The sequence below is a fragment of the Panthera onca genome, chromosome B3 (genome assembly GCF_046562875.1).
Source record: "Panthera onca isolate mPanOnc1 chromosome B3, mPanOnc1 haplotype 2, whole genome shotgun sequence".
NCBI classification, from domain to species: domain Eukaryota; kingdom Metazoa; phylum Chordata; class Mammalia; order Carnivora; family Felidae; genus Panthera; species Panthera onca.
The window spans coordinates 31,942,319-32,011,926 of record NC_138344.1 but is presented as its reverse complement, the minus strand read 5'-3'; the positions used below and the strand labels follow the sequence as shown (position 1 = coordinate 32,011,926).

The 69,608-nt window shown below is 50.3% G+C and overlaps 2 protein-coding genes across 12 annotated transcripts; one reads left to right on the top strand and one right to left on the bottom strand.

Moving 5' to 3' along the window:
* Positions 1-11,948: 11,948 nt before the first annotated feature.
* STOML1 (stomatin like 1) lies at positions 11,949-23,818 on the bottom strand. 3 transcript variants are annotated; one of them, XM_060618094.2, is made up of 7 exons: positions 23,706-23,818; positions 19,842-19,948; positions 18,764-18,913; positions 18,228-18,455; positions 14,032-14,227; positions 13,349-13,561; positions 11,949-12,875 (listed from the first exon to the last, which is right to left on the bottom strand). In XM_060618094.2, the coding sequence occupies exons 3-7, from the start codon at positions 18,890-18,892 to the stop codon at positions 12,682-12,684; spliced, it is 960 nt and encodes a 319-aa protein (XP_060474077.1). In that variant the 5' UTR covers positions 18,893-18,913; positions 19,842-19,948; positions 23,706-23,818; the 3' UTR covers positions 11,949-12,681. The 3 variants fall into 3 exon arrangements, with proteins under 3 accessions (XP_060474077.1, XP_060474075.1, XP_060474076.1); XM_060618092.2 differs by lacking the exon at positions 23,706-23,818 and adding an exon at positions 21,445-21,672; XM_060618093.3 differs by lacking the exon at positions 23,706-23,818 and adding an exon at positions 21,445-21,671 and having other exon boundaries at positions 18,252-18,455.
* Positions 23,819-23,893: 75 nt separating this feature from the next.
* On the top strand, positions 23,894-63,428 carry PML (PML nuclear body scaffold). 9 transcript variants are annotated; one of them, XM_078448877.2, is made up of 9 exons: positions 23,894-24,135; positions 26,244-26,710; positions 41,174-41,754; positions 42,982-43,052; positions 49,502-49,639; positions 50,034-50,292; positions 51,347-51,399; positions 59,649-59,799; positions 60,860-63,428. In XM_078448877.2, exons 1-9 carry the CDS (start codon positions 24,001-24,003, stop codon positions 61,633-61,635), a joined length of 2,631 nt encoding a protein of 876 aa, XP_078305003.1. In that variant the 5' UTR covers positions 23,894-24,000; the 3' UTR covers positions 61,636-63,428. The 9 variants fall into 9 exon arrangements, with proteins under 9 accessions (XP_078305003.1, XP_078305005.1, XP_078305009.1 ...); XM_078448879.2 differs by having other exon boundaries at positions 60,865-60,979; XM_078448883.2 differs by lacking the exon at positions 59,649-59,799 and adding an exon at positions 50,879-50,949 and having other exon boundaries at positions 60,860-60,973.
* Positions 63,429-69,608: the final 6,180 nt, after the last annotated feature.

The following is a 69,608-nucleotide window of genomic DNA, read 5'->3' as shown; positions in this document are numbered from 1 at the left end:
TGCTCAACCGAATGAGCCATCCAGGTGCCCCAACATAATGCTTCTGAAATTCACCCATGTTGTCGCATGTATCAACAGCTTGGTCCTTTTTACTGCTGAGTGGTATTCCATCCCCAGGACCACAGTTTGTTTTTTCATTTACCAGAAGATGAATATTTGGGTCATTTCTAGTTTAGGGCCATTAAGAAGAAAACTGCTGTTATCATTCACATACGGATCTCTGAGTCAACACGCATCTTCAGTTTTCTTGGGTAAACATCTAGGAATGAGGTTACTCAGTCATATGATATGTGCGTGTTTGACCATACAAGAAACTGCCAAAGTCCGAAGTCACTGTTGCTCTACAAAGTGGCTATTGCCAGAACTTTGTATTGTCTTTTTTTTTTAAGCCATTCTAATAGGTATGTAGTTGTATTTGGTATTTCATTATGTTTTTAATTTTCCATACCCTAATGGCTAATAATGGTAAGCATCTGTTCATGTACATATTTTCCATCATATCCCATCTTTGATGAAGTCTCTCTTCAAATCCTTTGCCCATTTTTAAATGGCCTGTCTTATTATTGAGTTGGAAGACTTCTTTATCTATTCTGGATACAGGTTCTTTATCAGTTATGTGTTTTGCGAATATTTTCTCCCAATCTGGAGTTTGTATTTTCATTTTCTTCCTAGTACCTTTTGAAAAGCAGCAGTTTTTAATTTTAGTGAAAGCCAATACAATCTTTTTTTTTAAATGGATTGTACTGTTTGTTCTATCTAAGAAATCTCTATCTAAACTAGGTCACCGACATATTCTTCTACATTTTCTAATATAAACACGTAATGCTATCATTTCCTTCTAATAGTGCTTTAAACTCTGTCCCACAAATTTTGCCAGGTTGTGTTTTTTTTTTTAATTTAATGAAAATATTTCCAATTACTTTCATGGTTTCTTCTTTGAATTATGAATTATTTAAAAATATATCGTTTAACTTCCAAATATCTGGGTATTTTCCTGGTATCTTTCAGTTATTGATTTATAGTTTTATTATGATGAGAGAACATACTTGTATGATTTTCATTATTTTTAATTTGTTGAGATTTGTTTTATGTCTCAGAATATGATCAATGTTGGTCCAGTTCCACGTGCTTCGAAAAGAATGTGTATTCCACTGTTGTTGGGTGGAGTGTCCTATAAATGTCAGTCGGGTTTAGTTGGGTAACAGTGTTATTTGAGTTATTCACATCCAGACTGATTTTCTGTCTACTCACTCGTTCTTTGAAGTATTCAGAGAGAAGTGGATCTGTCCATTTCTGCTTTCAGTTCTTTCAGTTGTAATTATATGTATCCTGGGGGTCTGTGTTCCCCCCTGAGGTTGGTTTTCCTCTTGATGAACTTGACCCATTTATCATTATGTGTTTTATTCCTGGAATTATTCTCTGTTCTGAGGTCTGCTTTGTCTTAGTATAGGCACTTGATCTTTCTTTGGATTGGCGTTTGCATGGCATGTCTGTTTTTCATTCTTTTGCTTTTAACCTAATATCTAGGTCTGTATATTTAGAGCGGGTTTCTTGGAGGCACAGCCTAGGGTTTGCGAGGATCCCCCCACCCCCACCCCGCTGTTGGTGTTCCACCTTCAGCCTTCAGAGGTCCCTGCCTGCCTCCAACGGCTGAGTCGTCCCTCCGCGTGCTCTTGCTCCCCCCCCCCCCCCCCCCCCCCCCCCCCCCCGGTGGTAGATTGCTGTTACTGTTTCTCCGCTTTCCCGGCCAGCCACACAGAACCTGTGCACCTGGGACTCAGGGTTGGTCCTGGCAGTGCTCCTCACCCTCACCTCGTGTCTCTCGGTGGGACTTAGACAGAAGAGAGGTTCCTGCACCTCCCAAAAGGCAAGAGGCGGCGTGGACTTTTACCCTCCCCAGAAACAGAGGATCTTCCTTTCTGCCTCTCCTCCAGCAGCCCTGGGATCAGAGTCGGCTGCGCCCCCAACCAGCCCCACCGGAAGTGGTTTATTAGAGACAACCTCCTTGAGAAACAGGAGACGTCGCAGGGACTGCCCTCCAGCCAATCACCTCCTGCACGTGCTGGGGGGGGGGGGGTGGGGGTGGGGGGTGGGGGGTGGGGGCGGTGTCTCTCCCCTCTCCTGCTCCTCCCACTCGGCCTTCAATCTGCTTCCTGGGAAAGGCGGGGCGCTCCCCCGCCCCCAACCTGAGCTCCCGAGGCAAACCGTCCTGTCGTTCCTAAGAGGCAATTTTCACTCTTTGGAGTTCAGTTCTCTTGGTCGCTCACAACGACCTCAGCTCTCTGGTGGGTTTTTAAACTTTCAGTTTGCAGATTATCTGGCTCTGTCTTGTTAGAAGTGACGTTCTCTTGTGGCTTTCTGCATCCCGAGAGAAAGCCGAACTCCTCTCTTTCGCTTTTAATACATGCAGATAGTCAAAGGGGTTTCCATGCCCTGAGTGTCCTCTGAGTGACTCCCCGGTGCCCATGGCCTCCAGTACCTCACTTCTCATTTCCCCACAGTGTGCGTTGTGTTTGCTGTCTCTGGCGTAACTGCCATTTAGTTGACATGAGCCCTTACCGTGTCCCAGCACTGCGCTAAGTTTCTTTCAAACCTTCCCTGACTCCTGTCTTTTCTCTCCCACCCACATCTAACCCGTCAGGTTGATCCTGTGGCTCTGTCTTCAAAATATAACCAGTTCCTTTCAAAACTAAAAATGCACTTACCGACGGCTTGGCAATTGCATTTATCCTGGAGGCACGAAGACTTATTTTCACGGAGGAACTTGTCCACAAATGTTCCCAAGCAGCTTCACTTGCAATAGTGCAAACCTGGAAACTACCCAGATGTCCAAGCCTGGAAACTACCCAGGTGAATTGTTAAACATACCCTGGTACATCCCTGCCTTGGAACACTAGTTGGCAACAAAGGGGAATGAGCTAGTGTTACATGCAGCAATATGGATGAATCTCCGGGGAATTACATGGCCTGAAAAAGCTGGTCTCAAAAGAATACATCCTGCATGATCCCACGTATGTAACAATTGTGGGTAACATAATTACAGGGCTGCATATTGGTGGCTGCTGGAGGTCAGGAATGGGAAGGGAGGGATGTGGCTAAAAACGGGTGACACAAGGGACCTCATGGCAATGGTACAGTTGGACATCTTGATTGTTGTGGTGGTTACTCCAGGCTCACATTGTGACAAAAATTAAATAGAGCTATATGCAAACGCACACAAGCGAGTCCACATAGAACCAGTGAAATCTGAGTAAATTACACTATGCCAATGTCAATTTGTTGTTTTTGCTACTGTACTGGAGTTATGGGAGATGGAGAGGGGGATGGGGGGACAGGTGCATAGGACTTCTTTGTGCATTCCTTTGCAACCTCCTGTGAATCTATGATTACTTCAAAATAAAAAAATACATATAGGGGCACCTGGGTGGCTCAGTGGGTTGAGCGTCCCAGTTCGGCTCAGGTCATGATCTCACAGTTCGTGAGTTCGAGCCCCACATCAGGCTCTGTGCTGACAGCTTGGAGCCTGGAACCTGCTTTGCATTCTGTCTGTCTGTCTGTCTCTCTGCTCCTTCCCTACTCACATGCTGTCTCTCTCTCAAAAATAATTAATTAATTAATTAATTATTAATTAAAAAAACATATAGCCAGAATCCACCCCCTTCCAGTCACTTGCCCTGTTACCAGGTCGGTCCAAGCCACTATCAGCTCTTGGCTGGATTATTGCAACTCCCTCTTCATGGGTCTTCCCGCTTTTACATACAGCCTGTTCTCAAAAAGAGCAGCTTTTAAAATGGAAGGCGATTTCTGTCGTTTATGGAAATAAATGAAGACCAACCAAAGGAGAAAAGCAAAGGCTATTTATGGGCAGCCGGCTTTGGAAGGGAGTCAGCCACCGTCCCTTATGTTCTGGCAGAGATTCAAAGGCAGGCAGGGGAGTGGGAAGGCTGGATGGTGGAAAATGGGGAAGCCTCCGGTGTGCCCCCATTGAAGGCCGTTGGCATAGGCAAGCTACAGGTGGGCTGACCAGAAGTCAGACATCCTGTGTGATTGGTTAGGAGTGTATGCTTGGCTTTTTCTGGTTGACTCTAAGTTGGAAGGAAGGACAAAAAGTAGGGAACCTGTCAGTTATGCATCAAGTTCTGACCATTTGGGGCCAGTTGCTACAGAAGCTATTGTTTGGCTTCCTGGATTGTCACCAGAGATAGCGGTCTGGCGTCTCGAAAACCCGACTCACTGCAGGCTGGCTTCCTGGCCTGGTTATCATAGAAAAGGGGGGTGGTTTCTGCAGGTTGCAGGTCAGAGTTCTGTTTTTATATGTAGCCTGGCCATTGTCAGTTTGTAGATTCGGTCTCTCACATTCCTCTGCTAGAATTCTCCGGTGAGTCCCCATTACACAGAGTCCTCGCGATGGCCTACAAGGCCCTATGTGACCTGGCTCCATTTTCCCCTCTAGCCTCATCCCCTCCTACTTTCCCCCAGTCTCCACGCCAGCCACACCTGACTGCCTTGCTGTTCTAGAATATCCCAGGCCCTCTCCCAAGGCATGTATGGCCCTTCTCACGTGCTGTTCGGCTTTCTTATTTTTCATGCTCATTGTTTGTATCTAGCACTCTCAACTAGAGTATACATTTCATGAGGATACAAGTTTGGGTCGGTTGCTTGACTTCTAGCCCAGCACCTACAACATTGCCTCGCCTAGCACAGAGTGCCCAATACAATGTTTTGTTTTGTTTTTTTAATGCATGAGTGAATACATGAGTATGTGTGTGCAGATAACATCTACTACTTTTTATCAGGTGCTTGGAGTTGACTGAGCATCCTGCATTAATATATTATCCCATTTTTATTCTTTATAGTTCTTCTATGAGTGTGTGTGTGTGGGGGGGGGTGTTATCAGGGCCACTAACTCTCCAAGTAAGGTAGTCCCAGGGAAACGGTGCAGAATCCTGGAGCTTCTTGGAGATCTGCATAAAAGTTGAAAGCCCTAGAAAAGCCCCAGCTCCCAAATGCAAAACGTACAATAGCCCAAATTAATAAATGTTTAATGAAACGTCTACAAAATGTCATCAGCTGTTAATTTATGTCATTAATTCCGTCAACTTCTTTAATTATTAAATGTAGTGTTCATAAGTATTTCATTACGTTTCGAAATAATTTGTAGATTAGATTTTTTAAAACTCTTCGAGCACTTCAAGAATGCAAGTGAATGCCCAAAGAGTACAGAGAATTCGCAGATAATTATAGTGTAAATGAATTACTCTTAGCCAAATAATTTCCAAGGCAGAGTTACAAAAATCACTTCGTATTATTTTAATTTTTTTTTTTAACATTTATTACTGAGAGAGGAAGAGAGACAGAGCACGAGCATGGTGGGGGGCAGGCAGAGAGAGGAGGAGACACAGAATCCGGAACAGGCTCCAGGTTCTGAGCTGTTAGCACAGAGCCCGATGCAGGGCTCAAACCCACAAACCTCAAGATCATGACCTGAGCTGAAGTCAGACGCTTAACTGACTGAGCCACCCAGGCACCCCTCACTTCATATTATTTTAGAGTAAATGTGTTATATTTAATGTGGCAATTCTGTACATTTTAATAATTGATTTGGGGAGGAACTTTGAAAAGTGATAGTACTTCATCCTAGGAAGTTCTTAAAATGTTAAAGTTCTTAAAATTGTTATTTGATACAATTAGCCCCACTTTACAGATTTAACTCTATGATCTGCAGTTTCCTGGTCACACTAGTCAACCTCCCCAATTTCTCCTGGCCAAGTCCTCCCCGCTTCCTACTCCAACACCACTCCCCCCACTCCCTACCTACTCTCTCCAACAAACCGACCCTGGCCTTTGGTACACATGGTGTGTGTGTGGGTGTGTGTGTGGTCAGGCGAGGTGTACATTTCCCAGGCTCTGGTCCCCTCTTCATTTGCTTTCCACTCAGGTTGCGTCACTGCCCAAGATCTCTTTCCCCTTGAAAGCAGCTTCTGGATTAAAGAAACCAGCAATCTCCCAAATCGCCACCAGATGGTGCCACAAGCTCACGCTTGGGCTTCTGTGGTCTCCCTTCAGAGAGAAGAGACAAGAGAGGCCCCTGGGTGTCGTCCCCAGTCCCCAGGCTTGTTCTCTGGGGTGACTGTGGCCCCTCCAGGGTGATCTGCATGGCTTTGTTTTCACCACTGTGGCGGGGCACAGCAGTTTGACTCCTGCTCCCTCTCTGTCCTGGTCTCCCAACTTTGTTGTCTCTCCTTGTTCTTGTCTCTCTCCCTGTCTGTGCCTGTCTGTACCTCTCAGTCCCTTTCTCTCTCTCTCTCTCTCTCTCTCTCTCTCTCTCTCTCTCTTTCTGCCATCCATATCTAATATCTGCCTCAACATATCTAATACTACTCCACCTCATTCAACAAGTTAGTTTATTAAAAGTCTATCTTTGGGGCGCCTGGGTGGCTCAGTCGGTTAAGTGTCTGACTTTAGCTCAGGTCACGATCTCGCGCTCCGTGAGTTCGAGCCCCGCGTCGGGCTCTGGGCTGATGGCTCAGAGCCTGGAGCCTGCTTCTGATTCTGTGTCTGCCCTCTCTCTCTGCCCCTCCCCCATTCATGCTCTGTCTCTCTCTGTCTCAAAAATAAATAAACGTTAAAAAAAAAGTTTATTTTTATTTATTTTGAGAGCGATAGAGAGCAAGTAGGATAGGGACAGAAAGAGAGGGTTACAGAATTCCAAGCAGGCTCTGTGCTATCAGCGCAGATCCCGATGCAGGGCTCAAACTCATGTCGTTGTGAGATCATGACCTGAGCCGAAATCAAGAGTCGGACACTTAACCGACTGAGCTTCCCAGGTGCCCCAACAAGTGAGTTTTAAAAACCAGTGCAGCAGACATTGTCCCAGGCTCTGGAAAGTCAGTGAAGACAAGTCAGAGTCTCAGTCTAGGGGAATAGCTCCCGGTGAAGGAGGACTGCGGTAGATGAGCCCCTTTTATCCTCTGCTTTCTCCCTCCCCCCTCCCCTCCCTTCCAAGAACTACTTACCAGAATGAGCCAGAAGTGTTCTCCTCCCAGCTTTCATCCCTCCCATACACAAGTCTCCCCAAGGCCTACCTCTTCATCATTCTCATTGCAAGGTTTTGGGGGGACCCACCAGGGCCTTGATGTTTCAGCGACTGAGATCTTACCACCAGCCACTCCTACCCACGTGTTAGACCCGGGCTGCACATGGGGCCAACTAGAGATTCTTTTTCACCTTCACCCAGATATTTACCCCATCCTTACTTTCTCCTTCTTTCTTCAGGGTAAGGGGTCACTCCGTTTGTCCACTGCTAATCCCCGCATCGGGCTCAGGTCCCATTCCCTCTCTTCCTCTAGGACCTCCCCGCCCCTCCCTCTTTCTCTCTTCTTACTGGATCTTTCCTCTCAGTGTAATAATCTCTCACTCCCATCTTCAAAGTACTCATCTCCATGCCAGCCAATGCAATCAGACAACGGAAAGCATCTCAAAGCCTTGAAAGGAGGAGATAAAGTTAACACTTGCAGGTGGCTGGGTGCTGAAGATGAAGTGATCTAAATAGAAATACAGTTAAGTCAATGAGGCACCAAATTCCTACAGAGTAAATTGCATCCTGATCAGATATTAAAATGGAAGGAAAGACCTTGTTTATAGTAGTATCATAAAAGATAAAGTACTTTGGGATAGACTTAAGAAATGCTCAAGACCAATATGAAGAACATGGTAAAATTCCTGAAGAACACAGAAGAAGACCTGAAAACATGCTGCGGTCATGGGGCAGTAGACTCAATATCACAAAGATTGTGATTTTTGATGCGTTTCTTCACACATTTAATGCAATTCCAATAAAGATATCAACAAAAGAAGACGTGCCCAATAAGCATATAAAAAGAGGCTCAGCATCATCAGTCACACCCACTAGAATGGCTAACATTAAAAAGATGGACAATACCAAGTGTTGGCATGACCACTCTGGAGTTGGTTTGGCAGTTTCTTGACCCAGAAATTCTACTCCTAAGTGTTTACCCAAGTGAAACATATGTCCATACAGAGGCTTGTATATAGATGTTCAAAGGAGCTTTGTTTGATCATCAAAAATGGAAAACTACAAATAAGTAAATTGTGCAGTTATCCACACAGTAGAAGGAGCATACAGGAAAAAGGTGCCACCTACAGATAGACATAATACAAATGACTCTCAGCAACACTACAGGGAGAGAAAGAAGCTAGACACAAGAGGGGAACATGCTGTGTGATTCCATTTTGTATGAAGTTCTAGAAAAGTGGAATTTACTATTATTTTCTTTTAATGTTTATTATTTTTGAAAGAGAGAGAGAGAGAGGGAGAGAGAGAGGCAGAGTGCAAGCAGGGGAGGGGCAGAGAGAGAGGGAGAGAGAATCCGAAGCAGGCTCCAGGCTCTAGGCTCTGAGCTGTCAGCACAGAGCCCGATGCAGGGCTTGAACTCAGGAACCACGAGATCATGACCTGAGCCAAAGTCAGATGCTCAACGGACTGAGCCACCCAGGCTCCCCTAGAAAAGTGGGATTTAATCCATTGCAATAGAAAAGCAGATCAGTGGCGGCCTGGGAAAGGGATAGGGGAAAGGGGCACAGGGTAATTTGTGAGTTGATGGAAATGTTCTAGATCTTGATTGTGTTGGCTGATGGTTACACAGTGTTCACATTTGTCGAAACACACCAAGCACTACATTTAAAATGGGCGCATTTCATTATATTATACTTTTTTTTTTTTTAAGTAATTGCTGGAGGAAGACAACAAAAGTCCTGTGTTTTTGCTGGGACTGAAAATCCAAGTTAAAGAGCAGTAAACAATTGAACAATAATAAAAACTCCACACTGAGATGCAATTTTTCACCTAACCAGATTGTTAAAAAATCCAAAAATTTAATAACACACTGTGTTGGCATGACTATGAGGAAAAGCACACTCTCACTCACTAATGATGAAAGTGTAAATTGGAACAACCCCTAGCAAGGGCATTTGGGTAATTTTTATTAAACTACAAATTTTTTTTTTTTTTTTTTTAACGTTTATTCATTTTTGAGACAGAGCATGAACAGGGGAGGAGCAGAGAGAGAGGGAGACACAGAATCTGAAACAGCTCCAGGCTCTGAGCTGTCAGCACAGAGCCCGACGCGGGGCTCGAACTCACGGACCGTGAGATCATGACCTGAGCTGAAGTCGGCCGCTTAACCGACCGAGCCACCCAGGTGCCCCAAACTACAAATGCTTTGACCTAGGAATTTCCCTTCTGGAATTTTATCCTACAGATAAACTCAACCACACGCAAAATAGTGTATGTTAAAGATTATTATCACAACGTTGTTTGGAATAGAAAAACACACAAAATAATCTAAATGTCCATCAATGTAGACAGATTAAATAAATTATGATACATCCCGTATTATGGAATCATATGTAACTACAAAACCCAGTGGGAAAAGTCTGTGTGTGCTATTATGAAAAGATCCTTAAGGTGTAATGTTAAGTGAATAAAGCAACATTATATTTGATGTTGCCATTTGTATTTTAAAAAGCCAGAGGGGTGCCTGAGTGGCTCAGCCGGTTGAGTGTCTGACTCTTGATTTCAGCTCAGGTCATGATCACAGGGTTGTGGGATAGAGCCCTGCACTGGGTTCCACGCTCAGCATGGAACCTGCTTGAGAGTCTCTCTCTCTCTCTCTCTCTCTCTCTCTCTCTCTCTCTCTCTCTCTCCTCCCCCACTTGCATTCTCTCTCTGAAATAAATAAATAAATAAATAAATCTAGAGGCTAAAAACTTCTGGAAAAATAACCAAGAAACTAGCATCAGAGGATACCTGTTTGGAGGAAGGTGTGGGACATACACGGATGGAGTCAGGAGTATGAGGGACAATTTTAATAGTGTACCTTTTTAATCCTTAAAAAAATTTGGGGGGTGCCTGGGTGGCTCAGTCGGTTGAGCGTCTCTCAATTTCAGCTCAGGTCATGATCCCTGAGTCGTTGGTTCGAGCCCCGTGTCAGGCTCTGCGCTGAGCGTGGAGCCTGCTTAGGGTCTTAAGATTTTCTCTCTCCCTCTGCCTCTCTGCCCTGCTCACGATCTCTCGCTTAAAAAAAAAAAAAAAAAAAAAAAATTTAAAAGTTAAAACGTTTTTTGAACATGATGGTACTAGCTATTCAAAATTAACTTATTTTTTAAATAACATCAAAATAATACATCAACATAAGTTATTTTAATTATTCACAGGGTTATCTTGAGGGGAAAAATGATATATGGCAAGTGTCTAGTTCAGTGCGGGGACATATTTGGTACAGTGTTACTATTTTTATTCCCCCTGCCCCCAAATCTCTGCACCCACCCCCCCCCCCATACTTTAGGTTCCAGTTCCCCAAATCAGAGGCGCTCAGCTGCCTCCACCATCTGAGTCCTCGAGGGGGCTTTCTCCTCTGTGGAATGCTTTGCCCCCGTCTCTTTTCTTCTCTCACCCCTGCCCTGTGGCTGCAAGGGCATCACCTCCTCAGGGAAGCTTCCTCTGGACACCTTCTCCCTCCCTCCTCACATCCTCCTCCCTCACATAAGTGCCCCTTGTTTTGCCCTGGGGACTGGGGACTGCAAGGTCATGTCAGCCCTCTGAAGCCCAGGGTCCTTGAATCCACGGGTTCGCTTTCCTGGAGTGCTACCCTGGCCAAGGGATGAGTTCCCCTCAATAGGGGGGATTAATGGCAGGCCTTACCCCCCACCTATATAGACAACCAAAAGTTTCTATTTCCTGTAAATGTTTTGTTGATCCTCACACATCCACAAAGAACACCCGAGTTTCAGTTTCTCCTCTAAGCTTTCCTGAGGAAGATGCCTGGGCGTTCCCATGAACTCTTGGTGCACTGTGTGCAGCAGTGGTGGAAGCAATAGGTAAATAGCTCACTCATGAAGCTCAAGGTCCGGCAAGGAGAGCAGGCACTTATGCAAGGGACAGTGACACAGTGGGGAAGGGCCACGGTGACGGCCCGGAAGTGGAGAGGGGGCCCAGTAGAGAGCAGAGGCCCGTGCCCCACTAGGCCTCAGGGGTGCCAGAAGGGTGGCTGACCGGGAGAGGAAGGATTCGAGGGAAGGCTTCTAACAGCCCTGGCTAGCGGGGTGGCCTCCAGGTGAGGGGCAGCGGCAGAGCAGGGGCAACCAGCGGGGGCTCTGGCTCTCCAGGTTGGGGCCCTGTAGCTAAAACCTGAACCCGAAGGCCACGCAGTCTATGCTGGGAGGACTTACAGGAGGAGGGAAAGGCAGGCACTGGCAGGAACCGAGGGGAAAACTGGATGGAGCCTGGTGCCAGGGGAGCTGGGTAGGGCCCCGAGGGGAAAGGCCTGGTGCCAGAGGACAAGCCTGAGGCTGCTCTCAAAAGGGGAGGTCCGGATTTCTGTGGGTTTTTTTTTTTTTTTTTTTTTTTCATAAGCCTTTCCAGGAAGTGAGATTCATTTCTTAGGGCTGAAGAAGTAAAAGGCCCCTTCTCTGGGGTCCCTGGGGTTTGGGCTGGACCACTGGAGCAGAAAGCAGGGCTGGGCTCCCGGGGCGAAAGCCCAGGCCAGGCCTCCAGGCCCAGTTCCTTCTGTTTCCTTCCTTTGTGCTGGTGGAGAACAGTGACCCGGTGTAACAAGAAGGGGAGCTGACAGGGGCTCCTGAATGTGATCAGAACCCCCACCCTGCCCCTCAGGAGGTTGTTTGCAGCACCAGCTCTGACACACCCATCCCCTCTCTTTCCCGGCAAACTTCTACCCTAAAGAGGAACAGAGTGCCCAGCACCTGCCCCAGGGTCTTTGAAACCCTTGGCAGGAAGGGGAACTGTGGGTGGTTCAAGTGTACCTTGAGGGTGTGTCAGCCTCCAAACCCTCGTCCTTGCCCAGGGGGGCAGCAGGGAAATGGCCTCTGGGAGCCCCCTAGCCCACCCCCGTGCCCCCACTTCTCTCCAATACATTGTAAACAGCACATTTATTGGTGGTTTGCAAACCTCTGGTAAAAAGCACAGAACAGCAGGGCTCTCCAACATGCTGCCCTGGGCCCCAGCCCGTCAAGCATGCAAGACGGAGCTGGCGGATTAGTCAAGACGTCTTCAGGAGCAGGGCCGGCGGCAGAGCAGGCCCCACGCTTTTCCATCCCCACCACCCAGCAGCCTGGGCCTAGGCTGCAACCAGGAAGGCAGGCCCAGCCCAACCCCCAAATCCCCGCCATGCAGTGACCTCTTGATGGCTGCCTTCCTTCTCCCCGACTCCACGTCTCTGATCCCCACTCTGGAGCTGGACCTGAGCCACATGCTTTGCTCCTTCACACTGGGACCAAACAGTTATGGTCAAACTGTTTCTATGGGCCCTGCCTCTCCACTCAGGTAGCCAGCAGAGCGAAGCACGCCTGGCTCTCTTGTCATCACACTGTGTACTCAGCTCGGGGGTGGGCACTCAGCAGGGGACCAGGACGGGCAAAGGCTTGTTCAGAAGACCACTGTAGGTGAGCAAGGCAGGGCAGCCTGACTTAGTCTCTCCCAGAGTCTGGTGTCTGCCAGCCTCCATTCATTGGCTCCTGGCTGAGGCTGAAACTTCTCAAGGCTTCAACAATCCAAGGTACGGCACCGGTGCCTCCTCCTCCCCGATGCCCCCCCTGGCTTGATGCCAGACTTGGGGCTGGGCTATGGACAGTCAGCCAAGGCTGCTACTTCAGGGCTCTGAGGACAGCCTCCAGCTTCATGGCCACGGCCAGGTCGCCCTTCACCTTTAGCCGCCCACTCATGTAGGCCCCCAGGGGCCGCAGCTCCCTGCACAGAAGGGCCCGCAGGTCTGCTTCAGCCATCTCCACCACCACATCAGGGATGCCGTCAGGCACCCCGTGTCCTACCCTCCCGTGCCCTGTGCAGGGAAAGAAAACTGAGTATTAGTAGAGGGACAGCTATGCAGCAGGGGGAAGACGGGGTTAGCATGTCCCGCTGGGGGGAGTGGAAAGTAGTAAAGTGTGCGGGTTCTAAGTGTGTATGACCACTCAGGGCTTTAGCTTCTAAACTGGTGAAATAGGGATGCTGATCGTCCCGAAATCAGACGCTCGTGGTGAGAAGTAGCTGAGCTCACACACTGCAATGCTCAGCAGAGAGCCTGGCGTGCAGTGGGCCTGCACTATGTGTGGGGCTCTTGGTGTAGGAAGCTCGGCTGTCTAGGTTGTCCTGCTGGCCAGGACAGGGCAGGGAGACAAAGGCCCAGATAATCGCTGTCTGCGCGTGGTGTCTGAGCCCCCGACTAAACTGTTGGCAGGAGCAGGGGGCAATTTAAAAAAGGACCACCAGGGTGGGAGGTGGGTGTGAAGGAGAGGGCGGGGAAGGCGGTGGCACCTGTAGTGAGGTCGAGGAAGTAGATGCTCTGGGTCCCGCTGGGCAGGAGGACGTTGAACTGGTAGCAGGCCCCAACCTGGCTGACCAGGGCCTCCGAAAGGAAGGGCTGCAGGGCCGTCAGCAGCCCCTCGGCCACAGGCTGCTTCGGGCTGGGCCCGGCGCCGCCGTGAGGGGCAGGCAGCTCGACTTCGCTCACCATCTCCAAGGTGTCCGCTGGGCGTGGCCAACAGGATTGGGGAAGGAGGCAGAGAGAAGAAAGTCAGTGTGCTGCCAAGGTCAGGACCAGTGTCACCTCTGTACCTCTCGTGGCAGTTTCCTCTTATATGCCCTTCAGGCCTGAGTTCAGCTTCCTCCTCTAAGAAGTAGCCCTTACGTTTTCAGCCTTAATCCCCAGAGCCTGTTTCTCAGCTACTCCAGCCCTGAGAGTCAAATTCTTTCCCAGGTGCGGTCACTTCCTGCCACAGAGGCTCCCGAAGGCCTCTACACACTCAGGTCCCTGGGCTCTTCTTGCTGCTTAGCTCGGTCTGCTTCACCAGCGGGGCTGGCTGAGCAGCTGGGCAGGGGTGCACTGCACACAGGTGCCAAACTCCGTAAGGGAACAAGCGGCAAAGCCGCGCCTGGGCAGGACACCAAGCTGAGAGCCTGGCTGAGCGCCGCCCAGTTCCTCCCCCGGGGCTCCTCACCTGGCCCTGGGGGTGGGGCACCTCCTGCCCCCGAGGACAGGCCTCCTCCCAGGAAGTGGAGGGCCAGCTGCTGGAGGGTGCTGTCTAGGCTGGACCCCGCTGGGCTGTCCTGGGGTGGCTGGAGCACAGCCTCCACTGCCAGTTCCACTCGGTCCACCTCCAGCCCCCAGGCCCTGGTCACATCGTTGATTTCCAGCTGGAAAAAAGCGTGGGGAGAAATGGAATTAAATCAACAAGCCTTTCTGGGAGCACCTTTTTTTTTGGCCCAGAGGCCCCACAGCCTCCCGGGACAACTCCCTATGGGCCAAGCTCCTCCAGGGGACACAGGATGAGAGCCGTTACAACCCAGCAGTGCGCAGCTGGTGGTGAGCAACCTGGTGAGGTCCAGGGAGGGAGCATGGGTGCTGGTTGGAGGGGAGTCAAGCCGGTGAAAGGGCCTAAGGGAAAGGAGGGCTGCAATGTTATGATTTGTAAGAAATATACATTTGATCATTTAAATCATCAAAATATTTCTATACATTTGGCCTGGTCCTGGCTCACAGCTCCTACAACCCTGGGAACTGCCTGTGAGAAAAGTGATAAAGGTGTCTTTGGTTCTGACAGCAAAGGTGATTTTGGACCCCACCCAAAGGTGGGGGCTGGCTGCCAGGAGGACCAACTATGTGACTGGAGAATTGGAACTTTCAGTCCTCAGAAGCCTCCATAAAATCCCCAAGAGGACTGGGTTCCAGAGCTCCCAGGCTGGTGAACACCAGGAGGGTGGTAAGAATGGTGTGTCTGGGGAGGCCGTGGAAGCTCCATGCCCCTTCCCCAGACCTCACTCCGTGTATCTCTTTGGCCGTTGATTCATATATCTTATCGTATCTTTTAATAAACTGGCAAACATTAAGTGTTTCCCAGAGTTCTGGGAGCCGCTCTAGCAGAAGAACCCAGGAAGGTCACCCAGACTGGTCACCCAGGTCCAGTCTGTATCTGGTTGGTCATAAGCACCGTAACGGCCTGGGGCTTATGACTGGCATCTTTAGTGGGGAGTGGGGGGCAGTCTTGTGGGACTGAGCCCTCAACCCATGGGGTCTGATGATGCTGTCTCCCGGTAGATAGTGTCAGAATTGAGCTGAATTCTTTGGCATTCTACTGGTGTCTAAAAATTGCTTGGTGTAGTGTGGGGGGAACCCCCCTTCCCCCACATTGGAAATGGGCCCGGGAACCCCAAAAGAAGGACTCTTCCAGGCAATGGGAACAGGATGTGCAAAAGCCCAGACTGGAGAACCTGGAATGTTTGAGGAGGTGTGAGTAACCATAGGTGCATTAGGCTGGACCATCAGGTGTGGGCTGGGAGACTGGAGATAGCTGAGGGCTCAGGGTGGATTGCTCCGGTTCACTTGGATTTATTCTGACACGCAAGGAGCCCCAGAGAGGAGTTTAGCAGGGAGGTGATAGACTTGCTTGTTGGGAAGATCCTCCTGGCTGCTGTGTGGACACTGGATTGAAGGGGGCTGAAGGTGGAGGCATGGAGTCCAGGTAAGACATTGTTTCAAATTGCAGGCAGAAGTGATTCGGATCTGGTGTCAGGCAGAGATGTGGCTGTGCAGCCAAGGTACACAGAGGACAGAGCACAACTCTGGAAACTATATAAAGCTACAGCAAGACACTAAAGAAGCAACCAGTAAGCTTGATGGCTGCCTGGATGTGCAATGAGGGAAGGCAGTGAGGAGTCAGATTTCTGGTGTGGGCTCCCGTGTGGATTGTGAGCGTAGGTGTTCACCTAGACAGCAGGCACAGAGGGAGACACAGATTTGGAGGTGGCTAGGGGAGGGATGATAACTATGGAAGAGCCAACTGTCCAACAGGGGATAAACTGGGGATAAATAGGGTCCCGGGCACAGGAGTAGGGCTAGAGCAGAGGATTGTAAATAGTGTCCAGAGGTAGCACAAAGCCCGGGTGGACGAGCTCTCCCAGGCCGTCCCAGACAAGAGGAGGCCAACGCCAGAAACTTGGAAACTGAAGGGCAGGAGAACAAGGAGTAACGCAGTGAGCTGGAAGCAAGGAGGACAAGCAGACTGTGGAATAGTGGAAGCCAAGGGAAACAGAGGGTCTGAGAGTGAGAGGAGGAGGGTCCACAGAGTGAAAGGCTACTGCCAGGTGAAGCGAGCATAGGACTGAGAAACGCCCCCAGAGCTAGCAGAAGGGGCTATCTCTTTTAGGGGCCTGGAGGAAGCCTAAACTGAGGACCGGCTGCTGAAGGGCAGGGGAGAGGCAGGTGGGAGCCAGTAAGGGCTGGGGTGGTGGATGAGCCTTTGCCCACACAGAAAGGAGAGGAGGGAGGACTAGCGGAGGCAGGAGCTGAGCCCTGGGCCCAGAGCACTGCCCTGGCAGGGCGGAGTCTCTGAGGAAGCTGGCAGTGAAGCAGGGAAAATAGCACCTATGTAGAGGAGGTAGAAGGGGTGACGCTGGAGGTGCTGAAAGGGCTCTTGTCCTGGAGCATCTGCCCCTCCCCGCCCCCGGCCCCAGGAGCAAGAGGCGAGGCTGTGGCAGAGGGACAAGGGGTGGGTGGGTGGTGAAGGGGAAGCAATCGGCCTGCAGGAAGAGTGAGCAAGCAGCTAAGGGAGGGCCTGGCAAGGGACAGTGGGGAGCGTGCACCCCTCCAGGGGAGAAGTAGGCAAAAAGGCGAGTGGGAATGAGACATTTATGCCTGACCCAGGGCTTTGGGGAGGCATGCTGGGTTTCTCGGGATTTCGTTTTAACCACAGGCCCTGACCCTACTCTACCAGGCGCCAACTCAGTCTGGGCAACAGGCCCTAAATGACTAACATCCTGGTGTGGGACTGACTCCCCCAAACTGCTTCTCTTTGGCTTTGTTGCACAACATGCCTGGCTTTCTGGCTTCTTCCCCTACCCTGCTCCTGACAACAATGACTGAGATCAGTTTTCTCCTCTGAAAAGCACGTTAAAATGGCATGTGGTTTCATAAATAAAAATTGTTCTCAATTGTAGAAGATGGAGGTGTGGGGGGTGAGAGGGCAGGTGATCTGGCTCTAGGCCAGCTCTGCCCTTGACTGTGACTCTTAGAAGGCATCTCAAATTGTTTCTGAGCCCTGGGCGCCTGGGTGGCCCAGTCACTTAAGCATCTGACTTTGGCTCAGGTCGTGATCTCGGGGTCTGTGAGTTCAAGCCGCACATTGGGCTCTGTGCTGACAGCTCAGAGCCTGCAGCCTGCTTCGGTTTCTGTGTCTCCCTCTCTCTGTCCCTCCCATGCTCATGCTCTCTCTCTCAAAAATAAACATCAAAAAAAAAAAAAAAAAGTTTCTGAGCCTTTAGTTTCCTCCCTCCAAAATAAAACAGTAATAATAGGCCCTCTCACAGCAAGATGTAAAGCAGAGCTACGCTTGGGCAGGCAAAGGGGCTTGTAAACTAGAAAATGCTCTGCATGTGACAGCTGCAGTCACCATCGCAGTAGGATTTCCCGAGGAGTTTCACTCACGTGGTTGATTCACTTCCTGAAGGGATTGGCATTACCCCACCCCTCCTGTCCTCTCACCCCAAGTCTCCGGGGTAAAACAGAGCCAAGGGGAACAAGGGGAAACCTCATCCACGGTCCACTGGGACACGGGACAAAGCACAAGGTAAGCATGGGGAGCAGGGGACGTGCTGCCACATGTGTATTCACTTCCACCCCATCTTGTCATAGAAGGGACATGAGGGGAATTCTGGTATAGATAATTACTCACACATGGAGAAGAGGCAGGAAAAAGGTCCCCAGGTCCCGACGTCCCTTTGTTCTGTCCTGAACAAGGAACACAAGGCCCCCAAAATGCACATGCTGCACACGAGCACAGAAGTCCCCAGAAGGTGACTGGCAGGAGGCCTGCTCCTTTCACCTTCCCGCCTGCCTGTGAGGCGCAGTGTGGTCATGGCAGTGCCCGCAGGGCATGGCAGGGTAAAACCCCAGCAGTGAGGCAGGACCCAGGAATCTCTGGCAGGCCACTCCCCTCCAGGGCCCCTTTGCCTCTTTAAGATGGGCTCGCCCAAGACCACTCTGGTCTGCACCCGTCTTCTGTTCCTCAACTCACAGTCCCACCCAGACCACTGGCTCTTCAAAAGTTAGGACATATGGTAAACTGAGGCCCAGAGCGATCCGGTGCTTTGCTCAAAGTGCCCTGGCAGGCAGAGCCAGGCCCACGTGCCCACCACTGACCTCTACCGTGTGAGAGCTGCCTACCAGGAGCTGGTCGCTGATCTTGAGCTTCTCCATCTGGATCTCCCGCAGAGGCCTCTTGAGCAGGGCCTTGGTCATGGCATTCTGGGCTGTCATGCGCGTGGCTGTGTTCAGGTCCTTCACAGTCATCACAGATAGTACCGGGTCCCAGATGCGAAACTGGACGTCGGCCCCCACAGACAGCACAGCCCCATCCTTAGAGGCCAACTATTGGGGGAGGACGTGAGACAGGGGACACTCAAAGGGCTGGGGCTGCAGGTAGGTCAGGCCCACTGAGACCACCCAGCTTGACCCACCCACATGGGACCTAGCTCCTGAAGGGGAAAATCATGTCCCCAAGTGCATGGTGTTAGGTACACGAAGCAAGGATATCCTTCCAACCTCCATCCTTGACTTTCTGGTCACTCCCCCGACCCCACCCCTGATGGCTACTCGTACACCAAGGTACTGCTCCCACAATACATTCTGCACAAGCCCCCACTCCCTCTGTCCAGGGGAGCCGAGAAGCCCCTCACCTTGCAGGGAGGGACATTGAAAGCTCGTGTCCTCAAGTCCACCCGCTGAAAGGAGTCAATGAAGGGCAGGAGCAGAACCATGCCAGGCCCTTGAGGGGTGCGGATCCTGCCCAGTCGAAACACTATCATCCGCTCATAGGTGGGCACAATCTGTTCACGAGAGCGAGGGAAAGGGGTGAAAATGCTGAGTGTAGGCAGGCAACAATGTCCGGCAGGGTCCCTCCCTCGCCTCTCTCTTCCCTTGCTTTGGCTGGTGTCAGTTATCCTTAGATCTTTTTAGAAGAGAAAACCAAGGCTCTGAGAGGTTAAATGCCTTACTCAAAAATCTCAGAGCCCCCGAATGAAACAGGCAAGATTTGGATGTAGTTCTGAATGACTCCAACCCCAAGCAAAGGGCTTTCCCAATTTCAGAAGTAAGTATGTCCAAATTGAGAAATGAAGGCCCAGAGAGGCAAAGTGACTTGCCTAAGGTCACACAGTAGTTGTTTCAGTGGCAGTTTTAGGACCAGGATTTAGGACCTTCTAAGGCTTCCTTCCAGACCACACCAAACCCAAAGGCTTTCCAGAAAAGTTGACTATTATTGCCTAGGGTCACACAAAGAGCAAGGCCTTCCTGGGCTTCCACCTTCACTGCAGCTCTCAGATGTGATCCTTAACTATAGTTCATCTTTTTCCCCTCTACACCAGCCCTGTTGAGAACCAGGCCTGAATTCCGACTACTCATTACCTGCTGAGCCAAGTTGAGTGTTTTTCATTTCAGATTTTAGCCTGACCCAAAGAAAGGAATGTATGGCAAAGATATCTGTGTGTACCATAAAGCCAGTGTCCAGACCCCAGGACTTGGGAAATTGGGAAGGCTTGATGACCATTTACTGGCACCCAGTATGACTTTGGGCAAGTCTGAGCCTCACTTTCCTCATCTGAAAGATGCAAATGAACCACCCTTGACTAGCCCATTTCATCGGGGTGTGATAATGTAATATTTAGAGGAAGTGGATAGAGGATGGGGAATTCATCTAACAACACCAAAGGTTTCAGTGCAGCCCAACCACCCTGAGGGTAACCCGGCCAGCCTTACCTTCAAGGCAAACCAGCCGGAAACAGGGAAGGTAATCAGCAGCAGCAAGAACCCCAGGAAACTGATGAGGCCATGGCAGAGGTAGGAAGGCCAGCTCTGGGGCGCATCTGGGGACAAGAGAGCAGAGGCGGTCAAGGAACGCCAACTGGTTCTGGCAGGATAGCGGCAGGCTGAATGAACTTGGTCAAGGGCACCTTTTGCCCACCTCCAACCACCCCCCCTTCACCAGCTCTTTCCTTTTCAGGGCTCTCCGATGCCTAATACTCCCGTATCTTTAACCAGATGCTAGTTAAGGATGTTCCCTCCTCCCACACATCAAAACTAATCTGTCTGAGTCCCGCTTCCACAAGGCCTAGTCTCTGCTAGGCAACAGCCATTAGATGTGAGAAGCCATCCATGTGACGCTCTCCTCTCTGGGTATCTGGACCAATTCCCTTGTCTGATATAGCCTGCTATCTATGTGAAGCACAGAGCCAGGGGCACCTGGGCATCTGTACACACTGTGCTGGGTTGAACTGAATGCTGGTGTCATAAAACATTCCTCCTCTACCATCAGCCCCAGAAGCGTGCTTTCAGGGCCTCCTTTTGCAGATAATACCTTAGCCTAAAGGGATAAAGCACTAATGGCTCAACAGGAGCCATGGATGACAGGGAAGATGTTCTTCTCTCTTCTCAGGCTCACCATGCACCCCCTTTAATGCCCTAAGGACTACTGAATGCTTCACTTGAAGCAGCTTCGGATAGGGTGTGGGAACTAGGAAGATAGGCTCATCTGAGACAGAGGCCCTGGCCCCTGGAGAACCAAGAGCCCAGAATGAAAAGTGGAGCTGAGAAAGCCCCAGAATCTAGGATGGTTATCCTCTGCTCTCCTTCCCATGCCAAGGCTGGACAAGAGGCAGACAGGAGCCTCTGCTCAGACCTCCCAGGAACACCATGTCCTCTGGGCTCTCCAGGCCCCAGGATACTGCCTGGCTCTGACCCCTGTGGCTACTGCAGGAAAGAAACCCTGGGATAGGGTCAGCTATCATTACAGGAGGGTTCGGTTTTCAGACTGAGGCATGTGGGATCTGACCCCGGGGTGGGGCTAAGGGAAACACTCAAGGCTCTGGAGCAAAAGAGGACCAAAGCTGACACAACAGGCAGCTGAAGGCCTGCCTTTTTCTCCTGTCACTATCCATCAGGAAACAGGTAGATGCTTAAGCTCAGGGCATCCAGAAGTAGTCACTGGGATGAAGATTCTGCCATTTCTCTGCCACCAAGTGCCCTTAGTGAGCTAGTGACCTCCTATGCCTAGACCCCGGGTTCTTTCTGGTCAAAATGGGGATTTGAAATCCCTTCCCAGGCTTAAAGGGCTGATAAGAGCCGAGAGGAGAAATCAGGGGGTGAGGCCTGTTAGAAAATAAGACGGCTCCGGGGCAACAGCCCAGCAGCCCTACGTGGGGGGGGCGGAGGAGCGCTAGCATCCCAACGCCCGGTCCAGGCCCTTCTCCACATCGTGGCCACTCTGTGCCTCCTCTTAGGGTGCGAGGGCACCAGACCGGCTGACTCCAGAGGGTGCCGGCCGGTCCCCGCCCCGGGTCCGCTGTGCTGGGCGGCCACTCACCGGCCCCCGGCCCCACGCCGCCCCGCTCCGGGGACAAGCAGCCCTTCTGCGAGCCCAGGAAGCCGAAGCTCGACTGCTGGAAACGGTCAAAGTCCCCCAAGGGCAGCGCCCGGTACCCGGACCTGCCGAGCATGGCTCCTGACTGGGGCACGCCCCGCGCCCCCGCGCGGTGCCCGGCAAGCGCAGCCGGCCGCTCCCCAAGCCCGCCCCCGGCAGGCCGCCGCTTCCGGTTTCACGGGCCGCGACGCAGGAGGAGGCGGCTAGCTCGGCCGCGTTCCGGCCGTCGCACAGCGCCCCCTGCGCCGGGAGGACCGAACCCGCTGGAGCCCTGCCTCTCCGCTCTCGCCCGGCCTTGGAAAAGGAGCAGGAAGGCAAGGTGAACTCTGTGAGTGGGTTTTCAGAAGCCGAAGTTTAAAACTCCAGAATCAAGGAAATGCTACCAGCCTTCTCAGCACTCCCGCTGCAAACTCACATACTGAGGTGGCGGTGCGTGTGGGTGTGGGGGTGTCTTATCTAGAATTAGGGTTTCTTAAGGGTCTGGTCAGCAAATTATTCCTCCTTGTGTCCCCACAGCCCAGCAAGCAGTGCTCGGCACAGAATGGATCTCAGACTTGTTGAATGAAGCCGTAACCAGCTTGTTGTGGTCCAGGTGTGGCAGGAGGGCCTGAACTTTGGCACAAAAAGAGAAATTTCATGTGCAGACCTCAGGGAGTACAGCAGAGTGAGGAAGAAGGGGGAGAGCATAAACCATCCTGGGGCAGGCCCTCCAGAGAGAGCATCACAGAGGTCCAGAAATGGCACACCCCTTGATCCAGAGGTAACTTGCCATTCCATGGCTCAAGAAAATCCAAATGCAAATGGTGAATTTACTCTGAGAAGCACTGATTTTCAACTTGGTGTTGGGGCGGGGTGTCTTTCAAAGTGAGCAAAGAGGGGGCTCAGTTGAGTAAGCATCTGGCTTCAGCTCAGGTCATGATCTTGAGGTTCATGGGTTCCGGCCCCACACTGGACTCTGCGCTGACAGCTCAGAGCCCGGAGCCTGCTTCAGATTCTGTGCATGTGTCTCCCTGGGCCCCTCCCCGACTCACACTCTCTCTCTCTCTCTCTCTCTCTCTCTCTCTCTCAAAAATAAATAAACATTAAAAAAAGAGTGAGCAAAGAAATTAATACAACTTTCTTTGTCTCAGCCACATGCCAGTCCTGCCTCCTCAGGCCCTTCACACCCCAGCCATAGCCATGTCCCTTCTGCAGATGCTGCTTCACCATCTTTGGCTTGTCCTAGTTTGATGGCCTGATTCTAAAGCCCTGGTAGGTACTGATCAGGCTGAAGGTTAGAGTAGGCCCCTGAGGCCTCTCACATAGTCCCTAGGAAGTTGGGTCTCCCCGCCATTCCCTTTCCCCCACACGCCCCAGATGATAAGCTTTACAAGAGCAAGATCCTGTCACCATCCCTAGTCTGCTCCAAGCTGGAACTGAGCACAGAATTGTACACAGCAGGTGGCACAGTGGTTGGGATGGTTTGATGTTTGAAAGCCAGGGCCCTTGACCCAGTGAGGAGTTGTGCTTTCTCCCCTCACCAGCTGGGACCTGGCACGCTTCTCCTTTGGCCAAGAGCTGATTTGCTTTCTCCTCGCTGTCTTCCCCTTGCCAGCCTGCCACCACTGCCTCAGACTCACCAGCCTTTCCAATTGCCACCCAAGGCATCATCCTGTCCCCCCTCATCTCCACTCAGTGTCCTCCCAGTGTCTCTAACTCAGATCCCTCCTTTGCATCCCACAGCCATTGTCCTAGATCAGGCCACCTGTCCCGGTTGTCAGAGTGCCCATCCCAGCATCCATGTTGGGTCATGTTCCTGGGTTCTAAACTCACTCTCTTGTTGCTCACAGAACTGGTCCATCTCCTTGGCTCTGATGCTGCCCATGGGTCCCCTCTTAAATCTGAACATGACTCAAAGAGGCTCTCCTGTGTCAAACCTCCATGCCTTTGCACGTGCTGTTCAAGTGTTCCCCCAGCCCCTAAGTCCTGGCGACTACCCACCCTCCTTCCCCGTTCCTTCAAGTGCCAGCCGAGGATCTCCTTTCCAGCCAGTCCCACTAGTGTATGAAAACTTCTGTTTGGGTAACTGCTCTTCCACTAGACCTGGGGTTCTCCCGAAGCAGGGCCACCTGTGGCTCATCTCTGTCCCCACACCCTTGGCCCTCCCTCAAAGCCGAGGGAGGGCGCTGCCTCCTTTCCAGCTCAGATCTGCTACATTCCCTTACCCCCAGGTCAGCCAACCGTCTTCTCCTCTCCTCCTCCATCCGTCCTCCGGCTCTGGGCGTGTCTTCAAATCCCCCAAGTCGGCCTCTCCGCCCCTAGAGCCGCCCCTCCGCCCCTAGAACCGCCCCTCCGCTCTGTCTCACTTCCTCTCGGGAGGCGGGCTCTCAGCGGGCGCCGCCCCTTACGGATAGACTCGGACGGGTTTGGGAGACTTGGCCCTCTGGCGCCTGCTTCTCGTTCCGCTTCTCCTCCCGCCCCTCAAGCTCAAAACCCAGAATCGAAACTGTGCTGTGATCCATGCAGCGGGAGCCTGCACTCGCCCAATCTCCGGGTCCCCAGCAAGACCCCGCACTGCCCCCCACACCCACCATGCCTCCCCCGGAGTCCGTCTCCGAAGACCACCAGCCCAGCCCCAGCCACAGCCCCACGGAGGTACTACTGGGTTTGGGGAGATGGGGTTTAGGCTTTGTTGATTTGGTCAGTTGCGGGGAGAGGTGGGAAGGGAGAGGGCAACTTGGCCAAGCACCTCAAAGAGTGACACAGAGAGAAAAGCAGGCACTGGGTCCTGACCCTCTTGGCTGGGGTAGGGGTAAGTGAGACCAGGATGAGTTAGGGGAGCCTCTCCAGGCGCAGGGGGCAAAATGACCACGCTGGCGCTTTGCCTCCTAAGCTCCTGCCTCAGATGAAGGTCCACAGGTTAGGGAGAATGGCAGGAGCAGCCCTACTGCGCAGGCCTCTGGAGCCAGGAACATGTCCCAGGTGCGGGAAAACCAAAACCCAAGTTCCCAGATCAGAAAGTGGGAAACTGGCCCGGATGAGAGAAGTGTCTTGGCTAAGGCCTCACAGCTCCTGTGGTGGTTTCTCCGCTAGGATACCTCCAGGATCCTTTTCTTGGAACACCCCTCGAGCACAGCCCCCGTCCACAAGGTCCTCCTCCTGGAAGCTTGCCTCAGTCTTCTCCCGGACAAATGCCCCAGCTCCCCTCCTCCCCCAAAGGAGCTACTTACATCACTTGCTCTATGTTCTTCCAGGCCCTTTGGCTCCCTTTCATGAAAGCACCTTCTTGCAGTAACTTTTATTATTTGCATTATTAAAACTAGGAGTAATACTACTTAATTATGAACACTCCTCACGTGCCAGGTACTGTTTTAAGCACTTTTTTTTTTTTTTTTTTTTTTTGCTGTAAAATATCCATAACATAAAACGTACCATGTTTTTAAGGATTTATTTTTTTTTTTAATTTTTTAAATGTTTATTTTTGAGAGAGAGAGAGAGCAGGGGAAGGGCAGAGAGAGAGGGAGACACAGAATCCAAAGCAGGCTTCAGGCTCTGAGCTGTCAGTACAGGGCCCGATGCAGGGCTTGAATTCACAAACTGCGAGATCATGACCTGAGCCGGAGTCGGATGCTTAACGACTGAGCCACCCAGGCGCCCCTTAAGGATTTTATTTTTGTGAGTCATCTCTACACCTGACGTGGGGCTTGAATTTACAACCCTGAGATCAAGAGTTACATGCTCCACCAACCGAGCCAGCCAGCTGCTCCAAAAATTTAACCATTTTTAAGTGTACCTTTCAGTGGTATTAAGTAAATTCACAATGTTGTGTTACTATCACCACCCTCTATTTCCAGAATTCTTTCATCACCCCCAACAGAAACTGTACTCTTTAAGCAATAGCTCCTTATTGCCCCCCTTTTCCCAGTTCCTGGTAACCACCAATCTACTTTCTGTTGCTATGACTTTGCCTAGTTTAGAAAGTGGAACCATGCAATATTTGTCCCTTTGTGTTTGGCTTGCTTTGCTTAGCGTAATGTCTTCAAGGTTCTCATAGCGTGTATGAGAATTTTCTTCCTTTTTATTTTATTTAATTTTTAAGGTTTTATATTTAAGCAACTTCTACACCGAGCATGGGGCTCAAACTCACAACCCTAGGATCAAGAGTCACATGCTCTACCAACTGAGCCAGCCAGGCACCCCCTTCCTTCCTTTTTAAAGCTGAATAATATTCAATTGCACATGTAGACACTTTTGTTTATCCATTGATCTATCAATGGACACTTGGGGTATTTCTGCCTTTTGGCTATTGTGCATAATGTGCCTAATGATGCTGGGAACATGGGTGTGCACGTAAGTATCTGTTCAGGTACTTGTTTTCAGTTCTTTGGGGAAATACATCTAGGAATGATATTTCTGAGTTTGTATGGTAGTTGTACGTTTAACTTTTTGAGGAGCCGCCAAACCATATTAAGCACTTTATACGATGTCATATGAGAGACGCTTTAATGTATCTCCTCTCTAAACTGAGTTCCTTGAAGGCAGGGATTTATCCCATCCATCCGGGTATCTCAGGGCCTAGGGGATGCTCAGTAAACTGTGGAGGGAGAGCTGGAAGGTGTGAGTGAGTGGCGGAGTGGGGTACTGGTAAGCCTCGGTTTTGTATCAGCCTGCCTGGAATGGGACTCTGTGCAGCCACAGGAGTGGGTGCGGTGGGTGGGGACTCCTGGATTTCAGGCCTCACCCCTACCTCTCTGGTCCCCCAGAAAGCCGTGGAGGAGGAGTTCGAGTTCCTGCGCTGCCAGGGCTGCCAGGTAGAAGCCAAGTGCCCCAAACTGCTGCCTTGTCTGCACACGCTGTGCTCGGGATGCCTGGGGGCGCCGGGCACGCAGTGCCCCATCTGCCAGGCGCCCGGGCCCGCAGGCTCTGACTCGCTGGCCCTGGATAACGTCTTCTTCGAGAGTCTGCAGCGGCGCCTGTCGGTGTACCGGCAGATCGTGGACGCGCAGGCACTCTGCACCCGTTGCAAAGAAACTGCCGACTTCTGGTGTTTCGAGTGTGAGCAGCTCCTCTGTGCCAAGTGCTTCGAGGCGCACCAGTGGTTCCTCAAGCACGAGGCCCGGCCCCTGGCAGAGCTCCGCAGCCAGTCGGTGCGTGAGTTCCTAGATGGCACGCGGAAGTCCAACAACATCTTCTGCTCCAACCCCAACCACCGCACCCCTATGCTGACTAGGTGAGCCGGCCGGCCCAGGGTGGGGTGGCACATCCAAGATACCGGTAGAAGGTGCAGGGAGCAGAGATCCAGAGAGGCACATGGCTGGGAACGTGAGATGAGGAGCTTCTAGGGTCCTGCAACTCAAAGTGTGGTCCTCAGACCGGCAGCATTTGTGCTGTGGCCATGGCCGCAATTTCTGTTATCTCCTACAAATGGGTAGTAATCGTTTCCAGTTCCCCCCCGTAATAAATAAAGCTGCAGAGTCGGCTTTACAAATTTATCCAATAATTTCTTCAGGATAAATTTTGGAAATGCCATTGCTGGGTGAAGGGGTGTGAAAATTTTATACTTTGATACCTGTTACCAAACTGCCTTTAGAAAGTCTTACAGTGGAATTTTCCATGTCACAGCCATGGAGTCAGGGTATAGAGTTGGATTCTAGATGAGATGCAGGTAGTTTGTTTCTGTCCGAAAAGGCAAAACTATAACACCGTACTATCTCAGGATGTCTATTTCGAAAAAACCCTATCGAATCCAGTTAAAATTATTTTTATTAAACAGCACAGGATTTTAATTCAGTATTTTTGATAATACGTTTGTATGTCAAAAAGTCACAAAATTTATAAAGAGAGGGGGCAAGTCTCCTTTCCACTCTGTCCCTGTCTGCTTAATTCCTACCATTTCTCTCTCCCTCCCTCCCCATCCACAGTTAACCATTGTTACCAGTTTTGAATGTTTCCAGGGTTTCTTTGGGAGTATACGCACAGATAGATAGGGGTATATAGTCTTATACATTCTTATTTTCCCTCTTTTAGCCAAAAAGGTGGCATATGAACGTGAACTCTCCCCACTCCCAATAGATTGCTTTCTGTAAGATTCTGTAGATCCCTTGGGATCCGCAAAGTGAAGGTATTCTTTGCCCATAGGGGACACACTCAGAACTGCATTCCTCCTAAAACTCACGGTGGCTTGCTTCCTGCTTGGACTTTTACCACCTGCACTACCAGAATGCATTTCCTTTAGGTTCCTCAGCCAACAGATAATATCAACTTGAATTTGGATTTCTTTGTTATTAAGATTCAGGTTTAGTGACTTTTTTATATGTTTATTGGCCATTGTTTTTTCTTCAATTGTGAATTGCCTATTTAGGTCCTTTACCTATTTGTTTGATGTTTTTCCTTCCAGAAATAAGTCTCTTTAATTGCAAGAACCAGTAGCTGTGCAAGCGTTTTTCTCAGGTTGACTTTTGTCATTTCATTTCCTAGGAGGTATTGTGTTTAAGTTTTTAGTTTTATAGAATCCAGTTCATCAGTCTCTTCCTTTACCGTGTCTGGCTTTAATCATACTAGGAAAGACTTTTTCCCCCTTCCAATGTTAAAAATACTTTCTTATATTCTATTTTACTAATCTCATGGTTTTGTGTTTATAATTAAATCTCTAATTTGTATGGAATTTATTTTTCTGCATGGTATAAAGTAGGATTCTCACTTTGCTTTTCTCTCCAAATGGAAAGCTGGTTCTCTCAACTTTTATTGAATAATCCACTCTTGCCTTGATCTGAAATGCCCTCTACTGCTCTACTAAATAACCAAGTAATCATGAGTATGTTTGTAAATATCTGTTCTGGGCCAATGATCTGACTATTCCTTCGCTAATCCTTACTGCTGTAGGGAATGCTGTAGCTAGCTTCATGTTTGATAAGGCAAATTAAATTCCCATTCTTCCTCATTTTTGCTTCTCTTTTGTTCTTACAGTTTATGTAATTTCAGAACCTACATATTCATTGGGATTTTATTAAATCTGGGGGGAGTTGGCTACATCTCTGGTTATATCTTTTGAGTTTTATAGTGCTATTGACATACTTCTTGAACTTTTAAACTATAGTTTAATTTATAATATTTAATAACCCTGTGAATAAAATATTTTCCATTATAATTTCTAGCTGGTCATCATTAACATGCTCTAGGCCTCCTGATTCATGTATATTGGTATTAGACTAGCCATCTGATTGAGCTCTTTCCTTTTTGTAAGGTTTTCTAATTGATTCTTTTGGATTTTCTAGGTAAACAATCATATCATCTGCAAATAATAAAAACCTTTTTCTCTCCAGTATTTATGCATATTTCCTCTTTGTAGCTTTGTTTCATTAGCTAGAACTGCCAGAACAATATTGAATACTGCGAAGAAGTGGTCAGGAAAGGCAACTTTATCTTATTCCTAGCTTTCATGAGAAAGTTTATGCATTCTAATACACTGTTTATTATTGGCTTCCTTGGGTAACTTGACAAAATCACATTCAGAAAGTTGCCTCCCGCTTCTCTCTTACTACGAAGTTTTTTGTGGCTGCTATTTTGTTTTATTTTTAACTCGGGAATGGGTGTTCTTTGATCCTGTGAAGGTGTCCTTTTACCTTTCAGTGTGATGAATTATACAGAAGTATGTTTCTTTATGTTGAGCCGTTTTTTCAATTCCCAGGAGAAAAAACCCTATTGGGTCCTGATACTATTATTTTAATTCATAGCTAGATTCCATTTAATACTGTCTTATTTAGGCTATTATCTATATTTATAAATGTGATCAATTTTTATGAATATGTGTGATTTCTTTTACGTTTTTTGATCCATTTTCTACTAATCTCCTTCAGTGAATTTGTAAGCTTGTTTGAACATGGTATACACACACATACACACACACGTAAATTGCTTAGCACAGTGCCTGGCACATATTAAGTACACAGTCAATGTTAAAATCCTGTTCCTATAATTTCTCTGTTCTGCTTTAGAACAATTCAAGAACATAAGCAATTTGGGGTTTGTAGAAGTTTCTCGAGAAACTATCTGAGACTGGTGCTTTTTTTGAAGAGTCAGGTTTTTTCCTTGGTATTGGTCTGTTTTGGATCTTGAGTCAGATTTTCTGAAAATTTTCCAGTTCATCCTAAGTTCTTTCATAATTTAAAAATTTCTTTTATACCTGTCTCTATGCCCCCCCTTTCTTATTTCTAAATAAGATGTTAGTGGCTTACAAGTGGTCCCACCTCTGATATAGGGGTTGGGGTGGGTTTCTGTCCAGGTACAATGGACAGGGCTGGTCCAGCCAAGAGCGTAGGATTCCCATCCCTTGATCAAGGTGGATGGTTTCAAAAACCTGATCATATTGCTTAAAAATCATACACAGACACTCACGATTCACACTGTTTTCATGATTTGCTAGCAGTTACTGGGAACATTCAACTTGTTTTTTCTGCACAAAACTTCAGTGCCATAAATAACCCACAGCTTTCTTCAGGTCACAATGCGGTCACAAACCACTCCGTCCTTTGACACCAAGCTGATTTAGGACTCTGGTTGGGGAGCAGCACCACAGGTGGCTTTAAACTCAGAACTCAGCCTGGGAATGTCTGTCCTGGGCCACTGGCATTGATCCTGATCACCACTTCCACCACTGGCGTGGAGTCCTCTTTTTTTTTTTTTTTACCTTTATTTATTTTTGAGAGACAGAGAGAGATAGAGCCCAAGCAGGGGAGGGGCAGAGAGAGGGAGACACAGAATCGGAAGCAGGCTCCAGGCTCCCAGCTGTCGGCACAGAGCCCGACGCGGGGCTCGAACCCACAAAGTGTGAGATCATGACTCGAGCCGAAGTCAGGACGCCCAACCGACTGAGCCACCCAGGCGCCCTGCCTGGAGTACATTTCCTACTTCCTTCTATGTGGCACGCAGTCTGCTAGGTGCTAGGGTATAAATGTGAACAGATACAGCCCTGGCCCTCTGTGAGGTCGCCACCTGGTGGAAGAACCAGATCTGTGACTAACCATCAAGGCTAGAAAGTGCCAGGAGGAAATCTGCTCACCCTGAGCTTGGATAATTGCCCTTTCACACTGTCTTCTACCTTGCTATCTTACATGTTCCCTTGCCAGTATCCCCATGCGCACTGGGCTGACATCGGGATGTGTGCTCAGTCATTTGTTAAGGACAGAAAGCAGGAGGAGCACAGGCCCAAAAGTGAGTCATCTTCGAAAAGGCATTGACTGGCGTATGCAGCTTCCAAGAAGGTGTCACATTTAGCCTGACACGTGAGAAAGGAGAAACGGCATTGGGGGCAGGACAGGGTGGGCCAGGAAGCCTGTACAAAGGCAGAGGCACTAGTCAGTCGGCTGCATTTCAGGAATTGCAAGTAAAGGGTATGCCTGAAGGCAGGGGCTGGAAGAGGGAACTGGGGTCAGACATGGGAGGCTTAGAGGATTTAGAACTTTATCCTAAAATTTTAGGACATAGATTATTCTCAGCTTGTTCCTTTTTCGTGCATTTCACTCTTGTTTTACCAGTGAACAGTCTATAGAACACACTTTGAGAGGGACCCTATGGGGGGGCTCTGCTGGAAGCCCACTGATGGGTGTTAAGGCAGAGGGTGGGACGGTCAGATTCTCTCCCTGCACTGTGGTTCTGTGAAGTGGGTAAGTTTGGGAGCCAGGAGACCCAGTATTTGTTTCTTTGGCTGCATACTTATTTATATTTCACCCCATTCCATAAAGCGTTTGAGGAGATTGACCACTGTGCTGTTGGGCATACGTACCTAGCAGAAACTGAAGCAAAGGACCTGGACCAGGGGAAAGGGAGCCCCATTAGGAGACTGAGGCTGTGGTACAGATGGGGGTGAGGTCTGCAAGAATGCGGAGATGGAAGAATGGGGAAGGGGCCCAAATCTCACACTACCAGGGCCTGCCTCACCTGGAGTTAAAGGTGACCGCCAACCTTTCCATTTTTGGGATTGCTGGGGAGTGCCTTTTGCCCAATAGTAATATTGAGTCGAGGACAGCAGTTGAAACTGACTCCCATATCTGGGTGTCAGATCCCAAAGCTTGGCCGGATGGGGTGGAGGAATTAATCCAGAGGCATCAAAGCTTATAGCCAGAAAGCATTTGGATTAGTTGAGTGGAAAAAACAAAAGATCTATTAATCCAGTTTGAAAGGTGTGATGAGACCGTAACCTGGGAAAAGAGTTCCCAAGGCCAGAAGTTGGAATGATTTCACAAGAGGACAGGGAGAAGCAGGCGGGACAGCCCAGGGGAAGGTTCAGGGCAGAGACGGACAGATCGCAGTGGCAAAGCTGGGGACAAGGAAGGGAAGGGCTGCTAGCTGAGAAGGAAATGGAAAAGACATCCTCATGGACCTCATGGGCTCCCCCTCAGGGCTGGGTGGGGGAAGAAGGCCAGATGCCACAGGTGCAAACTATGAGGAGCCCCCTTGCCCTCATGAACCAAGCAAGTGCCTCCTGAAATTCGTTTGCACCCTCGGTGTCCGGCTGGCCTCCTTGGCCCAGCCTGTCTGGGGCCTTCCTGGTACCCTCTGTGAAGTTATCAGTAAATTGCGTCTTCTTGGGGATTGATGATCTTACCGGGGTTGAAAGCTGACCCAGAAGCACCACATGAGCAAGCAGAAGGATGCTGCCAGGAGTTAGGGCACAAAGAATCCATTTCCAAGTTTTTCTATGAACTCACCCAGGGGACTTGTTTTCTGAGCCAAGCCAAGAGCAACTGCTTTTCCTTTCATGGGGGTGGGGGGCATGGAGCCCCAAGGTAGATTTGGTTGAATGCGTAGATAAGAGGGCCATGTGAAGTGTACCTTGAAGAGGTTTGTCTGTATGAGATACAACGAAAACAAACGTGTAAATTAGTAACAAATTTTTAGTCAGTCTCTTAAGCAAAAATGAATGAATGGCTTATGTAAGAAGTGAACAGGGTTGTGGCCAGCCTCTGACCCTACTTGATTAGATATTCATATTATGTCAACAGGACCTGCTTTCTCTGTATTTCTTGTGACCCTTCTTTGCTCCAAGTCAGCCCCATTCACGGAAGGGTTTCTTCCTGTCGCTTGCCAGATGATTGCAGCTCCAGAGGCCCTTGTACACACCCTCATTCTCAAATCCAGTGGGAGAAAGCAAGAATCCCTTCCCGGATTCTAAGCCTAGTCTGAGTTTGTTTCTGATTGGATCAGACACCCATCCATGCAGGCAACAGGTTTGAAGCCAGCCTCAGATGAAGCTTCCCAACTCCTTGGAACCTGGGCCGTCCCTTTCCAGCAGGAGGTGTTTTCCCTTTTCCAACCTGGGCATAGAATGGGCTCTTCTGGTTGGAGTATCCCTTTTATTAATACTTATCTGTCTTTTGAGATGTTTTTCCTGGGCTGTTATCTTAATTCTCATGCCTTCTTGAAAGATTATTGAGGAAGAGAGAACTGTTCCCATTGTATAAATGAGGCAAGAGGCCAATGCATTAATGGGAGCTAACCCAACTGGGAGAACTTGTCTGAGCCAAGACCCAAATGGGGTAGAGGCTTTCCTGACTGCAAACCGTGTGTGCGTTTCCTGGCACTGCTGGCCACTACAGACAGGCAGTCCTCAACTAACAACTGGGCTGAGTTGCAAAAAAGGATTCTGCAAGTTGCTTGTTTAGAACTCGAGTGATTTTTCCCCTCAGACGTGGATTATTAAAAGAAAGCGTGCTATTTAAGAAATGATAAATTTAATTTTCCTTAACTTTAGCAGAAGAAAAAGATACTGAAGAAAAATTTTACTGAAGTAAAATTAGACTTTACTAAACTTCAAAGAAATGTTTCTTCATTGTAAAATGTTTCCTAAAATATCTAAGACTAAGCAAAAAAAAAATACTAAGACATTAAGAGGTTGTAGTTATTATAGTTTGGTTTTAATGAAACATTTCCATTTTAGACAATAGTAGCTAGAGTCTCTGCTGACAAAGATCAGGATGGCCCACTCCCATCTATCTCTCTTGCTTCTATGTTAAAATGGCTCTCATGAGTGGCCCTGGCCCTTGTACTTTAGCATTCGTTCCTATAAATTCTTTATTTCAATTCAGCTCTTAATTGGATGGATGTTGTCAGTAAGCAGTCTAAATTCCTAGGATCTCTTAGTATTGAAAATGTTGGGGCGCCTGGGTGGCTCAGTCGGTTAAGCATCCGACTTCAGCTCAGGTCACGATCTCGCGGTCCGTGAGTTCGGGCCCCGCGTCGGGCTCTGGGCTGATGGCTCAGAGCCTGGAGCCTGCTTCCAATTCTGTGTCTCCCTCTCTCTCTGCCCCTCCCCCGTTCATGCTCTGTCTCTCTCTGTCTCAAAAATAAATAAAACGTTAAAAAAAATTTTTTTTTTTAAAAAAATAAAATGTCTATCAGTTGCTCTTCTGTTTGAATGATATCTTGGCTGGGTATAATATACCTGGGTTACACTGTTGCCTTTAGAATTTTGTAGACTTTGCCGCATAGTCTTCCAGCATCAAATGTTCATGAGGAGAGGTCTGAGGCCAAATTTATTTGCTTTTTCTGTCTTGATACCTAAAGGTATTTTCATTCTTGAAGTTTATTAATTTAACCAAACTGTCTTGGCGTTGAGCATTTTGTATCCAATTCTGAAACCTGGCAGACTTCTTCAATCTAGAAATTCTCCTTATTACAGGGAAATTTTCTTACTCCTTCTCTTTTTTCCTCTTCCTTTTCCTCCTCATTGTACTCTTTTTTGCTCTATTGCCATTAGTATTATAATGTATTAGTATTATTTCTTGGGTTTTTCTGATTCATAATCTTAACAGTATTACTATGATTTGGGGGGAACTGATTTGTTTAATGACTCTTGAATGAGTAATGAAGATGATGATAAATCATTTTATACACATTGTAGTAAAAGTATTGAGACTATCAAAATTGTTGCACGTAAGGATTTACTGCCTGTTTTCTATTTTACCAGAGTCATTAACATTTAATGATTAACTTTAGTCTTTGAATTTTGTAACGAATTCCGCTTTGGCATCTCTTACAATTTGGATTTATTCTGCCAAAGCTGTTAGAGTTAGAAAAGCATTTCAAGATTGGTATAGCCAAGTAGAAGAGCTGCCTTTTTATGCCATGTGTCACTTGACTGATAAACAGTGTTTATTGTTAACTTAGTCAAATCATGTTTTTCTTATTCATGGCTTTAATTAACCGATTGTTTTAGCTACTTCCATCTCTTTTGCCATCTCATTTACTGAAATTAGATCAGATTTAAATAGTTTGTAGTCACTGTACTCATCTATGTGATAAACCTTGTCTTGCTGCCTTGCAACATTTCCTGGCATGTAAATCCCTACTTCATCACTGTTCACTAACATTCAATATTGTATAATTGTAGTCCATTATAAAATGCAGTGAATTCCAAGTTATCTAAAACTGTTCCAAAAATCAAATCTCCTTTATTAACATATAGCTTATGTGATGCTTTAAAAATGTCTTGCACTTGATACTGTTTTGGCTATACTTCTGAGGGGGGTCATTGCAATGGTCCCAGCATATGACGATCATCACATTTTAGAAATACCGTGTTGGTGGCACTGGGAAGGGTTGATTGGAAAGACCAGAGGCAGGGAAGCCTGTTAGGGGATATGCCAAAGGAGATAAGTTGTGATCGAGGCAAGAACAAAGGTGTGTAGCAATGGGAACTCATGTGACAGATTTAGGAACCAGGATTCTACCTCGGTCGTCTTTACATCCTAGTGCCATGCTCGTGCATAGTTGGTATTTAATATTTGGGGGTGGAGGGTAAATGAAGGTAGAATCAGCAAGAGTTAGTGATTTGTTGAAGTGGTTGGAGGGGGGCGCGTATCTGGCGTTCCCCCTTGGTCTCTGGCTTGAGTGGCCTTTCAGTGGGTCATAATGGACACACCAGCCCTCTGTCTTGGGAGCAGGGACCTGCCTAGAAAAGAGTGGGGAAGGTAGATGGGTGATGGGCATTAAACGAGGGCAGTTGTCTTGATGAGCACTGGGTGTTGTATGTGAGTGTTGAACCACTGAATTCTACTCCTGAAACCAATATTGCATGGTATGTTAACTATCTAGAATTTACATGACAGTCTGAAGAAAAAAGAAAAGAGTGGGGAAGGAAAAGCACAAACTTTCTCTTTCTCATTCTTGGCTGTGGGGTTGGCATAAGATGGGTGTGAGAAACAGACAAAGCTTCCTCCTCTTACCTTTTCTCGCTGCTGCCTTTCTGGTGTCTTCCTCTCTGAGCCCTTAGGTTCTACGATCTCTGTCACCACCTTCTCAACCAATGAAGAGTTGGAGGAGGGGAAGTCAATAGGAATAATGCTTTCGCTCTAAGTATCCCAGGCTCTGCAATTACCCATCTCTTCTCCTGGCTTCAGAAATCTTTCCTCAACTCTGTTTCCCAGCAGAGCAGGAAACCAGTCTGATTGAAAGCATTCATATTTGTATGTAAATGACAAATGTATCCCTTTAATTGCCCTCTAGCCAATAATTTGAGTTTCCAAAGGAGGCTGTTCCTTTTGCTATTCCCTCAAAGTGGAAGCTCCCTGTCACTCTCATGGAAGTGAGCATGGTAGAGTAGAGAGTTTTTCAGTTCCCATTCAGACCAGCCGGGCTCTGCCCTGGAGTCCTGCTCTGGGGCCAGCTCTCCTCCACGGGTCCCATTTTCATAGGATTTTTGCTTCCTGGATTTCCCAGCCCTGTTTTTTAGAACAGCAGAAGTGGCATACCGCTCTGGCCTCAGCAGGAGGTGTGGCTACACTGGGCTGGCCTGACCCTAGTGGGAAGGGGACAGCCCAGAGACCACACTCAATATGATGTTTCCGTACTGTCTGAGGTTGAGAGGTTGACTTACCAACAGTAGGGCTAATATCCCTGCCGTGCAAACATGTGTAGTTAATGCCTCCCCTTCTTGCATGGCTCCAGAATGTCCAATGTGTAGCTGGCACTGTGCAGGTGACTTCCCATACACCAGCCCATCTTTGTCCTTGCAACAGTCTATGAGAGGCATTCTTATTTATCCCCATTTTATAGACAGGGAAGTTAAGACTCGAGAGAAAGTATTTTACTCCAGGCCTTGTAGCTAGGAATCAGAAGGGCTCAGATTCAGGCCCAAGGCCGTCCACCTCCAGGACCCATATCCTTCCTGCTGTCACATGGCCTCTGGCATGGCAATTTAAGACATAGTCAGCTTTCAGATAGGGAGACTGAGAACCCAGGAAACATGTTGAGGCTTCTAACTAAAATATTAACGACATAGTCAATTCACTGAACAGTCATAAAGGGACAAGCAAAACAATACATGTCAGGGAAGAAGAGGAAAAGCTTTATTATTCCTAGATGGAATGTTTTCTGAGGGTTCTCCATTGCCTCCTCTTTAAAGTCCCAACTCCTTCACTTAGAAGTGATTATGGAAATTTTGGGAAAATGTAAATAGATGAAAAGGGGGAGGGAGGGAGAAAGAGAAAGAAGTAACTCCCATCAATATAGACTGTTTACTCTCCTTCCTGCCGTCTCTATAATCACATAAACCAAACTGAACAGAAGCAGATAGTTCTGTAACCTGCTTTTCTCACGATAGGAAGTTGTGAATGTCTTTCCGAAAAATACATAGTTTTGAATTTTTGGGTAGTCGCATCTGTTGAGTGTATGATTTCTTCCATTTCTTCAGTGGTTATAAGGTCTTTACCATCATCAGTAGTCAACTATCACACCTCTATGGTGTTATGGTTCATAGTTAAGTCTGTGACCCACCGGAAATGTATTGCGGCATCACGAGTGAAACAAGCCCTAATTTGCTTCTCCCCACCGCAGTAGCTGGTTTTCTCAATTCTGACTGTTGAGTGGAATTGTTTAATGTCCATTAGTGTGGGATGCTTTCTTTATTCTATAAAATATCACATTCTTATACGGATGCCAGGACCTAGATAAGTAATATCTGGTCTGTTCTGCTGATTTTCCTTCCTTTTTACTCTTGGACTAGTGCCACACACACTTCTTAAAATAATGGTAGTTCTATCCTATGTTATCTGGCAGAGAAAATTCCCCTTTCTGACACTGATTTCCCCAAAATTCCTTTTTTTCCCATTAAGTTTATTTAGTAGAGAGAGAGAGCGTGTGCAAGCGGGGTCAGGGGGAGGGAAGGGACAGAGAGAGAGGGAGAGAGAGAATTCCAAGCAGGCTCCTCACTGCCAGCACAGAACCCAACATGGGGCTCGAACTCATGAACCTTGAGATCATGACCTGAGCAGAAACCAAGAGTTGGTAGCTTTTAACCGACTGAGCCACCCAGGTGCCCTTTCCCCAAAATTTCTTAACTATTTGATCTGTTTATTCTGTCCTGTGAAATTGAGAATCCATTGATGAAGTTTCAAACTCTCATCTGTAATTTGATTAAAATTGCTTTAAACCTTTATCTGAACTTGAAGAGAATTGATATCGTGATATTTATTTAGTGTTTCCAGTTGGGGCCTTGAGACACTTTTGTTTTTTAGATTCTTTCTCAGTGGAATTCTTTTTTTCCCATGTATATATTTTTTGTTAGAAGTATGTCTATTTTTTTTTTTTTTTTTTTTTTTTTTTTTTTTTTTTGAGCATTTGAAAATTGTTGTTTGTGAATGAGAGCTTGGGAATTTTTTCCATAATTCTTTTCATTTGAATTGCTGGGATAGCATTCCATTGTATGGTTGTATCATAATTTATGCAACTGTTTGCCTAGCGTGTTTCAATTCTTTGCCATTATGGACTGTGTTGCATTGTACAGATGTTATTTTGTACATGTTGAGGTAGAGCTACAGAATAGAGACGCAGAAGGGGGATTGTTGGGTCAGAGGATAAATACATTTGTGATTTTGATGGATATTGCCAAACTGCCCTCTGTAGAGTTATTAGTTCTTTTCATAATTGCTCAGCATTTCTTGTTAATGGTATCATCGGTGAGCGCTAATATCTCAGTCAATTATAATGATCGCAGTCTTTGTTGAGAACATATATGTAGGACTTCTCTCATTTGATCCTCTATAGAATTCCCATATGAGGTGGGGGTTATCCCTGTTTTACAGATAGAAGATAGAGGCAAAAAGAGGTTAAGTGACTTGCTAAGGGCACAGAGCTGAGGTCAGATCCACAGTTGCCCTCTGCTTCAGTTGACGCTTACCTCAGTCACCGGCCCTGCCTCTTGGTGATGGGTCTCTGTTACTTAGATCAGATTTCCCCATGTTGGAGTTGCTGAGTGCTCTTGACCCAGTGGCAACTCCCATGCTTCCCTCACGCTCTGGGCTCTCCAGGAAACCTCAGCTAGCCTAGCATAAATCTCCTGTATTTGATCAAGAGGTTCGAGCTCTGAAGCCTTGCCCTCTTCGGTGGTCTGGGGAGGTTGAGAGCCGACAAAGCCGAGGACCAGTGCCTCGTGCCACAATTTTGGAGTCAGGTTGGCCAGCACAGTCTCTGCTGGCAGTTCCAGGACAAGTTGATCTTTAACCGAGGCCAAAGTGGCTCCAGCTAAGAGCCTCTCTCCTGGCCTCAGGTGGGCTGACTTATTATCATTGCTGTTGATAACAGATGATAGCAATATTTCTGGGGAAGTAACTAACAATATTTTCCTGGTAGTATTTGAAGAGGCAGCATTATAGCGTTTCAGAGCCTGGACTTGCGCCTGGCTGGCTGGGTTTTTATATTAGTTTCCTATTGCTGCTGTAACAAATTACCACAAATTTAGGAGCTTAAAACATTACACATTTGTTACTATGTACCTCTGGGGGTCAGAAGTCTGAAATGGGTCTCCCTGAGAGAAAATTAAGATGTTGGCGGGGCCATGTTCCTTCTGGAGGCTCTTGGGGAGAATCTATTTTCTTGCCTTTTCCAGTTCCTAGAAGCTGCCTGTATTCCTCGGTTCATGACCCCCTTCCATCTTTAAAGCCAGCAGGATAGCACGAGACCTCTGCTTCCATTATCACGTCTTCCTTCTCACACCTGCCTGCCTCCCCCTTTTCCTTATAAGGACCCTCGTAATTACACTAGGTCCACCTGGATAATCTTCCCATCCCAAGATCCTTAACTTAATCACATATACAAAGTCCTTTTTGTCATAGAAGTTAACATACTACAGTTCTGGGAATTAGTACATTATTCTGCCTCATTATTCTGCCTCCTACAGTTTGCCCTCTGGACTCTATCACTTACCAACTGTGATCCTGGACGAGTTATTGTACCTCTTGTTCAGTTTCCTCATCCTTAAAATGGGGATATAATAATTCCTACTCTGTAGGATTGTTAGGAGGATTAAAAGAGTGATATTTCTCAAATACTCATAATATTGTCTGATACACAATAAATGCTGTGCAAGTGCTAGCTAAAATATATTAAGTAAATGAAAATAATGCACACCCTTTGATTTAGCATTCCTATTTTTTGTAACCTATTTCATAGAAACAAAAGCACCCATGTGTTAGGCCACATAAAGCTTTATCCATATTGACAAAAAAAGTACAAATAGGAAATCACTAGAATGTCCATTAACAGGAGAATGACTGGATCAGTTGTGGTACAATGTGGAATTTAAGGGGGCTATAAAGAGAATACATTAGATCTATACTTATTAGACCTAGAGGAATGTCCTGAACAAAAGTTAAATTAGAGGAGGAAGCTACAAAGACATTACTCATGATCTTTTATAGCATGATCTTTTTTTTCTTTTTAAGAACAAACGTCAACTCACCAAAATTGTTGTAGATACTTGAGCCAATTATTTAACCACTGATTGTCTCCCTTTCTTCATCTGTGAAATGAGAACAGCAATAATTCTCCCCTCAGTAACTCTAGTGAGGATTATATGGGATGAAATGTGAAAGCACCTGGGTGGCTCTGTAGGTTAAAGCCTCTGACTCTGGATTTCGACTCAAGTCATGATCTCAGTTCATGAGTTCAGGCCCCTCCTTGGGCCCTGCACTGATAGTGTGGAGCCTACTTGGGATTCTCTCTTCCTCCCTCTCTGCCCCCCCCCCCAACTGTCTATCTCAAAATAAATAAACTTTAATACCTTTTTTTAAAGCTTATGTATTTTTGAGAGAGCAAGCGTGTGTGCACGAGTGGGGGAGGGGTAGAGAGAGAGGGGACAGAAAATCCTCAAGCAGGCTCCACGCTGTCAGGGCAAAGCCCGATTGCTGGCTTGAACTCACCAACCCCAAGATCATGACCGGAGCCGAAGTCAAAAGTCCAAGGCTTAACCTACTGAGCCATCCACGCACCATGCACCACGTACCCGGTAAACTTTAAAAAGAAAGGGGATGAAATGTATCAAGTCCTTAAAATCCTGCAAGCAGTCTGGATATTTGTGTAAAGTGGTTTGAGCAGACAGTTGTGGAAGGATGCACCCCAGTGCTCACCTGGTTGCCTCGGAGGCGGGGAAAGGAAATTCAGAAACGGTGTGGAGAGACAATCTGTGTATCTGTGCCTTGTTTCACGACTGGAGGCTAGCTGTTGTTACTTAAGTAACTTTTTTACGTTCTAATGCTCTATGGGTAGTTTGGAGACCACAAACTGAATGGAGAAAAGCACGAACCTAGGGACATACCATGATTCAAAGTTTTGTAATTTTTGAAAAGGAGTTTAATAACAAAAATATAAAGGGGTTAGAAGCAGGAGAGCCCTAACTGAGGCCGGCCTTGTGTGTCTGCAGCATCTACTGCCGAGGCTGCTCCAAGCCGCTGTGCTGCTCGTGCGCGCTCCTGGATAGCGGCCACAGCGAGCTCAAGTGCGACATCAGCGCGGAGATCCAACAGCGGCAGGACGAGCTGGACGCCATGGCACAGGCGCTGCAGGAGCAGGACCGCGCCTTTGGCGCGGCGCACGCGCAGATGCACGCGGCTGTCAGCCAGTTGGGCCGCATGCGCGCAGACACCGAGGAGCTGATCCACTCGCGCGTGCGCCAGGTGGTAGCGCATGTGCTGGCCCAGGAGCAAGAGCTGCTGGAGGGAGTGAGCGCGCGGTACCAGCGAAGCTACGATGAGATCGCGGGCCAGCTGGGCCACCTGGAAGCGGTGCTGCAGCGCATCCGCATGGGAGGCGCGCTGGTACAGAGGATGAAGCGCTACGCCTCTGACCAGGAGGTGCTGGACATGCACGGCTTCCTGCGAGAGGCGCTCAGCCGCCTGCGCCAGGAGGAGCCCCAGAACCTGCAAGCCGCCGTGCGCACCGATGGCTTCGACGAATTCAAAGTGCGCTTGCAGGGACTCGTCTCCTGCATCACTCAGGCGACGGGTAAGCACCCGAGCCACCCTTGTGGCCGACCTGTTTACCATTTAAGGGCCTGTGCCTTGCTGTCGCTCCCTGGGGGAGACAGGCAGAAAAGAAAGCCGTGGGTTTGTTTTTAGTTTTGTTTTTGTTTAAAGTCAGATTTGCTCACATCGTACATTCCAGAGCACAGGATAAGGAGGAGAGGAGGCCCTGACGTGCGTCTGCAGCCCTCCAGAGGGGTCACGTTTTACTAATTTACAGGGCTCTGTGGATTAGCTGTGATCTTGTGACCCTTGGAGAATTAAGAAACTACTAAGCTGAGAACCAGACACAGTATCATTTTAGCCCCAAAGGGATAACCACTTCGGGAAATTCTCTTAAGCCTCCTGGCTAGCAACAGAGAAGTCAACTGGAACGTGAGGTTAGAGCAGAAGGGGACTGAGAAAACCCCCCTGGAGTGGTTGGGTGTTTACCAGAAACCATACTGCGCCTCAGTGGAGGAGATGCTTCGCCTCCAGCGTGGCCTGCTGTCTGGACCAGCTGCCTACCTTTGTGGGCCCTTGGGAAGTGGAGAGCAGACCAATTTGTGACCTCAGCAGTTGTCCAGTCCAACTGGGACAAGATGGGAGCACATCACGTAGCTGGAGAATGAGGCAGTGCTTGGCTCTGCAGTCCAGATCCAGGAGTTGGAGCAGCTCTGTATGAGCTGGTGACGTCATCGGGGCTTTCAAGGGACGCCAAGGGGAGGGGTGCCCCAAAGGGCCTCCAAGGTGAGGAACCTTTAACAGCTCTTTGAGGAAATCTCTAGGCTCACATCTGAGCTCTGAATAGCTGGTGTGAGGATGCCCTTACTGGGAAAGAGGTGGGTGGCAACAGAATCTGAAGGCATCCGGGCAAGTGCCAGTGATGGGGGCTCACTCACTCACGCCTGCCCTTGGAGCTGATGGCTGTGGGCTCATACCACCACAGTGTGCCTCGGTGGCAGCCGAGAGATGGACAGAGATGCACCTGGGGTTTGCACTCTCTAATGCCACCCTCTCCCTTCTGGCTGGGTTCATGCTCACTGCAATCAGGGAGCTCTCCTTCCAAATGACAGCCCCTCCATGGAGCTGCCCCAGTGCTGTGAGAGGCCCTGAAGAATGAGTCTCTAGGAAAAGCAGCAGAGACATTTCCTCTGTCACTGTCCCAAGCGAAGATGCCTCCCACCGGGGATGTCCCTGACTTGCCTGTGACCTTTTCTGTGTTCTCCAGATGCAGCTCTACACAGGAGGGCCAGCCCAGAGGCTTCCAGCACTCCCAGGGACTCTTCTGACATTGACCTGGTAAGATGGGTTGAGGTCTCAAGGGGAGGTGGTATGGTCCCACAGGTCAAACGGGTTCAGAGTTCCCCTGTGTCAGGAAGGAACCTGAGTCTTGTTGTCCCCTGTGTCTGCAGGCATTAGAGAGGGGAGAGTGCCAGAGAGGGACAGCAAGTGGCCGGACTGGAGCCTTCGGTGGGAAGGAGTAAAGGAAGGGCAGGTGAACTGGCTGGCTCTGAGATCTTAAATGCCAAAGTAGCACTTGATAGATATGAGAGGGGTGAGAACCAGGGATGGACAGGAGGTGAAGAAGGCAGTCACTGGTGGGTGGCCCTGACAGATGGTGGTAGATGACATCTCCCTTACCCTGTCCCCCATCCTAGATATGTGAGCATTTTCCTGGAATCAACACGGAGGCCTTCCCCACCTCTCCCCTGCCCCCAACATGGTTCTTGGAGAGGAGAATGGGGCCAGGAGTCAGACCTCAGTCCCAGCAGGTTGGGTTTCATTGGTGTGATTTCAGGACCAGCATATATGCAAGAATCATAGTTTCTCAGGGTTGGGAGGTGTCCATACCCCCTCTAACGTCGGCATTCCCTCTACAGCACCCTTGACCTATGGCTGTCTATACACACACACACACCTCCCAAGGACAGGAAGCTCACTCATGCTTGAGACAGCCACCCCCATCTCTGCACTGCCCTTAGATTGCTTCCCTGGGAGAAAATGCAGTGGTACCCCTTTGGCTTGCCCTCTTAAGTGCTTGCATGCATGGATCCTCTGGGATAAGCTTCCTGAGATCCTTCCTTGGACTAGGCGTCTGGTCTCCTCCACGTCCTGGTCATCTGGGTCTGCCTGTGTCTGCCTGTCAAAGGTGTGGGCCCAGGACTGATCAGACTTCCACAGAAATCAGGTCTTCTGGTGGTAGCGGTCGGGTGGCGAGCCTAGCTTTGTCATGCATGGCCATTGGGGGAGAGAGATTGTTGTAGGCAGAGGCAATCTGGAGAGACTTCCTGGAGAATGCAGGATTTAGGAACTGAGAGTTTTAGAGCTAGGAGAGCGCATGGAGTCTAACCCTCTATTCTGCATAGGTTGAGGCCCAAAGAGAGGGTGACAACTCCAGGCTACATGACACAGCAAGCTAGGGATAGGATTAGAAGCAGACTCCTAACTGCTTTGGGTCCTGCATCCCCACATATGTAGCTTGAAAAGTAAAAAAGGACATTTTTATTATATTTTTGAAGTAATACAATCACACGGTCAGAAGTAAAAACATAGAATGATAAATATGTCAACTACACTTCAATTCTTAAAATCCATTGATTTGTACGCTTACCATTTGTACATTTCACTGTATATAAATTGTACCTAAATTTTTTTTTCAGATCCCCAGGTGATGATAATTTGTAGCTAAGTTGAGAACCAATGCTTTGAGGTCGGGGGACACCCCAACATCTCTCTGCACCCCGTTTCTCATTTGAGCTCTCCATTACTCAGCATCACAGAGATTTCTTGTGCAAACTAAGACTGTGTTTGTGCATATCCAATATTTTCACGTAACACCCTACATATGGCACCTTACTGCCCAAATCCTGCACGTACGGTATCTGGATCTTAAAAAAGAAAGAAAGTAACATATCATGTCTCCCTCCCTTCTGGTCCCTATCTTTCCACTTCTTATGCCCATATACCTGTCTCTATTTCTTACATATCCTTCCTGAATTTCTTTGTGTAATTACAAGCAAATATGATTACAGGTAATTCCATTTTCCATTCTATTTTTGCACAAAGGTAGCATACTACCCTATGTTCATAGTATTACGCCCCAGGCTTTTTCACCCCACAAAGTATTCTGGAATTCTTACATTTTCAGTAGGTAGGTAGCTTCCTGATGTCTTTTTGTGTCTGTATAGCAGTCTAGTGAATGGATGTAGCATGTTTTATTTAGCCAGTTCCCTGTAAATGCATATTTAGGTTGTTTTGGTATCACAATGGTAGGATGAATAATGTCCCCCAAAGAAATCCTACAAATAGTTGGGGAAGGTGCCCCAGGTCCACAGAGCTCGGCTGTCTTCCACGTGCCAGTTGCTGGTTAATGAACAGCAAGAGACCCTGTACTATCTTGTGTGAGGTCTAGGCATTCTTCCGGGTCTTTGTCTTTATGTGACCTCTCACTATTCGCTACTAAGTAGTTTGAACTTGGAGCATCAGAAGAATGCTCTTTCTGCAAAGCCTCTTGCTTTCACTTTGGTAGTAGGCTGGAGGAGGGGGCAGGCAGGCCAGTGGAGCCGGGGGAAGGATGTCGTCTCACTCTGTGAGTGCAAAGGACTGGTGTAGCAGCTCCAGGGAGGCAGGCGTGGCCGGGCAGTCCCTGGAGAAAGTCCGGTCGCTCAGCTATGCCAGGAGAAAGGTGACTCTCGGGCCCATGTCCCTGCCTTAGGAGGCAGGAGCTGGGCTTCCCGCCCCAACACTGGATCCCTCTTGAAACTGTTGGTTTACTTTCATTTCAGTCATGTATCTGCACAGAGGTGACGAGAAAACACAGCAACAGCCTTAACTAGAACTCCCCAGCTTGGGGGCCATCTTTCTTCCATTTCCTCTAGGCTCTTTTTGTCATGACGTTATAATACTTGAATGGAAAAAAATAAAACATTTTAAAGCTACCAAACAACAAATTGGGCATCATGATTTTTTTTTTTTTTTTTTTTTTTTTTTTTTTTTTTTTAGTGAGCCTTCCTGTCTGTCCCCTGCTTCATTAACACAGGAGGGAGGGCATCGTGGGTGGGACAGAGGCAGAGAATCCCAGGCCCACTTTCAGGGAGTTTGTTGCCCTTCTGGAAAGAGGGTCTTTCACATACCAGTGATTTGTAGATCCAGACATGAAAGGACCTTTTTCACTTTTTTAAACAAATTTTTTAATGGTGATAAAATATACGTAACAAAATTTACATAGAGGTGGAATTGCTGGTTCATCTGGTAATTCTATTTTTCATTTTTTCAGGAGTCACTATGCAATTTTCCATAGTTGGCCATGCCCTTCTTCGTTCCCACCAACAGTGCACAGGGTTTCCAGTTTCTTTAAAAAAAATTTTTTTTTACATTTATTTGAGAGAGAGAGAGAGAGAGAGAGAGAGCGCACAAGCTGGGGAGGGGCAGAGAGAGAAGGAGACCCAGAATCTGAAGCAGGCTCCAGGCTCTGAGTAAGTGTTCAGCGTAGAGCCCAATGCAGGGCTCGAACCCACGAACCATGAGATCATGACCTAAGCCAAAGTCGGTCACTTAACGGACTGAGCCACCCAGGCACCTCGTGGGTTTCCAATTTCTTTACCTTCTCATCCACACTTTTTTCACTAATAGCCATCCTAATGGGTGTGACATGGTTTAAATTTCTGACCACTACCCATTATAAAGAAATATATTTTATATCTACGGTATATATATGTACACATGCATAACTGTAGCTAAAATGGAAGTTTTGCAAAATAAATTACCCTTGTTACATGGGTTTTCTGTTCTATACTATTCTGCATAATTTAAAAAATGCTGGTCGTGGGGCGCCTGGGTGGCGCAGTCGGTTAAGCGTCCGACTTCAGCCAGGTCACGATCTCGCGGTCCGTGAGTTCGAGCCCCGCGTCAGGCTCTGGGCTGATGGCTCGGAGCCTGGAGCCTGTTTCCGATTCTGTGTCTCCCTCTCTCTCTCTGCCCCTCCCCCGTTCATGCTCTGTCTCTCTCTGTCCCAAAAATAAATAAAAAACGTTGAAAAAAAATAAAAAATGCTGGTCGTGACCCACTGGATTGCTTTCATGATTCACCAATGGGTCACAGACTATAGTCTGAAAAACACTGGTATAGGGGCACCTGGGTGGCTCAGTCAGATAAGCGTCTGACTTCCACTCAGGTCATGATCTCACAGTCCCTGGGTTCAAGCCCCACATCAGGCTCTGAGTTGACATTGTGGAGCCTGCTTGGGAGTCTCCCTCTCTCTCTCTGCCCCTCCTCCACTTGTGCTTTTCCCTCTTTCTCTCTCCCTCTCTCTCTCTTTCTCTCTCTCTCTCTCTCTCTCTCAAATAAATAAATAAACTTAAAAAAAGGAAAAACGAAAAACACTGATGTAGAGCACTCCACAATTATATACTTTCCTAGAGGCCCAGGAGAGTCTCCATTCTCTCCACTTCCCCCAGATACACTCTGATCCAGAGAGACAATTCTCCTCCCTTTCTGTAAAGATGTTAAGAGAAAGAAACGCAGAGAGGGAGGAGAAAAGGAAGTCAGTCCGTTATAGCAATTGACTTGGGAGCCCACATCAAAGTGCTCGATACCAAGAAGCGCCCCACATCGAGCTCCGGTCCCAGCACGATGGGGCCACGTGGGGCTTTCCCCCATCTGCCCCAGCCCAGGTTTGGCCAGCTAATTCCTGGGGTTCCCCTGTGAGGAAAGCCTATCCCTGGCTTCCTGATCTTAAAGTCCAGCTTCTGACTTGTCTAGCGTGGCTGTGCTCGAGGAAGCGCCCCCTCCAGCTGGGTGTTGTTTCCTTTCCCTCACCGCACAGACCACTGCAGGCGCCTGCTCACGGTCATCTCCTGGGCACACACAGACTTGGAGGCAGCAAGGGGTCAGGATTGCAGGCGGGAGTGGCAGAGTCTGGGCCTCCCCTTTCGGAGGGACACTTCCCAGGTCATTCGTCACTTATTTTCAGTGAACTGCCCAGTGGATGCTTCCGTTTCACACAGTATAGAGAAAGGCGGTGTGGGGGGATGTAAGAGAGACAGTGACCAGGAAAGAGAACCACCAGTTCAAAGACACTAGCCTCAAACCCTGGTCCAGACCCTCATTAGGTATATGACCTTGGGAAATCAGTCACTTCACCTCTGTGCCTCCTACCCTTCTCTGTAGATTGGCAATAATCACAGGATGGTCCCTATTTCATTATTTTAACTATAATTGTTTTTATTGTGGTAAAATTCATCTAGGAAAATTCCGTTTTCACTGTTTTCGAGTATACAGTTCAGTGACATCGCACCCTCCAAATCTTGTACAGCCACCCCACCTATCTAGTTCCCAAATATTCCCATTACCCCGAAAGCAAACCTTGTCTCCATGACGCGGCCACTCCACATCTGCCCCGCCCCCACCCCCACTCCAGCTTCCAGTCTGCTTTCTGTCTCTGTGCGCTCAGCTTTTGTGGATATTTGTGTGGATACATGGAGCCACACAACATGTATTCTTTTGTGGCTGGCTTCTTTTCACTTAGTGTAATGTGTTCAAAGTTCATCCATGTTGACGTATGGAACTTCATGCCTTTAAAAAAAAATTTTTTAACGTTTATTTATTTTTGAGAGAGTGAGAAAGCATGAGCCGGGGAGGGGCAGATAAAGGGGGAGACACAGAATCCAAAGCAGGCTCCAGGCTCCGAGCTGTCAGCACAGAGCCCGACACAGGCTCAAACTCACAACTGCGAGATCATGACCCGAGCTGAACAAAGTCTGACACTTAACCGACAGAGCCACCCAGGTGCCCCAACCTCATGCCTTTTTACGGCTGGATAAAATTCCACTGTATGACTGTCTGACATTTGGGCTGTTTAGACATTTGGCTAATGTCTCAGAGGCTGGTAGACCTTTGGGTTGTGTCCACCTTTTGGCTGTCGTGAATAGGGCTGGTGTGAACATTTGTGTGCAGGTTTCTGTTTGAACATCTGTTTTCAGTCCTTTGGGTACATGCCTAGGAAAAGACTTGTTGGATCATATGGGAATTCTGTGTTTAACTTTTTGAAGAACCAGCCCAAGTCCGTTTTGGGGTGGGTTTATGTATAGTTAGCACTATGCCTGGCTCAGAGTGGCAATAAAAACTATATTTAGCATCATTATCATCAGTGGCACTTACTAAGTGCTGGGTGCTCTTCTAGGCACTTTACTTGTGGTAACACATTTCATCCACGGTATCCTGTGAGACAGATGTTAATATTATTCCCATTTCACAGAGGGGGACTGAGGGCTGAGGGGTTTTAAGGGATTTGGCCAAGGTATGTAATTGTTCTGACCCAGGGGGAGTTAAGGCCCAGGGGCAGAGTGAAGGTCACAGGGAGGTTCCCTGGAAGGGTTTCAGCTCAGCGGAAGGGTGTCCTCACTGCTACAGCTCTGCAGCTGTAGAGGAATTGCTGCCACCAGGAGCGAGCGCTTTGTTAACCCGGAGCTAGCTGTCGAGCAAACCTTTAGGCGCTGTTGGTCCCGTGTAATCTCAGCAGTCACCTTCTGGCTCTGTTAGGATGCACAGGAATTGAAGTGCCCCTGGATGCCAGCACCTCAGGGTCAGAAGGAGGGTGTGAGGAGGACTCCTGGTCCCCGGGGGGCTCTGGACAGCCTGCACCTGTGGCTGGCTGAGGCCCTGGGGATTGGGCTGACCCCAGGCCTGGGGTCTCAGCCCTGGGCCTGCCACCCGCTCATTTCTGTCTCTCTTATTTCCGGACTTCGCAGCCAGAGGAGACGCAGAGGGCCCGGGCACAGGCCCCAGGGCCAGCTGAGACCCCAGTCATGGCTTTGGTACAGTCGGTGCCCGGGGTACACCCGGTGCCGATACATGCCTACTCCATCAAAGACGCCTCCTGCAGAGAGGTAAGGTTCTCCCCGCCCCCTGCCTCTGCACCTGGAGGCCCAGATCCCACCAGGCAGTCAGGTTCCCACCTGAGAAGCCAGGCCTTAGTCAGCACCTACGCTGTTCTCTCCCTTGCTCCTGGCTGCCCTGCCAGGAAGCTCCCCTGTAAGCGTGAGCCACTGCAGGGCAGGCAGAGGCCAGCAGAGTAAGTGGTCAGCAGACGGCCAGTGTGCATGGCAGCCCAGGGGTCTTCCTATGTGGAGAGAGACACGATCTGCGTGGCAGAGAGCAGAGGCGACAGCAGGAGCAAAGGGGGCGGGCCACAGGTCCCTGCCACCCAGGTTCGCATCTCTGCCCACCACCCCAGCACCCCTGAAGGCTGCTAACCCGGCCTTGTGACTCCCCACCGCATAGGAGGTCTGCGGCCCAGTCACTCCCCAGAAGAGGAAGTCCTGCCAGACCGAGTGCCCCAGGAAGGCAATCAAGATGGAGTCTGAGGAGGAGAAGGAGACACGGCTGGCCCGGAGCTCCCCCGAGCAACCCAGGCCCAGCACCTCCAAGGCAGTCTCTCCACCCCACCTGGATGGGCCCTGCAGCCCTGAAAGCCCCATCATCGAAAACGAGGTCTTCCTGCCCAACAGCAACCACGCGACCGGCGAGCCTGGGGAGGCAGGTAAGGAAGTGGGTGGGCAGCGGAGGCTGAGGCCTACGTGCTGTCCTCCAGGGGCTGGGTGGGGTGGGACCCTTCCCCCAAATCCTCACCCCACCCAGGGAGCCCAAAGCCAACAGCATCCCCTGTGTGTCCTGCTCTCAGCTGCCACCAAATGGCGCAGGGAAAGCCCATGGTTTTCCTGGGGGATAAGATTGGATACAGTTTACCGTGTGATTTGCTGGGATTCCAGTGTGGGGACCGTAAGAGGCTAAAACCCACGGTCTGTAGCCCCTTCCCCGAACGCACCCATACAGCGCCCAGCACTGTGCCTCTGCACAAGGTGGGTCTCCCCAGGCAGTGTCTGTTGGTGAGTGCCTGGCATGCTCCCAGAGAGACCTTGGGTAAAGTCCACACCCATCACTTCCCAAATTTGTCTGCAAAGGCCACCTGGCTAAAGTACGTCATTTGTCCTAGATACCTTTTATGGACACCACCAGACTGGGAGTTCTTGGGCATGAGTTGAGGCCAACTGATAGAATTCTGGAATGGTCAAGACAGTTCTTCCTAGATATGCTTCACCCAGAGGCCCCCTTTGTTTTCATTCTAGGTCTCAGACTGAGCCCTGATCCTGCTTGCACACTGAGCCCTGACCGACATTCCTTGCTCACAATGCTATTGGTAATCAAAAGGTTTTGATTAACCAAATATAAAGTAGCTTTTAATTCAAACATCTCAGCTCATGAGACAGAATTGGAACAAACCAATGTGCTTCTTTAAGATTGCAAAACAAACCAGGTGCTTTTTTGCCAAGCTGCCTGTATAGGGAACAGATTCTGAATTCAGGACCAATAACTGAATTAAGTATTCATGTACAGGGCACAGTGGGCAGTGACAGAAAGTCCCTTTGAATAAACAGATCCATACTAGCACATTTGGTGAATGTTCACATCCCCCTCTGTAGGGCACACATCGCCCACCCCATCCACTGGCCCACAGGGATTCTCACAGAACACCTGGGCCCCACTGAGTGGGCATCTTGGCAGGGCCTAATTCTGTCTCCTCTGCCCTGTTTCAGAGGAACGCGTCGTGGTGATCAGCAGCTCAGAAGACTCAGATGCCGAAAACTCGGTGAGTGGTCCAGAAGTTCAGCCCTGGACTCCTGCCTCCCCACATTCCGGGTCCCAGGGGACCCAGCCGCAGCAGGTGACTCTTAGACTTGCCCTGCGCCTGGGGAGTTTTCCAGCGAGGCAGTGAGTTCTGTGCTGTCCTGAGGACAGTCTCCAAATGCCAGCTGCGGGCCTGAACCAGCCCAGCCCTCCCTCTATACCAGGGCAGGAGCTGTCAGTAACCATATGTACTCTTCTGAAATGCTGAGTGCTTCCTTCCAGAGCCCTGTCTCTCTTCTGAACTAGCCAATGCCTTTGTCTGGAGCTTCCTTATGTTTTCTCTGACCTCTAAGTCCTCAACGAGGAGGGGGGGCAAGAACCCATTCCCCAGTTAATCGCAGCCAGTGAGGGTCAGTGCAGGGGTGTGAGGGCACGGGCAACACCGTACAGGGCCCAAACAGGCAAGCGTTCACTCGATAAGAAAGAACTTTAAAGGCATCCCACAATGGAACGAGTACCTTTGTGGATTGCACCCTTCTGTCCCTGGAGGTTGGTTAATGGAGGTGGGGAAAGGGGGGTTGAACAGAGGGAAAGGTTGGACTGGGTGCCTCTGAGGTCCCTTCCGGCCCTCAGTCTGAGGTTCTGTATTGGAAAGTGCATGGAGCGCATGGAGACTGCTGCACAACACTCCTCGCCAGCCCACCCCCTGCCAAGAGCACCAGGAGCATACCACCCCTGCCGGCCCCCCTGCCTGCCCCATGGCGCATGCCGTCCCCCGGCTTGGTCTCCCCAACATCCCGCCGAACAACCTGCGGTCCCTGAAGCCGATCCTCACAGCCAGCCCGCCAGTCACCGGGAAGACACTGCCATCCGCAGCCGCCGCGGGACTAGCTTCCTGTTGCGTAGAGCACAGAGTACCCCCCGTCTTCACCGCGCCTTCCACTTGCCCCTCAAAGTGTATTATAACCCCATGTGGACGTGTCCTCCCCCCGCAGTCCAGGCCACCACCCCTGCTGCCACAGGGCCTCCCAGCCATCCTGCCAATCCCCAGGAGAGTCCCTGCCACCTCCAGAGGGCCATCAGTCAACGCGGCCGGGCACGGGGAGCAGTGCGCTCCCTCGGCCGCTCCTTCCGGGGCTCCCCCCACATAGCCCAGTGGCTCAACAGCTTCTTTGCCGTTCCTCTCTCTGTGGCTTCCCAGCTTGACACCTCTCTCAGGAAGGGTGGGGGGAGGCAGAGCACCCCAGACTCTTAGGGCAGGATCTCCCCCTGGGAATTCTGACACCGCCCCCGTGGAGAACCCCGTCCAGGACCTCTGGAGGTGCCTCCAATTGCATTCCCAACCCCCTGCCCTCGAGTTCTTCCCCCTACCCCCCACCAGCCTGGCCCCCCTCAGACAGGCCTCTGAGAACCCCTAGCACCTCCCTCTTCTGTAGCTGGTGGCCACCGTCCTCCTGGAACCGTGTGACCACTCGCTCACTTGGCTCCTGCTCCCCGGCCCTCCTGCACCCCACCACCCAGCCTGGCCCATTTGCTGAAGGCCCTGCACACAGTAGGCATTCCGTGCATCGTGGTCAAGGAGCGGACCAAGGAAGGAGCGGCTGCACAGACCCGTCAGGGAGACGTAAGCCCTCTTCACCTGAAAGGGCATGATTGAGATACAGGCTGCCCGCTCCTCACATCCCCAGGCCTCTTTGCCCCAAAATAGGAAGCTTTTATCTCCCTTTGCCCCTCCAACTGCCCCATCCCACCACCCCGAGGCTTTCCGCTGGGCCTCTGCCAGGACCTAAGCCCATGAGGGCAGGGAATGTGTCGATCCCAGGACCTGGCAGATACGGCTGCTCAATAAATATTTGTTGAAAGATTGCCCTGGCAACCCCTTCTTCCATGACCATCACATTCCCTGCTGGACTTAGCTCTTCTCCGCAGGCGGTTTTGTGTCCTCCCTGCACTGAAACTTGGTTCTCTGGTGGAGTTACCATGTCCCCTCTTTCCAACACCCTGTGAGCATCAGAGTGGGTAGGTGGGTCAAGGCCTTCTGTGCCTCCTGGACTGTGTCGGTCCCACCATCTAGTCAGGTTCTCTGCGCCTTTCTTGAGGTGAACCCCACTTTCCCCAGATCATTTCACACCTCCTCTTGCCTCCCCCCAACACAGGGGAGGCTCCAGCACCCGCCTCCCAGGTGGCCTCTCTTTAGCCAGGTCCAGCCTTCTTTCTGGGGGACTTCAACATCCAGCACCCTGGCCTCTCTGGGGTCTTTGCCCCACCCCACTGCAGCCGCCAGCCCCATGGCCACCCCCTGGACCTCACCATACTGAAAGCTGGCCTGCAGGGACTCTGGCCACAGCTTCCTGCCCCTTGAGCTCACTGGTACTTCGAGGACCCCTGCCCTCCCTGTCCCAGCTCCTGTAGTAGCTCCAGCCACCCCTCCTCACCCTCCTCTCAGGGCTCTGTTCCTTTCCACCTTGTTCTTCCGGCTACAGCCCATCTTTGTGGTCTCAGCCTTGCCCATGGCCTCAGTTAGCGCCCACAGGCTGCTGGTGCCCAGCGCTCACTCCTGCCGCCAGACCAGGATAGCCAGTGGCCCTCCGACGTCTGCACTCGGGTGTCCCGTAGATCACTCGTCTCTCTTCCTCTCCTCTCTGTTAAGTCACACTGTCTGCCCGGCTACACAAACCAAGGCCCCCAGAGCCACCCTGGGTGCCCCTCTTTCGATTATTCTTCACCGCCAGTCAATTTTTCAGTCTTCCCTTTAAGCCATGTTCTAAATTCCTCTGAAATCTGGGCACTTCTTTCCATCCCCTAAACCTCATCAAACAAAACTGACCCTGGGTGGAGGTAGCAGTCTGGGAAGGAAAGCTCGAGAAAGGATCGGCATGCCAGTAGTCTCACCAGACTTCACGACAGTTGGGCGCAGAAACTGAAACCAGCACTGCTGGGGGCGGGGGCGGGGTGTCAGTCTGATCCTCAGCAGTCAGCAGAGTCGCCAGGTTATGTCTGAATTATTCCAGGAAGGAGGGAGTGTGTTTCAGGTGGTGAAGAGTTAAAACAGTTAGAAGCACAGCTGCTCACCTGTGGAGACCAGGTCCGGAGTGGGGGAGGGCCAGAGGACCACTGCTTTTGTGTTGGTATTCTTCAGTTCTTCAGACACACTTTCTTTTTTTTAGGTTTACTTATTTGGAGAGAGAGAGAGAGCACAAGCAGGTGAGGGGCAGAGAAGGGCAGACAGAACCCCAAGCAGGTTCCAGGCCATCAGTGCAGAGCCCGACACGGGGCTGGAACTCACAAACCATGAGATCACGGCCTGAGCTGAGATCAAGAGTCAGGTGCTTAACCAACTGAGCCACCCGAGTGCCTCCAGACACACATTTTTTAAATTAACCATCATGTGTCCCAAGCTTTAAAAAACATCTATGCAAAAACAACAAATTAGGTCCCCTCCATGCGTTTCTCACCCACCTTCTGTGCTCCCTTCCAGACCCCTGGCACTCCCAGAGTACCCGCAGCAGCTTGGGTGGGGAGCAGGGAGACATCCACAAGGTGCTCCGGGCTCCCACATACCCATGTCCTCTCCTGTCCGTGGCCTTCATCCCACCTCCCGTGTGTGGAAGTTGGCCTATGAAAAGAGCACATTTTCCAAGTGTCCCAGACTGCAGCTAGACACGCCTGGAGGCTCTGGTGCAGACCTGGCAAGGTGGGCAAGGCTCCGGGAGAGACGGCTCATGCGGGAAGAGTGGTCTGTAAGAGCCCCTGCTGCTGCCGGAAGCGGCGGGGGCGCCACTGTTGGGTGGCGGGGCAAGACCCAGGCCTGATGGTGGAGGCCTGGGGTGAGGACTATCCTAGGAAATGAGGGTGGGTCAGCAGTGCCTCTGCCCTGGGCCCTGGGTTAGGGTCCAAGGCAGGAAAAGATAGATGCTCTCAGCTACTCTTGTGACAGAGGACTCGCCCCACTATCCGGCAGTAGCAAGACCAAGAGGAAGCAGGAGGGGACAGTCCCTGACTGCAGTGGCAGTGGTGACCAGCAGTAGGAGGAGGGGCCCGTGGGAAACGACCGATCCAGGGGAGGGGCTGGGATGCTGGTGAGTGTGTGTAACAGAAGATGGGAGCCCTGTCCCCCGAGGGCCTGGCGCAGGGGGCAGCAGGGGCCATAGGCTAGCTAACAGGATGGTCCGGCTCACGGACAAGCATGAGGTACCGCGGGGCTTCCGGACGTTGCAAGAGCTGGGATTTTGTGTCTGCAAAAAAGAGCAATCTGTGTGTGTTGCCAAACTGACCCCAGCTGTTGTTTAAGAGTGGGGGCTTAGGAAGTCCCTCGGGAATTTGGGGACTCTTGATAAGAATTGATGTCGGGCACTGCAGAGACAACTTCAGGCGACTGGATGCCAAATATCAGAGTTCAGCTCCTGAGTGGCCGGTGCCCAAACATGGAGTTAATCAGTAGGACGGTAGTTCTCTACCCTGGCTGCGCACTGGAATCTTGGGGGGGGGGGGGGGGGAAGGGTGGTTACCAACGACAGATTCCTGGGTGTCACTCCCCCTGCCCCAGAGATTGTAATTGAACTGGTCTGGGGTGCAACCTGGGCATCTGGATTTTTGAGGCTGCTAATGCCCAGCCAAAAACGAGAGAACCACCGGATGGGGGGACTCAGTTGTATATCTGTCATCTGTGTGTATCAGCCTTGAATGGGGGTGCCCTGTACATACTGGGATATGATCCGGCGGGGGCGAGGGGGTGCTGGATCTTCCCAGAGAGACCTAGACTTGGGGAAGGTGATTGAAATGTCAAGCCAGCCATATTGGTGTGCTTGGTACGGCCGTGCAGCCTGCCGCGTGGAGCGTGGAGGTGGAATGCCCTTGCCCTGCTAAGTTGATCTGTGTTGAATCCAAGTGAACTAAAGCTCACAAGCCAGATTGCACGTGTATCCTAGTTACATGTGGGTCCTGAGAAACTCCCAGGTCCCCTGTGGCTCGGTCTGAGCACACTTTTGCAGTCAAAGAAGTCCATTAACCAAGTATAATAAAGAAATGAATCCTGGGGCTCAGTCGGTTGGTTAAGCGGACGACTTTGGCTCAGGTCACAATCTCACAGTTTGTGAGTTCAAGCCCCTCCTCGGGCTCTGTGTTGACAGCTCAGAGCCTGGAGCCTGCTTCAGATTCCGTGTCTCCCTCTCTGCCCCACCCCCGCTCATGCTCTGTCTCTCTCTCTCTCTCTCTCTCAAAAATAAACATTTTAAAAAAAAGAGAGAAATGAATCCTATTATTTACTTGCATCTTTTAAAGAATATTAAAGTGAGTTCGACTCCTCCAGCTCTTAGCAGAACATCTTCAATTCCTCTTCCTCTTTTCTTCAGCTCCCATTGTGTCCGCTCCCTACTTCCTTGGAGCTTTCCCCACTTTTCACTTTCCAGGCCGAGCACACGGGCTCCAGTCTTCCCCACTCCATTGCCTTCTGCCACCATTCCTTTTCCCTTCCCAGGACATGTCAAGCCTTTTCCAATAAAAGGCCCTTGCCTGGCTTGGGCCCGGGTCTCTGTGCCTCTCCGTCTACACTCTCCGCCCACACACTCGCCCAGCGGGCAGCGCTATGGGCATTGGAACATAGGGCTTCGGGTAGTGAGCAGGGGGCAGAAAGCCTTCCTGCCCCAGAGCCTCTCATGCCGATTGTCCTTTTGCTAAACCTGGGTCTTGAGAAAAGTCCTTTTTAAGCATGCGGGCACTTCCTGGCCACGTTGCTGGGACATAAGGCAGGGAGAGGGAGTGGGGTTTACAGCTGGCTGGAGTTGAGTGGAAGGCGTGCTGGCAAGATCATCTCCGTGCAGTAGCCCCGAGGGTGAGGAAGGATCAGAAAGGAAGAGGAGTCAGAGCTGGAAGTTCCAGCCTTCTCTCCATTGACAAGCTCAGCAGAAAGGGGGTGTCCTTTTATTAAGGGAGCCACCAAGTTCTTCTGTAAGTTCAGGACAAAAGACATTCTGCCACTATAAGAGAAAATGACCCCAGGGCAATGGGAGGGCGTAAAAATGAGATTCTGATGGCCATCATAATGACCCTGGTTGGGGCTCCTGGGTGGCTCAGTTGGTTGAACAACTGACTCTTGATTTTGGCTCAGGTCGTGATCTCACAGTTGCAGGATCGAGCCCCACATAGGGCTCCACGTTGAACTGAGTGTCGAGCCTTCTTGGGATTCTCTCTCTCCCTCTCTCTGCCCCTTCCCTGCTCACACTCTCTGTCTCTCTCAAAAGAAGTAAATAAACTTTAAAAAAATAAACAACCTGGTATGGAAATGGAGCTAGCCCAAAGATGCAGCTGTGTTGCTGTCCCGGGAGCTCAAGTCTTGAAAGAAGATACCCAAAGAGGTGACCAAGGCTCTAAGGCCTGAGAAGACATTCCAGAAGGAAGGAGGCAGGCGGAAGAACTCAGGGCCACTGCACGGGCTCTTGCAGTCATGCTGGGAGCCAAAAGAGGAAGGAAGATGAGACAGCTCCGGGTGCCGTGTCGGTGGGGACAGAGAAGCCTCAGCCAAAGGGACAGCTCTTCAGTCCGGGGGAGGACACAGCAAGGAGAGCCCAGCTCTTTCCACCACCCCAGGTGCAAGGGCAATGTCTGGAAGGTTGAAGATAAAAACCAGCTGGGTTTTCCCTCAAGGAAAGAAGGTGGAGTATCTGGTCTAGCAACTTCGAGGAAGATTCCTGGAGAAGGTTCCTCACAGGGAGGAAAGGGAGCTGCCACAGTGAGACAGAAGATGCAGAGCAACCCTTGCAAAATAAACCTTTGATGCGTGGCCGATCGAGGATCCAGATATGCGAGGCGTTTGACGAAGACTTTTATTGGGACCTTATGTATAGAATCCCCGAACTCCAGGCTTCTCTAAGCAAGAGCAGCTCTAGACGGATTCATAGTGAATGTCTTTCTCTATCAGTGACCGGGAGGAAGTTGGTGAGCCTGGGGTAGGGCTATGAAAAGCCAATGAAGTGAAAATCGGCCACTCCTGGGGAAAACCAGCACATTTTACCTGTGGCTAGTAAGGACTTTGCTCTTGGCTGAAGTTTTGTTAAAATGTTTCACCTGGTGAATAAAAGGGCCAAGGCCCATGCTTATTACCTGCCGAGCCAAGGACATTAGCCAGAGGCCAGCGTTCATCCTTGGAGGCTTCAGATAGCCCCGAGTGAGGCAGCCTGTAAGTAGGAAAGACCCGAGGGCTGCTCTGGACTCTGTCCCAGCAGTACCCCCAGCTGGCCGTGTGACGTTGGCCACGTCCTTTCCCCCTGGTCTCTGGCTCACGTCCACAGGTGGCATTCACAGGAAGTTCTGAGCAGGCCTCCCGAGACATCGGCTGGCTTTGGCAGCTTTGCAGATGATGAGCCTCTACCGCCCTCTGTAGCCGCAGCCCCTTGGGGCTCACGGAGACAGAGCCCTTCCCCCACCCTGAGGCCTTTCAAATTTTTTGCCTTGGTGCTGGTGAGAACAGGGCCTTGGGTGCCCAGGCTAGAGGAGCCCCGGGCCTGAGGCTTCCTTAAGCAGCCGGCTCCTGGATGCTAAATGACAGAGGGCCTCCAGGCTTCGTGTGTCCACCCAGATGTGGCATTCCTGAGGCGAGCGGTCCCCCTAAGACACTGGAGCCTTGGCTGGCTATGGGGACAAGAAGAGCCAAGCTCCTGGCCCCTTCCAGAGAAACCTCAGGTTTGAGATGAGGCTCCTTCCTCCCGTCCCAAGAAGTGTTTCTTCTGAGTCTGTTCAGAGAGAAGGGAGCAGCAGACCCCTCCGGCCCTGCCCACCAGAGCACTGGCCCCTTCCCTGAGCTTCCAGACCCGACGCTATGCGCCCATGTGCACACTCACACATGCTCACATTCCCACACACCTGTCAACACAGGTTCATAAATTCACACCCGATGTGCACACACACATTTGGCATTTGCATTCATTCCCATGCTCGTGCTTTTGCACACACTCGTCTGCGTGATCTCAGCCTTTCGCCCCTACTCACAAACGTGTGGTTCCCACACGGCCCTCACACGTGCACATGCACACTGACATCCATTCATACGCACACATCCTCATGCACACGCACTCGCTTAGACGGATATACACCTTCCCCTTCCCCTCTCTCCCGCATGTGTGTGCGGATGCCCCCCCCCCCCCACCATACCAGCTTGCTCCTGTTCCCACGTTCACATCACACACGCACACCGGCCCGTGGGCACATGCTCACCTTGCCAACACGCCCCCCTCTCGCCCTCCGGGCCCCTGACCTGTTGGTTTCTCTGTGTTGCAGTCCTCCCGGGAGCTGGACGACAGCAGCAGCGAGTCCAGTGACCTCCAACTGGAGGGTCCCAGCTCTTTGAGGGTCCTGGATGAGAGCCTCGCCGACCCCCAAGCAGAAGACAGGCCCCTGGTTTTCTTTGACCTCAAGATTGACAGTGAAAGTGGGTTCTCCAGTGGCCACCCCCACCCCTTTCTAGCTTAGTCTCTGAGCCCCCGAAGTAGGTGCAGGCAGAGCTATGTTCTGGGCCCGGGAGAGCCCAGAGCTCTGGCCAATGACTGCAGCCAGAGAGCAGGCAGTCCCTGAGTCCCAGCCTCCCCTGGGGCTCCAGGTGTACACTTGGTTGTCTGAATAAGGACTTCCAGGGCCTGAAAGCATGAGGCAGGTGCATCCGTGAGCTCACCCCTGACCAGCGCTTCTCTAGAGACCCTTGGCAACACACTTGTAAACAGAACACGATGTGGGAAGCCACTGCTAGGAGGCCAGTGATCCAAGCAAGGCCTTAAGCTGTGGCTGCAGAATTCTGAGTACAGAGCTCATTCCACAGGGAGGCCGACAAAGCCCAGGTCACGGAGAAAGATGACCCCTTCTCCCAGAAGCCCCTCAACTCTCCACGGTGCTGACCCTGGCCTCGCAATGCCCTTCCCCGAACCAGAAGGTTCCGGCCTGCCCTGTGGCACAGACCCAGCATGGGGCCAGCCCAGCCAGACAGAAGTAGTGGGTTTCCCTAGGACAGGGGAGTCCTTCGCAGACCTCACAGGGCAGCTGTGAGCCATGTTCTGAGTGGAGTAGTTTGGGCAGGTGTGCTGTCTGCCTGGGCTGGGAATCTCGGCTCAGTGACGATGGGATTGGAGGCTGGGGCAGGGGGGAGAGGATGCGGTGGAAACAACAAAGGGTCCCGAGTGTAGGCGGATAAGGCTAACAGAAGCCGGACAGGAGGGACCTGGATCTAAACTGTTTGGCAAACTCTGGGGCTGGGGACAGGGGCAGGGGGGCAGGGGGGAGCTGGACTCCCACCAGGTGAGTAGGGGGTGTTTGGAAAGCAGCCCGCCCTCCCCTTCTGACCCCTGTCCCCTTTGGAGCCAGCATAGAGCTGCATTTGGAGGCTGACGCTTGGGTCCTGCCAGCAGGCCCCGAGTTGGGGTCCTAGAGCTTCCACTGCTCCTGCCCTGGGCCCCCCACCCCGCCCCTGGGGCCTCACCTTGCCCTTCTCTCCTGCCCAGCCCAGAAGATTAGCCAGCTGGCAGCCGTGAACCGGGAGAGTGAGTTCCGCGTGCTCATCCAGCCCGAGGCCTTCTTCAGCATCTACTCCAAGGCCGTCTCCCTGGAGGTAGGGCTGCAGCACTTCCTTGGCTTCCTGGGCTCCATGCGCCGCCCCATCTTGGCCTGCTACAAGCTGTGGGGGCCCGGCCTCCCCAACTTCTTCCGGGCCCTGGAGGACATGAACAGGCTGTGGGAGTTTCAGGAGGTCATCTCGGGCTTCCTGGCCGCTCTGCCCCTCATCCGGGAGCGCGTGCCCAGGGCCAGCAGCTTCAAGCTCAAGAGTCTGGCCAAGACCTACCTGGCGAGAAACATGAGCGAACGCAGCGCCCTGGCCGCCGTGCTGGCCATGCGAGACCTGTGCCGCCTCCTTGAGGTCTCCCCGGGCCCCCAGCTGGCCCAGCACGTCTACTCCTTCAGCAGCCTGCAGTGCTTTGCGTCCCTGCAGCCCCTGGTGCAGGCGGCCGCCCTGCTCCGGGCTGAGGCCCGCCTCTTGGCCCTCCACAACGTGAGCTTCACCGAGCTGCTGACCGCACACCGCCGTGACCCAGAGCGGGGCTTGAAGAAGTACAGCCGCTACCTGAGCCTGCAGACCACCTCGTCACCCCCCATGCAGCGCGCTGTCAACCTGCAGGCTCTGAGCAGCTACTTCAAAGGCCTGTCGGAGGAGGCCGCCGTGGCACGGGCAGAAGGCATCGCTGGCCACAGCTTGGCAGAAAAGGCGCCCCAGCAGAGCTGAGAGGAGGCGATGACCGGCTTGGAATCTCAGGGGGGCCGAGAGGGATGAGGCCTCTGAGCAGGCCCCACCCATGACCGCATTTCCAGGCCCCGGGCCCCAGTACGCAGTTGTCATTTGGTCCAGAATCAGTTCTCTCGGACCAAATTCCCCTTCTCGAAAAGCCCCACAGAGAAGGTTCTAAGTCCAAGTCCTAATCCCCCAGGGGCCACCAAATCCCCATTCCGGCTTTGGGAGCACCAGTGGGTTGGTTCCCCAGACACCTGGCCCCTCTCCTCCAGGAGCCAAAACCAGGGAGGTTTTACGTGAAGAAGGCCCCCAGCCACCCAACTCGCCACCTCCACGAGTGTCCCTGCAGTTCCTCCCTGACCCCTGCCACTGCCCTGGGCGACCTGCCAACAGCCCCCGTGGACACTGCCTGCCGGCGACACCCCACAGGCACCCAAAGTGCCTCTCAACCAAACCGCCATCATGAGTTTGGGTTTTCCCACCACCTGCCTGTCTGAAGGCCGGCTCCCTGGTCACTTCTCCTTTGGGGATAAAAATGCATTTTCATCCCCACGGGGCCTTGTGTCTGCAGAGACAGAATCTGCTGCCCCATGTCTGTCCCACCTTCCAGAGTCTGACCCTTCCAAGCTTGCTTCTTTCCTTCTGGCCACCCAGATGCCTCTCCTTTAGTCGGGCTTTTCTCTTTGGTCCTCAGGCCATCAGCCCCTCTCAGGGTGGCTTTTGCTCTCTCTGTACCGCCCCCCTCAGCCCCATTAGGAATGTCCTCTAGCCCAGGGCTGCCCGCCACACACACTAGGAGCCCTCAGCGTTGGCATCCCCTGAGAGTCGCTACACCAGACCTCTGGGATCAGCATCTCTTAGGCGGGCCCAGCAAGCTGTTTTAGCACGTTCTCCAACTGGTTCTGATGCCCGCTAAGAACCGGTGCTCTGATAGACTGCTTCCCGAAAGAGCAGCAGAGAAAGTCCTGGCCCCGACTGGGCACGTTGACTGTGACCTAGGAAATGACCCCTGGTGTCTCCACTGTCAAATGGGCCAATTGGCGCAGATGGGCTCAGAGCTCCCATTCCAGTTCCTCCATACTGGGACTTTAGGCATGGACGGCAGCCACCGAGCCAGTGGACAAGATGGTTTTCAACCTAAACCCTGGCTCTCAGCCCTAACCTAAGCTAAGGTCCTCAATCTGTGGTCACACCAGAGGGCAGCAGCAGAACTCAGCAAGGTCAGGGCCTTCCCTCTGACTAGCAGAACCAGTGTCCCTCCCCATCTCCTCTCCCTTCCCCCTCCCTTGGCTCCCGCCGCTGGGCCACAGCCCAGGGCCTCCTGCCCCTATTGCCTGAGCTTTCACAGGAGTGAAGTCTGTGTGCCCACACCTCAGCCCCCGTCCGCTGGGTGCCCTGGAGATAGATCCACGAAGGGATTACATGGGAACCAGCTACCACAGTGGGAGTGTCAACTCTAACCGTGAGCTTTGACATGTTTAAAATAGCATTCGAGTGTAAAGCGAGTGCCGGCTCAAAAGCTGTGGGAACAGCCTGATGGATGAGGGGAAGAGGAGGCCGGGCCCCAGCCTGGCTGTGCTGACCATCCTGGCAAATGCAAGGCAGCCCTTGGGCCACCACTCGTATTTTCTTCCCTCAGCCTCCCCCCGAACGAGGCAGTGCCCGCTGGTTTACAGCCCTCCCGTGCTTGCCATCTGCAGATGTAGTTGACCACAGGTTTTATAACAAAGGGCTCTTCTGCCCTCTCTCCATTTATGCAGCCTTTAATAAAGATGTGAATGCTCAAAGTCTCAGGCACCAAACTCTGCTCAGCCCACCCGGGAGCCACTGAGCAGCTTCTTGTCTGCGTTAAAGCGGGGCGGGGAGCAGGGGTTGGGGGGGGAGGTTCCCGAACATGGGGGAGTTGCACTTTGCGAAGTCCTGTCAGGGCTTAGCAGAGCCCAGAGCTCCTTGTTGCTCACATCTGTGAGCCCCTCCCCCGCCCCCATTCCAAAAGAGAAGACCCAGGGTGGGCCCGTCAGGGATCCTCTCCCAAAAGGAGAGGCACATGGAGGAAAAGGGGTGCCAGTTTCAAGAATTACCCTCTAGAGGGAGTCAGGAGCCAGAGACCAGCATCTGTAAGAACGTCACCTCTGCCCCCTGCCGGGTAATCTCACACCCCTGTTTGTGTCCCCAGAGTCACAGGTGGTAAAACCCTTAACAAGAGGGAGGGGAGCCCAGGATGTTAGCAATGTGTAATTAATGTGTCGCTGTCCGGGCTGTCTTGTCTGGGGTGTCCCAAATGGAATCCACATTAGTATCTGCAGGGGTTCCCACGGCACAGGCCATCACCCGTAACCCCACCTCCCTGGCCCAGATGACCAGATTCCAGCCCTGGAGTTTTAGCTTCTAAGAGCAAGTCCACATGTGTCCCCTGTGCTTTATCTTTGAATGCTATCTCAGATTCATCCATGTCAACTAACCATGAACTTGCTGGGCTGGAAGTCAGGGCACTGAGTTTTCAATTCTCACTCCATAACCTCTGACTGGTCTGGTATGTCAAACTCACTGAGGCTTGGGCTCCAACTCTATCCAATGGGACAATACAGATCATTTTTACCTCACAGGCGTTTGCATGAACCAATGAGAGAATGTGCAAATAGCTTTTTAATATGTGAAGAACCACACAGGGACACCTGGGTGGCTCATTCGGTTGAGCGTCCAACTTCGGCTCAGGTCATGATCTCACAGTTCATGGGCTCACGCCCCGCGTCGGGCTCTGTGCTGACAGCTCAGAGCCTGGAGCCTGCTTTGGATTCTGCGTCTCCCTCTCTCTCTGCCCCTCCCCACCTCAAGAAGAAATAAACCTCAAAAACAATGTAATATGTGAAGAACCACACAAATATACGATCTTATTTTACAGGCAACCAAGATGACAGCTTTACTGCTTCGTGAGTTATAAAAATGAACAGGTATTAGATCTTAGCAAAAAAATACACATGGGCTTGGCTTCAGGCAATACAGAACAAGATCTGGGACAGAGCAGACAATTGTGGGGGGTCCTAGGGTCCAAGGTAGTCAGGGGAGTCCACCTTGCAGTGACTGACAAGTGGGTGGCTCTGTGTCCCCAACACAGCCAAATGGGGGATTTCAACCATACACACCTGAAGCAGAGAAACCAGCTCAGCCATGGCCAGTCCTGCCTGCTCCAGGGCCTTCCTTCTGAGATCCAAGGGCTCACACTCCCAGAAACATCATCACTCAGAAATCTGCTTGTGTGTGTGTATATATATATATATATATATATATACACACACACAATATATATATATTATATATATATATATATACACACACACACGCACATACATATATTATATATATGTATATATATACATGTATATATGTATATATATACACAAACATACATATATTATATATATGTATTATATATGTATTATATATATTATATAATATATGTATTATATATTATATAATATATGTATTATATATTATATATGTAATTATATAATATATATGTATAATGTATATATAATATATATTATGTATATATTTAATTATATAATATAATATACTATGTATATATTTAATAATATATATAATAATATATATTTAATAATAATATATAATATATTATATATATTTAAGTTTATTTATTTTTGAGAGCGAGAGATCGCACACACACACGAGGAAGAGACAGAAAGAGAGGGAGACAGAGAATCCCAGGCAGGCTCCACACTATCAGCACAAAGCCCCACAAGGGGCTCGCACTCACAAACCGTGAGATCATGACCTGAGCCGAAACCAAGAGTAAGTTGCTCAACCGACTGAGCCACCCAGGAGCCCCTCAGAAATCCGCTTTAACTCCAAGCCTGCTCTTCCTTCTACCTGCACAACACCTGGCTGGTGCCTGGCCCTGCTGTCGCCCTCCCCCTTCCCTCCTCCTCCAGTCCCGGCTGCCACACTTCATCCTTATTCCTCCCCCACACTCACTCTGACCCCTAGTCCCAACCCTGACAATTCTCCCTATCTCAGAGTTTACCCTTCACCCTACACCTCCCCGCAGGCCCAGCCCCTGCAAGGTTCCTGCATCCTCTGACTTCAGGCTTGTCAGCACCCCACACCCTAGGTGTCCCCAGCCCCTGAGTCTAGAGTAGAGGGGTCTTCTCTCACCTTTCTTCACTCCTCGCAGGGGAACTCGACAGTTAATGACACCAAAAGGCAAGTCAGAGAAAGTAGCACGTCGTGAACCCCGCCCAGAGGGAAGGGAGCCCAGCTAGAGCTGCTCCCAGATTCGGCCGGCAGGGGGCGCTGCAGCCCCGCCGGGCCTCGCAGCCAGGCTGGGTTCCACGTGGGTGGGGAGTGAAGGTGCGTGGGGCTTGGGCTCCGAGCAGCTCAGTCTTTCCCTGAGCGCCCCCTCCCCTGCACTTCCGGTGGTATGGGAGGTAGCTTTAGGTGGATGGTGCGTGGAAAAACCTTTCAAAAACGTCAACCATGTTGTGCTTCTGTTAACAGCTATTAGAAAAAAATATGACCAGCATATCAAAACCGTGATTTCTGGAATATAGATGCTCAGAATAACGATAAGCTGGGATTATTTAAAGATCTAATTTAAGAACATATATGAGGTAACTACAATCTCAGAAGGAACACAGATGTAGCAAAACTTGTGTGGAAGGGAGGAACTTAATTTCGGGAAATACTGGTGGAATCAGGGTGAAGGTTATGGATGAGGGTTAGAGCTAAGGTTAGGGCCCAGGTTTGAACTGGGGTAGGGATGGGGTGGAGTTAGAAGTCGGGTGAGGCCTAAGGTTAGGATTTGGGGCTAATATCAAATTTAGGGGCACATTTGGTGATGAAGGTTAGCAATGGAGTTAAGAATAGCAAAGAGGGGCGCCTGGGTGGCTCAGTCGGTTAGGCGGCCGACTTCAGCTCAGGTCATGATCTCGTGGTCTGTGAGGGCTGTGAGTTCGAGCCCCGCGTCAGGCTCTGTGCTGACAGCTCAGAGCCTGGAGCCTGTTTCAGATTCTGTGTCTCCCTCTCTCTGACCCTCCCCTGTTCATGCTCTGTCTCTCTGTGTCTCAAAAATAAATGTTAAAAAAAAAAATTAAAAAAAAAAAAAAAAAAAAAAAAAAAAGAATAGCAAAGAAATTAGAGTCACTCTTGAGGCTACAGGGATTTGTCACTTTAGCAGCTGAAGAGCCCATGAGACCGTGGACAGATGGGCAGGAGCTTCTGAGAACCCCTTCATACGGCACCCTAAGTGTGGTCTGCATCCCTCCCCAGCATCCTCTTCTAGAAGCACCCCACAGGGGTTCCACCTGAGCTCACCGAACCCCAGGGATAGGGGAGGCACAGTGATGGTCCAATCCAGGACTGAGAGCCTCCAGCACGAGCAGGTGAATACTGCCCCCAGTTGACACAACCGGAAGGTAACTACGTGCTAAACACGATCTTCTCACTTAGCACAGGTAACCTCATGGAGCCTTCCGTGTGGCCCTCTGCCGTGACATGATCACCGTCTTTCTACAGATGAACACAGGGCGGGGGGGGGGGGGGGGGGGGGCGGGGGGCGGGCAGGAAGGTCATGCACCAGGCTCAAAGTCATTAAATTGGTATGTGGCAGAGTTGGGGTTTGCCCAGCAGGGCACCTGTGTCTAGACTGGCACCATCTGTGACCTGTGCCCATGAGGCTGCCTGCCGGGTGCACTGCCCTGCCACTGGGGGTGGTGAGCAGCTCTCCACCCTCTCCTTCCTGTACCCTCCTGGTCTGTTGGTCTCACAAGATGAAAAATTCAAGCTTCAGAAGGCTAATATCCCAACCTCCTGCTCCCAGTGCTTGAATTTATCCTAATTTTTTCTTTAAGGCCAGTGCTTCTCAAACCTTTCTCTCTCTTTTTTTATTTCTCCCATACAGAGCTTCTTTAAACATATTTTTTCCCAGTCATGACTCCCCCCCCCCACCAATGAAATTTTAATACCATAGATGCCCTGTAGTTTCCTCAGGATTCTCTACATTAAGAAATCACATCATCTGCAAATAGCAACAATTTTACTTCTTCCTTACGCACAGGTATGGTATATCTGTTTATGTACTGTGGTCCTTTGGAGGTCAGAAACCACTGAAATATCTAAAGTGGTTAATGTGCCCCTCTTGAGCCAATTTTCGTCCTCTGCGGGTTGATATTTCTCCTGTTGAGAATGCATGATTTAGGGTAAGGCGCCAGCCCCGGTTACAATGCAGGTAAGAAGGCTTGGGGAGGGGCGTGGTATTAACCCCTCCTTGTGGCTCAGTTCACAGGTGGGAATGAGGTGGGAAAGGGCTGCAGGGAGATGGAAACAAACTTGAGCAAAGGTCTGTCTGGACAGGCTTCCTTGTGTTAACCTCGGTCCCGACTGGGCCTAGTGGCTGAGTCTTGGGCTAGGGGAAAATGGGGGCAGCACCATCATTTATTTTTATGTTCGAATCCAGGTGTCAGCTCCAGACCCTTTGGGTTTGAATTAAGCAGATGCCTATGGTGATCTATTGAGAGAAGGGTCTAGAATTTCAACTGACTCCCCTTCTCAAAAAAAACAAAACAGAAAGTTTAAAAGGTCTCTGCCCACCCTTACAAAATGCATTTGCTGACAAGTGAAGGGAAAATTCCTTCATTCTTGGCTCAAGGAACTTCCTTAAACTCAGCCCTGAGGAATTCTTTAAAGGCCAGCTGCCTGGACGATGCTAAAGTCAGTTTATAAATATAAATATCCCAAACTTGATAGCCAAGCAGATTACAAAAGCTAGCTCGCTAACCACAGAAATTCTCCACAAAGCTAGCCAGCCAAACAAGTGTGAGAGGAGATATTGTGAAACCCAGTCCACCTGTCTGATCGCCTAAAACTGTTGACCAGACTGAGCGCAGAGGGCCTGGGTATAGAATTTACCCCGGCAGACCCTCTTTTGGAGTTCTAGAGCCACCAAGCCCTGGCTGACACCAGGATGGACCGATTCCACAGCCAATTAGACCAGCCAAGGAGGAGGCAGAGGATGGGTGAGGCTGGGCCCATGATGGAGCAGCCAGTGAGTCTGCTTGGGAGTGAGGAAGGGTGCAGGGTGGTGGTTAGGACACAGTCTTTGGAGGAACCTGACTCATAATCCTAGCTCTGCTGTGTGACCTTGGGCAAGCTACTTACCCTCTGTGGCCTCATATGCAAATTGGGGGTGATAATACAGACTTCGAAAATGATAAGGATTAAATGAGATGATGTACATAAAGACTAAACTGTGAATGGGCAATGCTCAACAAAAAATAACTCTGTATCTCCAACGCCCTAGAGAAGGCACTGTTGCTGACCCCACAAAGCCCTGTGGGCTTCTTCCCTTCACTGCCTTCCCCTCCTCCTCCCCTCCTCCTCCTCTCCCCTCCCTCGGCCTTCCCCCTCCCCTCCTCCCTTCCCCTTTCAGGCCCCTCCCCCTCCTCTCCTTTTTTCCCTCCCTTCTCTCCCTCTCCCTCTCTGGATGATTTCTAGTCCATTTAAGATCTGGGAGACCCTGTCCCCACTACTTCTCCCAAGAATTCGGTCTCCACCTCTCCAAGCCTCCACAACTGTCTCCTCTACCCCAACGGTGGGGTCACCCTGCAGATGGAAAGATGGAGGGATTTACTGCTGTCCCTTCCTTCCTCGGCCTGCACCTGGCTACCAGACACAGCCATCTGCAGGAAGGTCACATTGCAGCACCAGCAGAGATGTGGGTTGGACAGAAGAGGTCCTGGGAGAAGCAAATAAATACATCAAGTTTCCAGCTGGGATTGGAGATAAGGGCTCAGGGAGATGAGGCTGAGGCGGTCCCTAGCTTCGCAGGGAAAACCTATTTGGGGGCACTTCAAAGAGGACACTGTGGAGCACTACAGGAGGGGGCTGTCTCTCCTGGGAGGCCACTGAGCATGCTTCTCCCTTTTAGATTTGGCAGGGACAGGCTGAGAGCA

What these genes read in the sequence shown, in the direction of transcription:
- STOML1 (XM_060618092.2), bottom strand. Translation starts at nt 21,577, where the DNA reads ATGCTCGGCAGGTCCGGGTACCGGGCGCTGCCCTTGGGGGACTTTGAC. An exon ending in CGGCGTGGGGCCGGGGGCCG is followed by an intron (nt 19,949 to 21,444) that starts GTGAGTGGCCGC and finishes TCTTGTCCCCAG; the next exon opens with ATGCGCCCCAGAGCTGGCCT. An exon ending in CTTCCTCGACCTCACTACAG is followed by an intron (nt 12,876 to 13,348) that starts GTGCCACCGCCT and finishes TTCCCTGCACAG; the next exon opens with GGCACGGGAGGGTAGGACAC.
- PML (XM_078448877.2), top strand. Translation starts at nt 24,001, where the DNA reads ATGCAGCGGGAGCCTGCACTCGCCCAATCTCCGGGTCCCCAGCAAGAC. An exon ending in CGGCGAGCCTGGGGAGGCAG is followed by an intron (nt 50,293 to 51,346) that starts GTAAGGAAGTGG and finishes GCCCTGTTTCAG; the next exon opens with AGGAACGCGTCGTGGTGATC. An exon ending in CCTCAAGATTGACAGTGAAA is followed by an intron (nt 59,800 to 60,859) that starts GTGGGTTCTCCA and finishes TCTCCTGCCCAG; the next exon opens with CCCAGAAGATTAGCCAGCTG.